The 51,007-nt window shown below is 39.2% G+C and overlaps 5 protein-coding genes and 1 pseudogene across 6 annotated transcripts; 5 read left to right on the forward strand and 1 right to left on the reverse strand.

The window, feature by feature from the left end:
- Nucleotides 1–4,608: 4,608 nt before the first annotated feature.
- On the reverse strand, nt 4,609–8,799 carry LOC121555087 (homeobox even-skipped homolog protein 2-like). Its single transcript, XM_041868890.2, has 3 exons — nt 7,995–8,799; nt 7,401–7,639; nt 4,609–6,453 (listed from the first exon to the last, which is right to left on the reverse strand). The coding sequence occupies exons 1-3, from the start codon at nt 8,479–8,481 to the stop codon at nt 5,839–5,841; spliced, it is 1,341 nt and encodes a 446-aa protein (XP_041724824.1). The 5' UTR covers nt 8,482–8,799; the 3' UTR covers nt 4,609–5,838.
- Nucleotides 8,800–20,668: 11,869 nt separating this feature from the next.
- LOC121554981 lies at nt 20,669–21,844 on the forward strand (annotated as a pseudogene).
- A 3,053-nt stretch (nt 21,845–24,897) lies between these two features.
- Nucleotides 24,898–26,773, forward strand: LOC121555032 (homeobox protein Hox-D12a-like). Its single transcript, XM_041868806.2, has 2 exons — nt 24,898–25,492; nt 25,730–26,773. Exons 1-2 carry the CDS (start codon nt 24,925–24,927, stop codon nt 25,966–25,968), a joined length of 807 nt encoding a protein of 268 aa, XP_041724740.1. The 5' UTR covers nt 24,898–24,924; the 3' UTR covers nt 25,969–26,773.
- Nucleotides 26,774–31,898: 5,125 nt separating this feature from the next.
- LOC121555065 (homeobox protein Hox-D11a-like) lies at nt 31,899–34,285 on the forward strand. Its single transcript, XM_041868842.2, has 2 exons — nt 31,899–32,714; nt 33,354–34,285. The coding sequence occupies exons 1-2, from the start codon at nt 32,120–32,122 to the stop codon at nt 33,584–33,586; spliced, it is 828 nt and encodes a 275-aa protein (XP_041724776.1). The 5' UTR covers nt 31,899–32,119; the 3' UTR covers nt 33,587–34,285.
- Nucleotides 34,286–37,002: 2,717 nt separating this feature from the next.
- Nucleotides 37,003–40,845, forward strand: LOC121555164 (homeobox protein Hox-D10a-like). Of its 2 annotated transcripts, none has more exons than XM_041868975.1 (2): nt 37,003–38,918; nt 39,558–40,845. In XM_041868975.1, exons 1-2 carry the CDS (start codon nt 38,183–38,185, stop codon nt 39,845–39,847), a joined length of 1,026 nt encoding a protein of 341 aa, XP_041724909.1. In that variant the 5' UTR covers nt 37,003–38,182; the 3' UTR covers nt 39,848–40,845. The 2 variants fall into 2 exon arrangements, with proteins under 2 accessions (XP_041724909.1, XP_041724910.1); XM_041868976.2 differs by having other exon boundaries at nt 37,004–38,918; nt 39,573–40,845.
- A 1,653-nt stretch (nt 40,846–42,498) lies between these two features.
- On the forward strand, nt 42,499–44,560 carry LOC121555124 (homeobox protein Hox-D9a-like). The gene is made up of 2 exons (XM_041868930.2): nt 42,499–43,901; nt 44,230–44,560. Exons 1-2 carry the CDS (start codon nt 43,352–43,354, stop codon nt 44,472–44,474), a joined length of 795 nt encoding a protein of 264 aa, XP_041724864.1. The 5' UTR covers nt 42,499–43,351; the 3' UTR covers nt 44,475–44,560.
- The last annotated feature ends 6,447 nt before the right edge of the window (nt 44,561–51,007 follow it).

Here is a 51,007-nt window from a genome sequence, read left to right on the forward strand (position 1 = left end):
TACCAGCATTCCAAAGCAATTTTCAATCAGCAGCATGTATTTTTCAACACTGCAGAGAAATGTGTAGATACGTGAAGTAATGGGTTATTCCAAAGAAAAGCATATTACTTTTATAGTAGCCTAATCACATATATGGTCCTACCAAATGGAGTGCAGTGTGCAACATCAATAACAAAAAACATAATATTATATATCAATTATGTTTCATGTCCCCTGAAACAGGTTTGGGCCTTAGATAAATAGTTACTTCCTGCCACCCCATCAACAATCAACTCCATAAGATGGAAACAAGACTGAGGTTTGAGGTCTTGGTTACATTGGGTAAATTTGCTTTCCTTCAGATTAATGATCTGTGCGTTTTGCTGCAAAGTCAGAAAGATGTTCTCTGTTTATAAGAAGAACTAGTTGTTTAACATATCCAATACTGGCTGCTTGAATTGGAGATACAGAAATATATTCAATTTTAAATTAAAACTGCCTTCTCAGGAAAATCCTAAACTAAGCTTCTTAATGGCATATTGAATAATAGAAATCAGATAGTTTGGGTTCTGGTTGCTGATTGGCTGAAACAGCATTTCAGCCGTTTTTTATATCAGACAATATACCATGGTATGACGCAAAAATACTTGTTTACTGTTCATTTTTTTTGTTGCTAACCCGTTTATAATAGCAATAAGGCACCTCGAGGGTTTATGGTATAAGACCATTACACCGTAACCACACCCCCTTGGGCCTTATTACTTAAATATATGGCACTGTACAATTACATGATGTGATTGACAATAGCCACTACTTTCACCCCTTGTGTATCTTGATGAGAAACGGTAGAGACCCGTCCGTTTCAACACTGGTCAGCTCTTCTTTCATTTCGTTGCAGATAGTTATGTTCAAGCAATAGTGAATGTAATGTTCCTGCTATTGTCATTATAATCACGCACGTCACAAGTTCATTTCACCAGGAGTTTTCTAAAAGAGCACAGCCTTTGTTTTTATTTTGTTCATGTAATCAATGTTGCCTCATTCTTATGTGCTCTGTGTTATTCTTGAGGACACTTCTACGGCAACTGTCCTGGACTGAGAGGCTCGTGGGCTATATGTGAATCCTGAAGACAGGTGTATCCAATAAGCTGTGTGAAGTTGATTAGGTCACACTGAATTGGCTACAGTACAAATATTCAAGTGCAAGGATAGTTTCTTTATTTAAATCAAATGGATTTCTAAATACGTTTATGGAGAGAAAAAAAGTGTAATGTTGATTGCGTGAACACACTTGAAACGCAAACCTGAGATGAATGCTAATAAAGGCATGTCCTTTACAAAAAGAACAATAACAGTATAACCTAATATTGCCGAACGCGCGTTTAGTGCTGACGGTAGAAGAATATGGTCGTGTTAACAGTGCTTTGTGGATCATGCCACTTTAATAGTATCCAGCAAGAAAGACCGTGCAAGAATTGATATTTAATCCAACGAAAGCAATTTCCAAAGATAATTGCGAACATGTTTCAATACATATTCATGTAAAACATATTTTTTTTTTTTTACGAGAGACCGATTTACATGCTTATATTGATTGAGGGGATGACCTGCTATTCAAAATGTTATTTGAGAACTATCAAAATGCGTAAAATTGCAAATTGCCAGGCTTGAATCTGAATTAATACCTCATTCATCATCATTATGGGCTGATAAGATAATTTAACAATTTCATTCTGTCTTAATGAGCTATAGCTAAATTAATGTCATGTAATATATGAAAGTAACATTTGAACAGAAGCGTTCATTTGAGACAAACAGGGGTGGAGACAATTTTTCTTCAGTAGCCTAATAATCGCATAAATCTCCCCGTCAGACTACGCTCTGTTCGAATACCATTTGTGGAGTTTTGGCGTACTGGCAGATGTGCCAACATAAATCGGAGGACAAACGTAGTCCATAGATTAGCACTAAACACTACTATTGGCAATATTGCGGTAAACAATTGTGTCTTTTTGAAAGCCATGATTGGCCTACAATTATACATTTAGCCTGCATGGCAAATATTACATTTTAGTCATTTAGAGCGACTTACAGTTAGGTGAGTGCAAACATTTTTCATACTGCCCCCCCGTGGGAAACGAACCCACAACCCTGGCGTTGCAAACGCCATGCTCTACCAACTGAGCTACAAATATGGCGACATCTGGCACGTCATTAGACTGTTTACAGCATCAGACTGAAATAAGAACAATATGATGACAGAGAAGGCTCTCCAAAATTTGATTAAATCAAGTTGACAAGTGTATGTTTATGTGAGGTCATGTTTGTATATGAGTTGGACGCCAAAATGCAAAATGATAACAAAATGTCGATTTTCTGTTATTTAGATAGGTCTATATTACTATGGTTATAGACGTCTATATAACCAAGCTATGATAACCAAATTATTATCAGAAGTCTCAGTACTGATGCTGGAGGCAATAGATGGAGCAGTTTTGTCCGTTTCTTATTTTGTATCTCCACCTTAACGGTGGAGTGTTTTGGCCCCACTTACTCGCTGTAGTTTAGGTTTTTAGTCCTCCCGCAGCAGCTGTCACCCTGCATTACTCGCAGTCAGCTAAATGAAACATTATTCTAAACATATGCGTCGTAATCAGGTCGGTCACACTTACAAGAACACCCGTTAATAAGGCAATCAATCACTCTGGAACAAGCGAGTTTGTTCTGTAACAGATCATAAACAGTGTGTAATGAAGAATTGGAGGTTAGCATGACGCGCTGATCAGATAGTCAATGTAAAAAAAAAAAAATGCGATGAATGTCAGTAAATGTAGTTTTCATGTCTTTTCTATAAAATCTTCAATTTACAACAAGCAGTTCGATTACCCAGAAAATACAGTCAATTAGATAGGGGTGGTTGGACAGTAGTGGCAGGAACATCAGACTTTGTATTTCTATCACTGGTGGACATTTAATTAATGTTTTAATTATTGTTTTTCTATTAGCACCGAAAGAAATAAAATATACAATATATTAAACAACCCTCAGATTCATTTTCTTGTCAAAATCAATTCGGTGGAAGGTGACAGACAGTTTTCTGCGTTTTATGAGGAATTATTTTTTTCAGTCTGCACATTGGATACAAAACTGATCGTGTTATTGTGGGCAATGTTTTTTTTCCTCTGTCTTTTCCTGATTGCACCTCCATCTAACTCAATGCGTTTGTTGTATGGTTCGGAACCCTCGTCCTGGGAAACATGGCGATATATCACGCCCAAATCTGCTGCCTTAATCCTATTTCTTTAATGGGGACGTTAAAAAAAAAAGCAATTTATCTCAAAGTCCCTTTGGGGCACTCTGGTATATATTTAACCAACTGTAATTAATGACAGTATCAGCTTGTATTATTTAGAGGTAATGTCAAAATAATGGTACATTTTAGGGTCAGAATGACCTGTGATAGCAGTCTTCATATTTCCCAATAGTTTTCTGCATCGTTTTAATTAATGCCAGACAGACTTTCCGCAGAGAAATAGCGTCAGTGTACCCAAGTAGCCGACCCGGTATGACCCGGCTTCATATACGCTACAGATAGAGTTTCCCTATTGATAAAAAATGTAAATACATAAAGTGCATAAATATAGACTTAATATGAATATTTCTTATTTCAATGCAAACATATTGCACCAAATGGAAATACATAATATCCATAACCAATGATGATGCTAGTATTACCAATGATGATCTCACTTTTGTCATGCCTCTTCAAACCTGTGATGTTGACAGTAATGTCTACATGTATTCATATTATGTATAATCAATATCTGAACAAAGATAAGAAATTGTTTGACGATTTTTTAAAAATATTTATTTCCCAAGAACAAACATCATCGATAAATAACATGATTTACATTTGATATTGCACATTTTTCTCAAGTTAAAATATGTAAATTCATACAGTTGGTAATATTCTAAATACAGATATATATTGTACAGATCCATGTATCTCAGAGACCCTGGGGACATGGGGCAATACACTAGTATTTCATTATTTATATCCTTTAAACAGGTTTCAGTTGTCGTTTATAAGCCCTTGGAAGCCTTTTTTTCAATGTAGTACAAAATGTACTCTCTCCTTTTACATGTATGGACTTCTAACATATATTCTGCATGACTTAAGACTTATTTGGTTTGTAGTTGACATAGATCCATGTTTACTTTACAATAGCGTTGATGGTGATATAAGCGTGTATGATCTCCAGTGTATACGATTTAAATTGAATAAACATTCAACAAGTCACATACATTATTAATATATATATATATATATATATATATATATATATATATATATATTTTATTAAGAAATGTAATTTACACGTCATGGGTCATTTTCTAATCCACAGCGGTCAATATTTTGGTTTAAAACTATTTTAACGAAATGTATGCTGAGTGAAGGAGGCCCTATTGGGAGAGGATGGAAATACCGGTCCATATTGAATGAGGTTGCTCCATAATAATAATAATAATATGCCATTTAGCAGACGCTTTTATCCAAAGCGACTTACAGACATGTGTGTATACATTTTTACGTATGGGTGGTCCCGGGGATCGAACCCACTACCCTTGCGTTACAAGCGCCGTGCTCTACCAGCTGAGCTACAGAGGACCACATATAACATCAGCAATGTAAGAACGGAAATATAACAGGAAAGGTGTAAGGGCGATCGTCCAACTTTTAACTGAAACGAACATTGGCTCTAAGGAGTATTATATATTTTTTAAACCTTCACAGGTAAGGAACATCACATTTTAAACTGTACAATCTATGCACCAAGAACAATGTTGTATGTTCCAAGTCTTTTATCTGTCATGCTTAATGACTTCCCTTAGGGGGATAATTAGCACTTGACAGCGGTTCTCAGAACGAGGAACTTTCTTAGTTTTCTGCATTCAAAGGAGGTCCATGAAGGTACACGATTGGCAATTTTCGTCATAATCCCTCTATTCCTAACAGCATAATTGACAAGTTAGAAGCGGTGCAAAATTCTATGCACCTTGCTTGAAGATAAGGAATATCCCTTGAGCTGTACCGATTTTACAAGAAGGTTCTTATACAGTAGTAGTTGTTGTGGCACATATTGTAAATATGATTCTCACCATAACCTACATTAATAACGAAACCACACGTAAAAATATTTCAAAGAGAAAAGTATTGCCCGACATTGATTTGATAAATGCAGATAACAAGACCAAATTGCTTACTTTTACAGTGCCTTAAGTTAATACCAAAATATAACTGGGAATTTTGAAAAATGTATCGTAGAATTAATGAAGATAATTGATGAAAATATATTGATATAAATGGATAAATCACGAATTTAGGATGTGGCTTGATTTAGATATTTTTGTGTTCATTGACATTGATTTGAAATTAAGAATCAAGAATAGAAAATGAAAATAACAATTGTTTTAATTAATGACGATCAATAAACATTTAGTTAGTCATTCAGTCGATGCACTAACGACCATTAGGACTAATTAATAACCAAGTACCGTGGGCCTATCACGGAATTAGATAGTCATTTCTAGGTTTTAAGGCACATGAATCCAGTTGTGAATGAAGAAAAATAAAGCATCATCACCACCGCACTAACAAAATAGTCCTTTAAATTTAGCACTTACCAATGTTAACACTTTTGGCTTCTTTGTTTTAAATGCTAATTATGCTAATTGTTTTGAAATTACATTTATTTGTCCCCCAAATATTGGAGTCGTAGATGTAGGCCTATGTATAAACTAATAGCAAAGCAGAAAACAGGAGGAACTGCACTTGATTTAGAAGTTCCGGTGATGAAGTTATCTGTTTAGTGAAGATTCCTCTCTTTCATCTGGTGATGGAACCGAGGTTTTGCTCAGGACAGCGGCAGAATACGGCAAAAATCCACTTTCGGATCTCTGCCCGGATGCGGTGCAGGTGAAGTCAGTGTTGCTACTTCTGGAGCCTAGCGCGCTGGCCGCCTGGCTGCTGTGACAACTGAGGCACGAGCATGGCCCAGTGGCGGATGGCGCGCCGACAGCAGCTGCACATGCTGCTGCTGCCGCTGCTGCTGATGCTGCCGCAGAGCTATTGAGGCCTGCGGGTGACTGATAAAGTCCTGGGTGCCTGAAGCCACAGAGAAGCTCTGGTCGTGAGTAAGGATGGGAGAGTGCACGGAAAGTATCGAGAGGGCGAATGGAGGTAGCGAAAGGTGACGATGCAGCACCAGACGCGGCTGCGGCCGCGGCAGCTGCTGTGACACCAACATGCGGGTAATAGTGCAGAGGCATGTGGGAATGGAAAGGGTATGGTAGACTTCCGGTGGCTGCCGCGTGCGTCATCATGTAGGTGTAAAAGTTTGGATCTACTGGATGGGGCCAAGACATCGCCAAACGTTGCCTCTTGTCCTTCATCCGCCTGTTCTGGAACCATACCTACAAACAGAGAATCATCATTCATGTTTACTTTCGGACCTTATTAAATCCATCCAGCATTGTAGCATTGTAGCATTACAAAATATCGGGTCGACTCGCATGCATTTCCCCAGTGTTCAGGATATGCGTGTGCCTATAATAAATATAGCCTACTGCGTAAACATTGCTAATGCAAGTTTGATAAAAATTAAGAGTTTAAAACGAACAGGCCAATATATATATTTATTTGTGAATAGTTATTTTTAGGGTCCCTAAACAAATCAGCAAGTTGAAAAAATTAATTCCAAAGAAATGCCTCTTATAGTAACTTTTTAGATGAATTAATTCATTTTACATTCATTCATTCATTTCAGATTCATTTATTCATTTCAGATGCACTCACTCATTCATTCATTCATTTCAGATTAATTTCTGGAATAGATTCGAGTAGACCATTGTCTTGCTCACATAGTGGTCGCAGTTGTAAATGAGAACTTGTTCTCAACTGGATTACCTGGTTAAATAAAGGTGAAAAAAATAAAAAAAAACTCATTCATTCATTCAGTTATTAATTTCAGATTCATTCATTCATTCATTCATTCATTCATTCATTCATTCATTCATTCATTCATTCATTCATTCGTTCATTTCAGATTCATTTATTCATTTCAGATGCACTCACTCATTCATTCATTCATTTCAGATTAATTTCTGGAATAGATTCGAGTAGACCATTGTCTTGCTCACATAGTGAATTATACCAAACGGATTCGTTTCTAGGTTTTCTCTGTGTGTGTGTGTGTGTGCGCGCGTGCGTGTGTGTTTCGATGCATGCATGTTGACCAGCGTGTGTTTTAGTGGTGTGTGTAATATAATTGTATCCTATACATTCCTAACTATTTGTGGTGTAGCCTACGTAATGTATATATTACGCACGAATGTATGCATATAACAGAACATAGGCCTACCTTTATTGTAGTTTCAGGTAGATTCAGGGATGCAGCCAGTTCACATCTTCTTGGTCTTGAGACATAATTTTCCCTGTAAAACTCTTTCTCCAATCTTCCTATTTGTTCTCTGGTGAATGCAGTCCGGTACCTTCTCACCTGATCCGCATTTGACATGTTTGAACACATTCCATTGCCGTTAAAATTGGAAAGGGAGGATGAATTTGTGTTGGAGCCTCCAGAATTATTGTCAGAAAAACCTTTAGGAAAGAAATATGCAAAGATTATTCGATAATCTCATGTAAGCTTTATAGGCAATGTTGCTGTGTATATTGGCTATTATATATTCTTATGATATCACATGAGATGATACCTATAGGCTAAATAATACATCATTTTTGTAGCAATAGCTGTGAAATATTTCAAAATCAAAGACACATTAATTCTTTATTCGTTTTTATTATTATTATTAGGCCTATTATTATTATTATTATTATTTATAAAATTGTTATTTTTATTATAATATTGGTATTGTTATTCGTTTTAAGATATCAAATACATTTATCTTTCATGTTTTATTTATATCATTACATTTGAGGTCCAAGTGAATATTACCTTTGTTGTTGTTGTTGTTTTCCTTGTGTTGGCTCGGGGAGCGATGCGATGGGCATCCCACCTCCACGTCACTGTTCATGTCTGAGTCTTGAGAAACTTCAGAGTATAAGTGGATTGTCTTTCTGCTTTCTGATGATGAAATCTCCGCTGACGAGGTGTTCTCGCTGCTGTGGTGGGTACCGAAAAGACTGTCCATTTCGAACTTTCCTTTGGTTGGAATATCCCCGAGACTTCCATGAAGCGAGGCGGAAGTTATTCGCGGGCTTACTCGACCACTGTGCTGAGAATTTTCGAGGGCCTCCAACACTGAATTTCCGGCGGAGTCTGACAGGTTTGAGAGCCTTTTGCCAGACACGGGACCGTGCAGACCTCTCTCCATCAGAACCATCTCTTTTCTTCTCCTCTCCATCATTAAGCCTTGTAGAAGAAGAAAAAAACAATTCCCAGGTCTGGTGCTCCGATGAGTTGTGACCGAGCTAATCCGCATTCAGATCAGCAACTGTCTCTAAATAATATAACAGCTTTTTATGAGAGAGACATAAAAATAAATAGAATGCCAATGCGAGCAACGAATGACGGTTCTAAATGTCTCGTGAATCCTTTTTTAGCCCAAAATGTAAAGGTGCGCGTGACGCTGCTCGAATGATCATATATTGTAACAGGTGTATAAGCAAATAAACACGAGATGGCTTTCAGTTGATGATGGAGGCGGCCTACGGTCAGACGAATGTATATCCATGTGGAGCGGAAGAGGAGAAGTGAGGAGTGGAGTGTGTGTCCCCGGATTGATCTGAGTCTGCTTTAGATTGCTCTTGGGTTTGGCCTCGGGTGAAATTGACAGTCTGATTAATAAACATTTCCCGCTTCTTTTAGGAATATCATTATGCTTTGATTCTCTATTGTTTTTCCCTTCTGTTCTCTCTTCCCTTCCGTCTGTTTCTATTTTATCCATCGATCATTTCACCGAGGCATTTTCGAATGATACATTATTACTGAAATAGGTATTTAGTGAGATCCATTTAACAGCATTAAAACAGCATTTAACAACATTCTTATGATAATTTGAAGTTGTCTTTAGCATTTTTGTCATGTTTGTGTTCTACACTGCACACTCGTAAAACACATTTTGAGAGCATCATTATATTATATCTATAATTTAAACAATTTATGTCAGATACAGTATGGTGTAACCAATGCCATAATAATGTTTGTGATGTTGGCAGTTTCGGTTATTATTAGTAGCCAATTATCTCCATTGCTTCTAGAACAGTACTGTGATTTAGAATGAATTACAATGAATAAGAAATTATACCTAGCGAATACTTTTTCCGCTTTCTTTTTCAATTTTCAAGCCTGGAATAATGATGTTTAATTGAGCTCAATCAAACTCCTCCTGATGAAATAGGACCTATTTTTACACAGGTTTGAAGTTGTATTATAATCAGACCTGTATTGTATATGATTTAGAACTATACTACCGGTATCTCAAATGTATAGGTTACACAGGTTGCAATCACATTGTTTTTTCTGTTATCAAATATTGTGATATTAATATTGTGATGAGTTAGTAGCATGTCTCCCGATGTGTTGCTTCTACATCGTTTAGGCATAATGAACTATAAGGTCTATTGTAATATTGTTTGGAACACTCGATTTAATATTTATAATACAGCGAGGTAATGTCAGATTTAAAGGGAGAATGGCTTCTAATGGTAAGGTAACACGCTGGCGAGGAACGTCGTGTATGCGTCCTTTGGCGCCCCCAAGAGTTTCCCTGGTTTATCACAATGCCTGAGCGTTGAGATGTTTCATTTTCTGTGAGTCGGAAGGCCATCCTGTGATGAACAATACTATATCTATATAGCCTGAAGTTTATGTGATCTCTCATCACTGCTAAAATCATCTAGCCTATTGGTCTCAGAGCATTTCATATTATTCTGTACGTAAATCCGAGACACTCCATTTAGTATGGTATGTTACGTTTCGTATGGTATGTATTAATCTGTGGATGTCCATCACCCATTTCGTATCATATGTTACGAATTTGCAAAACATACAATATGTTTGCAAATTTGCCAAAAATATGATGTGTTAGGAATTCTAGCTAGATGGCTAACGTTAGCTAGCTTGCTAACATTAGCTAGGCTAAGGGTTAGGGTTAAGTTTAGGAGTTAGGTTAAAGGGTTAAGGTTAGGGAAAGGGCTAGCTAAAAGGGTTAAGGTTAGGGTTAGGGGAAGGGTTAGCTAACATGCTAAGTAATTGCAAAGTAGCTAAAAAGTAGTAAGTAGTTGAAAATTAGCTAAACTTTGCCGTGATGAGATTCGAACTCACAACCTTTGGGTTGCTAGAGGATCGCGTTAAGGGCTTTATTACAGAATAAATACTCCTCAGCATTTGCTTGCCAGCTATGCCTATTGTAGCGACCACAGTAACTTCTTCAGACAGACAACTTTACTAGGACGAGTTTAGATTCAAATATAGGCTTCCCACTGGGCAAAAACTGGTTGAATCAATGTTGTTTCCATGTCATTTCAACCAAACAAATCAATGTGATGAAGTTGAATCAACGTGGAAAACTGATTGGATTTGCAAAAAGTCATCAAGGGCATTTCGTCTTTTAAGCTAAATCCAATGACATGGTGAAATGTTTTGTTGATTTCATGTTGAATTCACGTTAGTTGAAAACTAGATGCTGAATTGATGTCTGTGCCCAGTGGGTACTTGCTGATGTCAAGCTTTTTCCAAAAGCCTTCTCTGATGAAGCAAGCTAAATGACACAAGTTGTTTGCTTAGCTACCCTCACATAGCCTATCTGAAATTAGATGATGTTTAGCCTACTGATCATGAAAAGCATGCAGTTACTTGCTGTATAACTATGATGTAGAGCAAGAAAATGTAAATGCTCTTCAAGAGGTGATCATATTACAACCAAATAGTTGTAACATTGATTTGACAATCCCTTGAGAACGGGATGCAGTTGTCAACGGTTTTAGTGTAGCTGGAGGTCTCCTTACCCCCCAGAGAGTAGGGTGTGATTGCGGCCCACTATTTGGGCATTCCTGCATCTGTAGGAACCCCTCTTTATACTTCTATTGGTCAATTTTTAAGCTAGGACTCCGGTAAACAGGTGGGAGCGACACTCCAGTCCAGTTAGTGGCGGTAATGCACCTTCAAAGTTGGTTGCCAACTGCCATATAAAATCCACAGAAGAAGAATACACCACTAGCTAGCTAGGACACTGCTAGCTAGCTAGGACACCGCTAGTTAGCTAGGATACTGGTAGACAGTGTGCTTCACCCCCGGCCTGGCGAGGGCTTCTGTGTCCCGAGGATCCCGGATAGCAAAGGACCAGCGAGGGCTTCTGTGTTCCGAGGATCCCGGATAGCAAGGACCGGCAAGGGTGTCTGTGTGCCGAGGATCCCGGATAGCAAGGACCGGCAAGGGTGTCTGTGTGCTGAGGATCCCAGATAGCAAGGACCGGCATGGGCGTCTGTGTCCCGAAGTTGCCGGATAGCAAGGACCGGCAAGGGCGTCTGTGTGCCGAGGATGCCGGATAGCAAGGACCGGCAAGGGCGTCTGTGTGCCGAGGATCCCAGATAGCAAGGACCGGCAAGGGCGTCTGTGTCCCGAGGATGCCGTATAGCAAGGACCGGCAAGGGCGTCTGTGTCCCAAGGATCCCGGATAGCAAAGGACTGGCGAGGGCTTCTGTGTCCCGAGGATCCCGGATAGCAAAGGACCGGCGAGGGCGTCTGTGTTCCGAGGATCCTGGATAGCAAGGACCGGCAAGGGCGTCTGTGTCCCGAGGATCCCGGATAGCAAGGACCGGCAAGGGCGTCTGTGTCCCGAGGATGCCGGATAGCAAGGACCGGCAAGGGCATCTGTGTCCCGAGGATGCCGGATAGCAAGGACCGGCAAGGGCGTCTGTGTCCCGAGGATGCCGGATAGCAAGGACCGGCAAGGGTGTCTGTGTCCCGAGGATGCCGGATAGCAAGGACCGGCAAGGGCGTCTGTGTCCCGAGGATGCCGGATAGCAAGGACCGGCAAGGGTGTCTGTGTCCCGAGGATGCCGGATAGCAAGGACCGGCAAGGGCGTCTGTGTCCCGAGGATCCCAGATAGCAAGGACCGGCAAGGGCGTCTGTGTCCCGAGGATGCCGGATAGCAAGGACCGGCAAGGGCGTCTGTGTCCCGAGGATCCCAGATAGCAAGGACCGGCAAGGGCGTCTGTGTCCCGAGGATCCCAGATAGCAAGGACCGTTTATTTATTACATCACTTCACAGCGTTCATGAGGAGAGGGGCGGGTATATCTGTTACATCTGCTATCTAACACATCAACAGATTACAATTTCAAGCTAAAACATTGCACATTAATTATACTACAATGATGGCATAGCCTAAACAAAAAACTTTGATAATACTTTTATTTCCTTTTTGACCCATATTTTATTTGCATATACAATCAGGGGAAGATGCAGGAACGGCCGAATTGTGGGCCACTATCACACACGCTATCACACACGCTATCACACACGCTATCACACACTATTGCCCCCAGAAAGCAAATCGAACAATCTGCACTATAGCTCCACTATTTAAGTTGCGTTGCTTTGCCATAGTATTACAAAGAAAATAAGAATCAATTAAATGTTTTTTTTGTTTAGTTTTTTACAGGACAAATCTGAAAGGGGCACGTGCCCCTGTGCCCCGTATTGGCATGATGCCTCTGAATGTGACGTTGTACCTGCTACACAGTGCATTATGTTTTGAGAGCAGAGAGGAGCACAGGGGAAGAGTGCCTCTATTCTGTTTTTTCTACTGTACTGTACCATATTTGTCGATGACATGTAAGTACAATAGCTTTGGTCCAGTTTTTCGCGAGTACTCATTAAATTGTTGCTAAATTATCCTCTAATTCAGGGATCATCAACTAGATTCGGCCGCGGGCTGATTTTTTTCTTGAGCGGATGGTCAGGGGGCCGGAACATAATTACAAATAATTTGTAGACTGCAAATTGACTTCGAGAAGCCCAAACAGATATAACCTTTGACTAAAACATAATCATTTCAAACCTTCCTTACATTTGTATACGATCACATATATCTCTCTATTATGCGTGGGAATACTTTGGAACAGATTTCCAAAATTAAAATCACTTGGAGCTGATTTTCCTGGTGTTTTTACAAACTTTTGTCCAAAAAAAGAAAAAGAAATTGGCTCAGAAAACGGGGGACCTTGCTCTAATCACACAAGTTTATTTTGTTTACATTGTGAACATAGTCAATGTAGCTAGCTAGCTAGTAGAATAACCAGTGGTGTAGAGTCTAGGCAATATGCAACCAAAATCAACTTCATTTCAAGTCACAAGACAGAATGAATGCGCGAATCAGCCATCGAGAATTGAAACTCGGCAAATCTTCAGCGTGGACGCTGCCATTGGATGTGACGCAACACAGGCAGTATAGCAGATTTTTCATTGATTTCAAAGGAAGCATTTCCTCTGGCTGATGGCAATGCCGGACGCCCGATGGCGTATACACTTGTTGTATTTGGCGCATGTGACAAATAACATTACATTTTTTTATTTGATACAATACCTACTTTTTATTTTATTTGATACAATACCTACTTTTTTGGCCATGAACTCACATGCATACGGAATCTGTAATAGCCTACATAACATCTAGCTAATAGACCTACATATGCACCTTTGGATGGAGTTTGGTATAATTGAGAAAGGAAGGGGAGATATAAGGGTTGAGAGAAAGGTGGAGCTTGACCAGGGGTTTATGTGTTTAAAATAAATATTTTACAGTTGCGGTGGGTTAAGAATAGCCTATGCGACATCATAGGCTGCCTTCTTAAATATTTGGAATGGGAATTACTGCATTCGTTAAAAAAACATAAACATCAGGGATGTCTTTGGGGATGTCTTGAGAAAGATAAAGTGGACTAGCTCGGCCATTGGAATTAGAATTCTGTTCTGTGGGCTAAACAATGAACAATGGCCGAATTCTAATATGACAAATCGTGGGTTGACCCTTCGCTAAACCCCGCCCCAGAATTTTGCCTATCCAATTGCAGCGCTCCAATGGATAGCCGCAACTGTTGTCGAGTCCAACACCTAGGACAAGCTGAGGTCGCATGAAATCTAGTGACAAAAATAGCTGTAATTTTGTCAGTAAAAAAAAAACATGTAGGTCTTGTCATGTGTTTTCCACTTATGATGCATGAAAATACTATTATGTCACCTGATATAGGCTACTATAGCTGTCGTTTGTCAGTAAAAGCCGTAGGCTTTTGTAGGCTATTCCCGAAAAGGGCCAACAATACTTAAATATAAAAATAATGTATTTATGAAATATATGAAACAATTAGTATCATTATTGGTTGATTCATATTATGTAGTGTTTGAATTCATACTTATATCTAAATACAGTGAGGGAAAAAAGTATTTGATCCCCTGCTGATTTTGTACGTTTGCCCACTGACAAAGACATGTCTATAATTTTTATGGTAGGTTTATTTGAACAGTGAGAGACAGAATAACAACAAAAAATGTTATAAATTGATTTGCATTTTAATGAGGGAAATAAGTACTTGACCCCTCTGCAAAACATGACTTAGTACTTGGTGGCAAAACCCTTGTTGGCAATCACAGAGGTCAGACGTTTCTTGTAGTTGGCCACCAGGTTTGCACACATCTCAGGAGGGATTTTGTCCCACTCCTCTTTGCAGATCTTCTCCAAGTCATTAAGGTTTCGAGGCTGACGTTTGGCAACTCGAACCTTCAGCTCCCTCCACAGATTTTCTATGGGACTAAGGTCTGGAGACTGGCTAGGCCACTCCAGGACCTTTATGTGCTTCTTCTTGAGCCACTCCTTTGTTGCCTTGGCCGTGTGTTTTGGGTCATTGTCATGCTGGAATACCCATCCACAACCCATTTTCAATGCCCTGGCTGTGGGAAGGAGGTTCTCACCCAAGATTTGACAGTACATGGCCCCGTCCATCGTCCCTTTGATGTGGTGAACTTGGCCTGTCCCCTTAGCAGAAAAACACCCCCAAAGCATAATGTTTCCACCTCCATGTTTGATGGTGGGGATGGTGTTCTTGGGGTCATAGGCAGCATTTCTCCTCCTCTAAACACGGCGAGTTGAGTTGATGCCAAAGACCTTGATTTTAGTCTCATCTGACCACAACACTTTCACCCAGTTCTCCTCTGAATCATTCAGATGTTCAATGGCAAATTTCAGACGGGCCTGTATATGTGCTTTCTTGAGCAGGGGGACCTTGCGGGCGCTGCAGGATTTCAGTCCTTCACGGCGTAGTGTGTTACCAATTGTTTTCTTGGTGACAATGGTCCCAGCTGCCTTGAGATCATTGACAAGATCCTCCCGTGTAGTTCTGGGCTGATTCCTCACCATTCTCATGATCATTGCAACTCCACAAGGTGAGATCTTGCATGGAGCCCCAGGCCGAGGGAGATTGAGTTATTTTGTGTTTCTTCCATTTGCGAATAATCGCACCAACTGTTATCACCTTCTCATCAAGCTGCTTGGCGATGGTCTTGTAGCCCATTCCAGCCTTGTGTAGGTCTACAATCTTGTCCCTGACATCCTTGGAGAGCTCTTTGGTCTTGGCCATGGTGGAGAGTTTGGAATCTGATTGATTGATTCTGTGGACAGGTGTCTTTTATACAGGTAACAAGCTGAGATTAGGAGCACTCCCTTTAAGAGTGTGCTCGTAATCTCAGCTTGTTACCTGTATTTAAGACACCTGGGAGCCAGAAAACTTTCTGATTGAGAGGGGGTCTAATACTTATTTCCCTCATTAAAATGCAAATCAATTTATAACATTTTTGACATGCGTTTGTCTGGATTTTTTGGTTGTTATTCTGTCTCTCACTGTTCAAATAAACCTACCATTAAAATGATAGACTGATCATTTCTTTGTCAGTGGGCAAATGTACAAAATCAGCAGGGGATCAATACTTTTTTCCCCTCACTGTATACCACACCTGTCAGGTGGGTGGATTAACTTCCCTCAGGTTTTACAACAGTGTGCAGTCTGTCAACAAACTTTTAAGACACCCGTTTGAGTAGAAGTCAAATATAAAAAAGCAGGTTGTAGAGCACAAATTGATTGTCTGGTTATGTTTTCCGGCTTTTCAAATTGTACTCGTTAGGAAGTCATTTAAGCCTACAGATGTAGAACTTGCTTTCGACTGTGGTGGATACTCAGCTACTGAAGTCTCCACAATTGATGAATCACTTCTCAATGTAAACCGATAGAGCCATCTAGTGATAACTTGCTGCCATTGCAGGCTGCCACCCTTTTAGACAATCGATACGAAGGTTTACTCTGTTCACTAGCTTCAACAGAATCTTCAAATGCAAGCATTGTGCCCCAAACTGTACTCACAACGAAAGATTACACTCTCTGGACACCGAATGAGTCGACCTTAGGAATTCAACTAGTTATGAATGTATAAGAACGCATATTCTGTGTGTGCCACTGTTATTGCTATTGTTATTTATTAAAAATAAGAAACAGAAATAACTTATTTACATAACTATTCAGACCCTTTGCCATGAGACTCGAAATTGAGCTCAGGTGCATCCTGTTTCCATTGATCATCCTTGAGATGTTTCTACAACTTGATTGGAGTCCACCTGTGGTCAAGTCAATTGATTGGACATGATTTGGAAAGGCCACACATGTCTATATAAGGTCCCACAGTTGACAGTGCATGTCAGAGCAAAAACCAAGTCATGAGGTCGAATGAATTGTCCGTAGAGCGCCAAGACAGGATTGTGTCGAGGCACAGATCTGGGGAAGGGTACCAAAAAATGTCTGCAGCATTGAAGGTCCCCAAGAACACAGTGGCCTCCATCATTCTTAAATGGAAGAAGTTTGGGACCACCAAGACTCTTCCTAGAGCTGGCTGCCCGGCCAAACTGAGCAATCGGGGGAGAAGGGCCTTGGTCAGGGAGGTGACCAAGAACCCGATGGTCACTCTGACAGAGCTCTGGAGTTCCTCAGTGGAGATAGGAGAACCTTCCAGAAGGACAAGCATTTCTGCAGCACTCCACCAATCAGGCCTTTATGGTAGAGTGGCCTGACGGAAGACACTCCTCAATAAAAGGCACATGACAGTCCGCTTGGAGTTTGCCAAAAGGCATCTAAAGACTCTCAGACAATGAGAAACAAGATTATCTGGTCTGATGCAACCAAAATGGAACTCTTTGGCCTGAATGCCAAGTGTATGGTGAAGCATGGTGGTGGCGGCATCATGCTGTGGGGATGTTTTTCAGCGGCAGGGACTGGGAGACTAGTCAGGATCGAGGGAAAGTACAGAGAGATCCTTGATGAAAACCTGCTCCAGAGCACTCAGGACCTCAGACTGGTGCGAAGGTTCACCTTCCAACAGGACAACAACCCTAAGCACACAGCCAAGACAACGCAGGAGTGGCTTCAGGACAAGTCTCTGAATGTCCTTGAGTGGCCCAGCCAGAGCCCGGACTTGAACCCGATCAAACATCTCTGGAGAGACCTGAAAATAGCTGTACAGCGACGCTCCCCATCCAACGTGACAGAGCTTGAGAGGATCTGCAGAGAAGAATGGGAGAAACTCCCCAAATACAGGTGTGCCAAGCTTGTAGCTTCATACACAAGAAGGCTCGAGGCTGTAATCGCTGCCAAAGGTGCTTCAACAAAGTACTGAATAAAGGGTCTGAATACTTATGTAAATGTGTATTTCCATTTGTTATTTTTAATAAATGTGCAAACATTTCTAAAAACCTGTTTTTTCTTTGTCATTATGGGGTATTGTGTGTAGATTGATGAGGAAAAAAACGATTTAATCCATTTTAGAATAAGGCTGTAATGTAACAAAATGTGGAAAACGTGACGGGGTCAGAATACTTTCTGAATGCACTGTAGCAGAGTAAGGCCTTACTAGAGTTTCTACTGAAATTGCACATTGCCTAAATTCAATTCTAAGACTTAGGCTAATTTAAACAATGTTTGGATTATTGATTCTATAGTGACATCTATGCCAATGGATGTATAAGGATTAAATAATTGTTTAAAACGACAATATTCTAGGACTAACATATTTGAATAGTGGTAGACTCCTATTCCAATCAAATGCTAGCAGGATGGTTTGTGTATTCCCAGCGGAAAAAACGATCCCCAATAGCCACTTTAAAATATTGTTAGTGGTAAAAATGTGTATATGTGAATGTGATCATCGTATAGTTTGTCCCATGCAACAATCATTCATTGTTTTTAACACGAAGTTAAAAAGGTGTTGATTCCTATATTGCTAAATCATAGAATTATTTTGAATATACCATAGTGACGTTTCTCATTACAATCGCATGTAACTAGTTTGATATACATATTTTAAAGAATAACTAATGAAGTCGATACAAAGCATGCCACAGTTTTCAAATGTGCTATTCGTAGCTGCTTCCCACGTTTAACAAGTACCTATGTTTATTCACATTTTCAGACAATAACCTTTTTTTTCTGTTCTAATTTTCTGTTGATTTGTTCAGTTCAGGATGTATTTTACCCGTGAAAATGAATAGGCTGTTTCAGTAGTTGGTTGCAGTTCAGATACAGTGGGGCAAAAAAGTATTTAGTCAGCCACCAATTGTGCAAGTTCTCCCACTTAAAAAGATGAGAGAGGCCTGTAATTTTCATCATAGGTACACGTCAACTATGACAGACAAATTGAGAAAAAAAAATCCAGAAAATCCCATTGTAGGATTTTTAATGAATTTATTTGCAAATTATGGTGGAAAATAAGTATTTGGTCACCTACAAACAAGCAAGATTTCTGGCTCTCACAGACCTGTAACTTCTTCTTTAAGAGGCTCCTCTGTCCTCCACTCGTTACCTGTATTAATGGCACCTGTTTGAACTTGTTATCAGTATAAAAGACACCTGTCCACAACCTCAAACAGTCACACTCCAAACTTCACAATGGCCAAGACCAAAGAGCTGTCAAAGGACACCAGAAACAAAATTGTAGACCTGCACCAGGCTGGGAAGACTGAATCTGCAACAGGTAAGCAGCTTGGTTTGAAGAAATCAACTGTGGGAGCAATTATTAGGAAATGGAAGACATACAAGACCACTGATAATCTCCCTCGATCTGGGGCTCCATGCAAGATCTCACCCCGTGGGGTCAAAATGATCACAAGAACGGTGAGCAAAAATCCCAGAACCACACGGGGGGACCTAGTGAATGACCTGCTGAGAGCTGGGACCAAAGTAACAAAGCCAACCATCAGTAACACACTACGCCGCCAGGGACTCAAATCCTGCAGTGCGAGACGTGTCCCCCTGCTTAAGCCAGTACATGTCCAGGCCCGTCTGAAGTGCATTTGGATGATCCAGAAGAGGATTGGGAGAATGTCATATGGTCAGATTAAACCAAAATATAACTTTTTGGTAAAAACTCAACTCGTCATGTTTGGAGGACAAAGAATGCTGAGTTGCATCCAAAGAACACCATACCTACTGTGAAGCATGGGGTTGGAAACATCATGCTTTGGGGCTGTTTTTCTGCAAAGGGACCAGGACGACTGATCCGTGTAAAGGAAAGAATGAATGGGGCCATGTATCGTGAGATTTTGAGTGAAACCCTCCTTCCATCAGCAAGGGCATTGAAGATGAAACGTGGCTGGGTCTTTCAGCATGACAATGATCCCAAACACACCGCCCGGGCAACGAAGGAGTGGCTTCGTAAGAAGCATTTCAAGGTCCTGGAGTGGCCTAGCCAGTCTCCAGATCTCAACCCCATAGAAAATCTTTGGAGGGAGTTGAAAGTCTGTGTTGCCCAGCGACAGCCCCAAAACATCACTGCTCTAGAGGAGATCTGCATGGAGGAATGGGCCAAAATACCAGCAACAGTGTGTGAAAACCTTGTGAAGACTTACAGAAAACGTTTGACCTGTGTCATTGCCAACAAAGGGTATATAACAAAGTATTGAGAAACTTTTGTTATTGACCAAATACTTATTTTCCACCATCATATGCCAATAAATTCATTAAAAATCCTACAATGTGATTTTCTGGATTTTTTTTTCTAATTTTGTCTGTCATAGTTGACGTGTACCTATGATGAAAATTACAGGCCTCTCTCATCTTTTTAAGTGGGAGAACTTGCACAATTGGTGGCTGACTAAATACTTTTTTTCCCCACTGTAGGTTCACCCGTGGGAAAGTCTTGCCGAAGTTGGCAACGAAAACGTTATAGCCTAAGTTAAACTGTATATATGCAGTTAACTAAAAGCTGTCAGTGATGAATAAAATAGGCTTTAATACATTTGTTGACAATACAAAACCATTGTTATGAAGACACGTTCTGATTCTATAGGGCTAAGCATAGGCCTATTTGATATTCAAATGTCTTGCAGTTTTTACGTTTTATAGTTTTGGAAACCTGAGTATTATATATTTAACATGTTCCTTATTTTACTAATATTCTTGCCAAAAACAAAACCACAATAGCCTTGTACTTAGATTATCCATTATCCATATTGTATGTGCATGTCACGTGAAAGCAACCGAACAACCACGTTTAGTTGTGACAGTTCTGTAATCAGTCAACCAAAAGATAATGACTTGTTTTGTCTTCATCCTTGGTTTGGTTTCACACGCTGCACTGCACAACGTTGTCGATCTGAGAGGACAGTGGGGAGGTTTTCATGGAGAGAAGTTGCTGTTCGTTCAAACTAAAATGGAGGGCTTGGGAGATAATATCCCCTCTGTCCATCGCAGTTTTTATTAATCTGCTCCCGGCTCTCACCCAAGCCAGTCTGCTTCAGGAGTAACGCATACACAATTTAGGTCAAACCAAAACTCTCTTGGCTCAGAATCTCTTAAACCATATGCAACTCTTTCTACAGCCGCCACAAATCCATCACTCCTTTTTGGCTGTCATTTGGGGAGTAGTTGCTTAGCTTGCAAAATCTCTGACAGTCATATATTCCAACAGGGAGTAATGAAATGAATTTCCCAGGCGTCCCGATCCTCTATCTGGATTCTCCACAGATAAACCAATGCATTTCTTCTTTCTTTTTTTTGTTCCTACACACTGCAGTAAAATGCAGTCGAGACTGAAAGATGTTGGTGATGTTTACCAAGGCTACCCAAGAATCCATGGATATCTTGATGTATGTGTTGTAACCAGGGCTGGTCCTGGAGATCCGAGGCATGAACGTGTTTTACCTATCGAGGACTATCAGCAATGGATATGGGCTAATAGTTGGAGCAGTCCACGGTATTATGCCAGAAAACAGACCCAGGCCCTCGCAATTCTGCAAGTCATCTCTCACAAGTTGGTTATATCGTCTTTGACCTCTTCTTTGAACTATTATTTCACCCACTTATAATGCTTTAGTACTTTTTAATTGAAATTAGTTTTGCCCACCCAAGGGTTCCAGAAGAATTAATAAACACAGTATTTGGCCTGAAAACACACAATACCACACTATTAACTGAAAATTACGTTGGTGGTAATATCATGGCAAAATAGTTTTCCTCTTCTCGAAACATGAACTTTCTTCTTGTTCCATCCTTGTGTAGAGGTAACAGTAATGAAGCAGCCCGATGTCAGCACTTTATACAGACGTGGGAGAAATAAACGGATGCCATTCACGAAACTACAGAACTTGTACGAGAGTACACCATTGGCAAGTTTATTACCAAGGAGAACAGACTACGGATAGCTTCTTCCACCAACCTGTCTGAGAGACAAGTAACAATATGGTTTCAAAATCGTCGTGTCAAAGACAAGAAGCTTGTAATAGTGAGAGAGGTTGAAACTTTCTCTTGATTTGTTAATCGAGCCCTTTATGAAATGCTGAATTTATTATTATTATTATTATTATTATTATTATTATTATTATTATTATTATGTATGAGTCCCTCATTATTTTCGCAGGTATTAGTCTCACATTATTTTGGTAAATCTTTATATTCATGTGTTGTAATCTCTAACTAACTGACAGATTGAGACACTGTCTATTGTTTATATTAAATCATATATTTCTGAGATGTTTTTGTTGTTATTGTTGTTGAGATTTTAGGCCTTGGTTATGGTTGGGTTATTCAGGCCAAATTTCAAGTATATTGTAATAATATCATATCGCCTAGATTTATTTAGAAGATGGGTCTACATTTGGAGTCGGTTTCCCCAGAAAAAGACTAAAAAACATTCTCAATGGAGTATCTCCATTAAAAGTGCCATTTAGTCCAGGAATAGGCTTCATCTGTGTCCGGGAAACCGCCCCTTAAAGTCTATTGACACATTTGTTTTGTTTTTTCATGGATGGGTATGGGTCTACTTGAATGCGTGACCACACATTTACAATTACGCAAATTTGTTTTCATAAGGTAACGTTTGGTCAAAGCAAAGAGGGCATGATTGGGTGAATAAAATACAATTGTTCAGACAATCAATGTTTAGTTTTTTTCATATTTCTAAGGCATATAAAGTTCTTAAACATTAATTTGGTACTTTTTGCGATGTGGCTGTGAAGGTCTACGCTGAGACTTGTAGCCTACTGGCACTTAGGCCCACTTATGGCAACATTTTAGTTGTGTGATCAATCAATCTAATCAATCAATCTAAACATGTTCATAATCTTTGTTTATGAAAATGTTATTACAATTTTCTTTCTGACCTTATAATACATTTAGAGACTATGATCTCATCACAGGAATGAATAATAAAATGGCAACTATTCATGGCCTGTTTCGCCATCTACTGGATTCAGCACGCAATTGCTCTACAAGAGGCACTTACTTTTCGAAAAACACAATTGAAATACATTTATATTGCCAATAAAATGATCAGAGTTGATTGAAAATTGTTCTATTCTATATTCAGAAAAAATCATAATCGGTTTGGTGACGTTTTCTATGAAAATGTACAAAACCTACAGAAAACAACAAGAGTTCATATAAAACACACGCCTGAGTTTAAGTTTTAGGGTTGTTGGCTATTATCTTACTAGTGATCAACCCACATCAAAAGTTGTATGCATTATCTTTTCTAGAAAGGCGATCAGAGGCAATTTATTTGTTTTAACAAGTGAACAATCGCCTTTAGAAAGAAACCACACTAAACATGTAGCCAGTCTCCTTGGACTTGTTTTTGCTCTGTCTGAGTTCTCTGGACTTTGACCTTGAACTATACGGATATTGCATGCTTTCAGTAAGTAAAACGTTGGCTTTTGCAATATGAATATAACATATTTTGGTGCATAGTTTTCTGTGTATCAATGGCTCAAATAATGTCGTTTTAAGGTACTCTTAAGTTTACTAGACTCGTAAAAGATGAGAAGCCAGGCTGTCGCCTTGCTTTCCGGAGACGGAGGGTTTAGAATTCGCGTTTTCTCCCGTCGGAGGAACCAGTCTAGATTTGCTGGGGAAACTAAAGGAGAACGTAAAATGACTAATCGAGATATGTCAAGGGCCAGTATGAAAAAAAAGTGTTGAGAGAAGGCTATGCTAATATCGATATTATAGAAATCAGGAACCTAGTAATTTATGTTGTGAAATGGATTTAAAAAACATAGCAACTGGATTAGACTACATATATAATATATTTATAACCAGGGTTTGCTTATAAAACATATCAAAAGGGGACATTTTTTTACTATATATGTCAAGAGATAGTACTATTTAAAAGTGTGAAGGAAAAAATACGTTGGTGTAATTGAATAAAAAATTAACCATAGCCATAGGCCCAAAAGTATTTTTAAGATGGCGCAAAATGTAGGATGAATAGAAGTAGGCCTATCATATCTATTTTCTTCCAATATAGTTATTCGTTTGTTATCATATTGTGGTCTTATTGAGAAGCAATTAATTTAAAGGTATGCAAGACTACCGTGTTGTTTGACCATTGCAGGTTTATGTTTCTATATACTTAATCCAATAATGCATTAATTTATATACGGCTTATAAAATAGTGACAGTAGTGGGGAATCACAATTTCTCGAATCCGAAAACTATGTTCAGTTGTTTGAGGTATATGTAGGCCTATATCCATGATTTGTGAATAGAGGAAGAATACGATTTAGGATTTATGTAATACTCAACGTTTGTCAGTAGGATTGGCTAGTATTGTTGCATTGACATTGTATGAGCAATAATACAGCATAGGCTTTATGGAGGTGGTTGTTGGACTTGTAGCAACCATAACCTTGTGCCAATGACTTGTGAGCCGTTTAGTAAGTGTTAGGAATAGTTTTCACAGCAAACCATCATCCATGTTAATGTTGGTTCTTTTATCGAAATGTTTGTTTTTACACTGCTGCCTTATACTTTTAGCAAAATCTTAGTCACTTGGCATATGATAGACCTAAGTAAACCTAGCTATATTCTCTCTTAACATATTTTGTGTAAATGACATTGTTTTGCACTGAACACTGAACATACACTGAACATACACAAAAAAAAAAAAAAAAATGTATGCACACATGACTGTAAGTCGCTTTGGATAAAAGCGTCTGCTAAATGGCATATTATTATTATATTATTATTATTATTATAAACATATATTTTGTTTCAATTATAACAATAATTGGTAGGCCATAGCTAACTAGCAGCAATGCCTTATAATAATAGGAATAATCTCTTGGCATTGAAAACGATCTCTTCGATTTCAATTTATCCATCTAACCAACACCTTTCAGTTTGAAAAATGAAATTTCCATTTACATTAATTTTTCTCTTAACATCACATTACCTTATGGAATATATTTCCTTGCAGTATTAAGGCCAAGTGTGGGACTGAACAACATGTTTTGCATATCACGTGACACTGCGTTAACAAATCAACAATTCCTTTCCCTTTATTATTTAGGAGACGCTAAAAGGGTTGTAAGAAGCGTTTGAGAGAGCTCCATGAAAATGTGTGAGCGAAATCTTCTGAATTCTGGCTATGTTGGTTCTCTGAATTGTCCTACCCCGGAGTCGTTGTATTTTTCCAACTTGCGGAGCAATGGAGCTCATCTCTCCGGGCTGCATCAGATTTCCTACAACAGGCGAGAGGTGTGCTCGCTCCCGTGGACTTCCCCAAGTTCGTGCACATCACCGCCTCAGAGCCGCGCCTTCAGTGGCTACTCTCCGCGGTTTCTACCCAATTCAGTGCCTGTAAATACTAATCCCAACGACCACAACAAGGGACCACTTGACGAGTCCAGTAAATACTACTTTCAGGATGTAAACCACAACCCAGAACAACCTGCTAGACACGCGCAGGCCTTTTCTGGTGAACATGGACTTATCAGTTCCGACAGCTCGAAATATGAATTTTCGAACTTGGACAGACGGTCACGTAATTCCGGTGTACAACACGAACTGAATTACGCCAACCAGGCAATTGCCGCCGGCATCAAGCAGTCGGCCAATTCAATTGCCCGAATTCAACCATCTTCAAGTAATGAATGTGCCAGAGCGTCTTTTTCTGATGGTAAGCATCTAATGGTTTTTGTTATTTTTTAATTAAACTGTTCTGTATGTCTAGACTATGTATTTCATAATTTAACAACTTCACCTCCAAATCATAGTTCTTGTTATATTTGATGTTAACCCAATGATAATTGGAGGCCATGCCTGCTTCTGGATTCTTCAGCATATCATGTTGGGTTTTTTTACCAAGAGATCCTCAAGTTGCTAAGGACCGTTTTTTTTTTTTTCATTTCTCCAGGTGCACCCTTGTGCTCTTCACACGTGAAACAGAGAAAGAAGAGAAAACCATACACAAAGCCACAGCTTGCTGAACTTGAGAACGAATTCACGATGAACGAATTCATAAACAGGCAAAAACGGAAGGAACTATCTGACAGACTGGACTTGAGTGATCAACAAGTCAAAATATGGTTTCAGAACCGCAGAATGAAGAAGAAGAGGCTGGTGACGCGGGAGCATGCGTTCTCCATGTACTGAGGGCCTTGGGTCTTGAAAGTGAACTCGTATGGATTCTGTTCAGACAAGCGCCACCACTTCAAACCTCAAATCCTATTTATTTACAGAAAGTCACGTATTAAAACTTGTGTTTTTGTAAAGCATGCAATTTAGGTTAGTACGATACATATATAATTATTTTGTTTAATTACCCACTTAGTATTTCTGAGCGTATAACTCAGTGATAAGGTACGCTCTTAGAAAAAAAGGGGTTTATTGTGGTTCTATATAGAAACAAATTATGATATTATTATTTTTTTGCACTCACTAACTGTAGGTCGCTCTGGATAAGAGCGTCTGCTAAATGACTCAAATGTAAATGTGAATGCTTATGGGTTCCATTTATGAAGCAAGCGATATAACTCTTTTTGGTTCCATATGGAACCTTTTTTTCTAAGAGTGTATAACATTGTCAATGTATGATTGTTGACATTTTTAAATATAGGTATGCGATCGTTTATTTTTCTGCATTATCAAAATGAATGTTGTTTATAATTTAATCTCAGAAGGCTACATGTATAAATTATGTAGGCTACGTATTGTATTGACGAAAAAAATGTATATATTATAGGGTTAGAAATGTAAATTGCACATATCTGTGGAGTGGACCAGTCAGGCCTGCCTAAAATCAAACTAGGCCTACAGGAATTGCTCGTCCAAGCTCAAGTTCGTTTATGTCGGTGGAATAATGAACCATGAAAAAGTGTTTGGGATTATTTTTTTTAAAGTGTTTGCATGTCTATCGTATGGCTATCTATTTCAACACAATAAATGTGTTTTTGCCTTATTATTTTTTTTAATGTATGCGTAATCATAGTCTAAAAGGTCTTCCGCAGTTGACGCTGCAATCGAATGTGAGCATTTGGGTAAGCTATAGCATTCTCTCTACATTAAAGCTATAGCATTCTCTCTACATTAAAGCTATAGCATTCTCTCTACATTAAAGCTATAGCATTCTCTCTACATTAAAGCTATAGCATTCTCTCTACATTAAAGCTATAGCATTCTCTCTACATTAAAGCTATAGCATTCTCTCTACATTAAAGCTATAGCATTCTCTCTACATTAAAGCTATAGCATTCTCTCTACATTAAAGCTATAGCATTCTCTCTACATTAAAGCTATAGCATTATCTCTACATTAAAGCTATAGCATTCTCTCTACATTAAAGCTATAGCATTCTCTCTACATTAAAGCTATAGCATTCTCTCTACATTAAAGCTATAGCATTCTCTCTACATTAAAGCTATAGCATTCTCTCTACATTAAAGCTATAGCATTCTCTCTACATTAAAGCTATAGCATTCTCTCTACATTAAAGCTATAGCATTCTCTCTACATTAAAGCTATAGCATTCTCTCTACATTAAAGCTATAGCATTATCTCTACATTAAAGTAAAACTGCCTGATGAGTAGGCCTCATTAGAACCGTTTATTGGCACAATGTTAGTATCATGTGTGAAATCGGCATAGCCCTTATCTAGAAAAGTTTAATATTTACATAAATTCATACAATACCATGACGACTAGTGTGTGCTATGCACACGTGTACATTTGTGTAGACATTTGAGGCTACACGAACTGCTCAAAATGCCACGCTAACACGTGTGGTCCACGCTATTTAATCATATCTGTCAAGCACGTACACGATTACTAATATTTACTGCATTGTGATGACTATTCCACTTCCGGCTGCGACGATTATACATTTGAATGATCTAGTTGATCAAGTGGCACATAAACACAAATAGGCTATTCCTAAATAGACCTACGGGAATTTACTACTTACTGAATATAGCTCTCACTCCTTAGCCTATATGATCTTTACCGTTTTGTTTGCTAGTAAACATTTAGTACCTTACAAAATTGAATTCATTGATTGTTCAAATTAGAAATGGTTATCTGGTTTTGGAGGGATTGGTTTGTAGGATATATTTTCATCTTTGGTATGTGGGGCGGCAGGTTAGCAGCGTTGGGCCAGTAACCGAAAGGTCGCTGGTTCGAATCCCCTAGGTGAAAAATATGTCGATGTGCCCTTGAGCAAGGCACTTAACCCTAATTTCTCCTGTAAATCGCTGTGGATAAGAGCTGTCTGCTAAATGACTGAAATGTATAGGCTATAATTGTTTGAAAAAAGTTATAATTATTACCAAAGTAAGCACACACGCACTTAAAATGCTTTTTCGGAATGGTCTAGCTTGAGAATGTTTAATGGTCCGTTATTTACCTCATGACCCTGAAATGATATTTGCTGGTTTACAATCCAATTATCTGAGAGAATCAGGGGAATGGTATTTTTATGAGATCTCTGCTAGAAGACGTCTGCTCATGCTCTACAGATATGCTGGCGCCAAAACAAAGTTATGGTCAAGTCAGTATGTCCTCTTAAAAAATACGTACTCTAACTTTAACCAGATAGTACACTGCATTCTCATCATTCAAATTGTTTTATTTTTTTGTGTGCGTTGTGTGGTATTTGTAAGGAATATGTGTATTTGATGACACATCCATGAGACGGGCCTGAAAACAAGGCCTGAAAACAAGGCCTGAAAACAAGGCCTGAAAACAAGGCCCAACTCTCCCATTTTGTCAACAACAACTGTTTTGCATCTTACTCATCTTGGTATTGCCAACCTGTGTTCATTGCCAATAGCAATTATTTTGCATACGCTACTATTGGTATTATAGGACAATATATAGTTGTTTTAGTACAATACAACATATATTTCCCCTCTACTGTACATTTACATTTTAGTCATTTAGCAGACGCTCTTATCCAGAGCGACTTACAGTTAGTGATTGCATACATTTTTCATACCCTCTGTTGTAATTTACTTTTAGTTTTTTGGACATGCCTTGTGAGTAATTTGTGCGTAATTACTTTTTAACATTGTAGTAGCCCATGTGTGTTTCACGATGTTCTACTGCAATGTTAATTTAAACAATTATAATATAATGGAGTATTTTTCACATGTATTGTGTGGTTAAGATTGGGGATATTTTATTGTAGTACACTATATAGAAAAATAACACGGGCTAAACGCATTTCGGGATGCTTGTCATTACAAAAAAAGATTTTCATTTGGGATTCGTTTTTTTTTTCTCCAAATAGCAACGCTCAAACATTTGAGACCCAACTGAGGTTATATACAACTATATGAAACAACAATCTATGTGTGTTAGAGGGTCTGAAACTCACGCAAACACACACACACACACACACACACACACACACACACAAAGAAGTTCTCTAACTTATGTAAGGTATCGGCAAAAAATGTTCATTTTCTACAAAAAAAAGAACGTATATGTTGAATGAAAGTGCCTTATCTGAGACATTTATGTAGATTTTCCATCTAAGCCTAATCAGTGGAGAACATAATAGAAAGGGAGGCGTTGGGCCCACAATTATAGGCTTAATATGTTAGGGATTCACTATGGTGAATACTATACTATTTACCTCCCTTTCACCTTTTTTTGTGTTATTTAATAGGCCTATATTTATATCCGTAAAGTGCAAATGAAGTAACTTGAAAATTAAAGTAATACAGGCCTATCGTCTAAAATACCGTTGAAAGTGTAGGATAGGATATAGACTATAGGCTACTATGGGTTGAATATCTCTGATTCACAAAGTAATCGCCTCCCACCAAAATGTTTCTCCTCCAACAGCTAAAAGATACACTTAAACTAGAACGGGTCCTTTTGTCTGTGCAATAAAACTATTTGAGTGCAGAGGAGTTCGACGTTATCGGTGATTGCTTGGTGCACGTGGTCTCAGACCACAGATGGTCAAAGCCAGCAGAGATGTGTTGTACTTGGCAGTGCAAAGTCGTCCTTCAGCCAATTATGCTGATGACGTTTCTCTCTTTTTATTTTTTTTATTTACATTTAGGATGATCTAATCCGAAGAACAACTCATTGCACAAGGATGAGGAAAATGAAGGCTTCTGGATTTGGAGCAAACAGCCAGGTAGCCTATAATTAATAATCATTTTCTGATTTAATTTCCCATGTATCCCTTTGTTAGACCTGGATACCTTTCTGAAATCGGAAAATAAGGACGCTTGGAAACCATAGGCCTATATATGGCCTGGAAAATCAATAAAAGTAAGAAAATCCTGTAAATATTTCCTTCCACTATCATAATCCTCCTCTGTAAGGAACTTTAATTAACATATTGTCTATCTTTCTTGTTTTTTGTTCTCTTCGTTGTATTTATTTTCTACCTTTCACTTTTTCTCTGTTTTTGGTAGCCGATGTGGATTATACAAATATAATTTTTGTGGAGATGTTTGGCGCGTTTTGTGCATTTTTTTATTTATTTATTTTTATTTCACCTTTATTTAACCAGGTAAGCCAGTTGAGAACAAGTTCTCATTTACAACTGAGACCTGGCCAAGATAAAGCGTATGTATTGTATTGTTGAGGCGCGAGCGTTGAAAAGGTACATTTGTTTCGTCGATCTGTCCAGATTATTACTCGCATAACTTGTGTGTATAGATTTGGATTCGAAGTAAACTGTGCATGAGGAAACATTTTTGCCCTTTAACTTGAACTCTAAGGGTATGTCAACGACAATGTTGTGGACACACCTTCAAATTAGTGGATTCGGTTATTTCAGCCACACCCGTTGCTGACAGGTGTATAAAATCGAGCACACAGCCATGCAATCTCCATAGACAAACATTGGCAGTAGAATGGCCATACTGAAGAGCTCAGTGACTTTCGACGTGGCACCTTCATAGGATGCCACCTTTCCAACAAGTCAGTTTGTCAAATGTCTGCCCTGCTAGAGCTGCCCCGGTCAACTGTAAGTGCTGTTATTGTGAAGTGGAAATGTCTAGGAGCAACAACAACCCAGCCGCAAAGTGGTAGGACACAGAAGCTCACAGAACGGGACCGCCGAGTGCTGAAGCGCGTAGCGCGTAAAGATCGTCTGTCCTCGGTTGCAACACTCACTACCGAGCTTCGACTGGAGTTGTGTAAAGCTCGCCGCCATTGGACTCTGAAGCAGTGGAAACGCGTTCTCTGGAGTGATGAATCACCTTTCACCATCTGGCAGTCCAACTAATGAATCTGGGTTTGGCGGATGTGAGGAGAACGCTACCTGCCCTATTGCATAGTGCCAACTGTAAAGTTTGGTGGAGGAGGAATAATGGTCTGGGGCTGTTTTCCATCGTTCAGGCTAGGCCCCTTAGTTTAAGTGAAGAGAAATCTTAACGCTACAGCATACATTGACATTCTAGACGATTCTGTGCAACAGTTTGGGGAACGCCCTTTCCTGTTTCAGCATGACAATGGCCCGGTGCACAAAGCAAGGTCCATACAGAAATGATTTGTCGAGATCTTTGTGGAAGAACTTGACTGGTATGCAGAGCCCTGACCTCAACCCCATCGAACAGCTTTGGGATGAATTGGAACACCGACTGCGATCCAGACCTAATCGCCCAACATCAGTGCCCAACCTCACTAATGCTCTTGTGGCTGAATGGAAGCAAGTCCCCACAGCAATGTTCCAACATCTAGTGGAAAGCCTTCCCAGAAGAGTGGAGGCTGAAACAGCAGCAAAGGGGGACCAACTCCATATTAATGCCCATAATTTTGGAATGAGATGTTCGACGAGCAAGTGCCCACATCCTGTTGGCCATGTAGTGTACGTGTTAATATATATTAAACTACCATGATGCGTAAATGGCATACTTCCCTAATAGCACGCACATATAGGACACGAAATAAATACCGACAAAGTTGTGCGTTTGCCATTATATAACTCGAATTATGTGAAATATCTCAGGGATTGTTTACTAATGTCTTTATCGCTAGGGCGAGCACAGATGTACACAGGAGTCGTTTCTAAACCCAGGCAACCAATGAACTAACTGTTGTGTGCGCTCGCATGAGTTGCTCTAGTTATTAATGACTGATATTGGTATATAGTAATTATTTCACCGGATCACATGACAAAATTACCTCAAGAATCAATCAAGTTGAATTGCACGTCAGCCTACGTTTCCGATTTTTTCCCCCCTCGCGGATCCTATCCACACGCCTATGGTGCAATAGATGGACAAAGTTTAACGCACTCGAGCTACAAATTCCTTTCGCTATCGCTAAAGAGAGAAGAGGAGAGATGACGGAGTACGATGAGCGTAACAACTGTGCGTCAAATATGTATTTACCAAGTTGTACATATTACGTTTCATCGCCTGATTTTTCATCATTCTCCTCGTTTTTACCCCAGACTATTTCGTGTCAAAATAATTGGCCTTATTCTTCCAACATAGCTCAAGTCCGACCTGTTCGAGTAGTGGCATTCAGGGACTATAGACTGGATCACCCAAGCAAATGGCATTACAGGGGCAATTACGCTTCTTACTACTCAACCGACGAGATAATTCACGGAGACTTAATCCAGTCATCGAACAGGGCGGAAATTAAATTCAAAAATGATTCCTTGTACGGCCATCACGGCGGTACGAACTCGCCATGCAATTTATTCACCAATGTCGGTCGAAATGGGGTTCTTCCACAAGGGTTCGATCAGTTCTTCGAGACTGTTAACTCTGAAAAGCCCAACTCTGGGCCTGAACACACAAAACAGAAGACAGACTCCAGTCTCCCCGGAGATGCTGCATGCAATAAACAGACTGCAGACCCAACTGAGGACATAGACGAACATGATTCTTCGATATCAAACTGCCCCGGGGACAAGAACAACAGCCCAAGTAGGTACAAGCATTAAATAGTGTTATAGGAAGTACACTACTTAGTCGGTCCGATTTTATGTGTCCCTTTATAAGCATGCAACGGTTTATGTACCCCAATAAGATTTACGTTACTGTTGTAAAAATATTTACGATGGGAAAGCAGTTTAGGTGAGCCACGCCGCAATACTTCTGATATGTTTTTCTGAATTAAAGTTGTCTGATTCTCTTGCACTGTGTAAATTACAATGTAGCCATGTTTATCAGACTTATTTGTTTATGATAGTGAATTTACAAAGTAACAAAGCAATGATATAACCAGGGGAGGCAGGATATGCTAATATTCGAGATACATTATACATGAATGTGAAGGGATTTTCTTTAGCTGCATAATAATGTTTTACCTATACCGTCGAAACGAACCGTGTAGGACAGACATGGACTCATAGAAAATATTCGTGTGAGTTCCTACGAGCGCACTCGAAAATCTGCTTGTGTGTTTGCCTGTGTGTGTTAGCGGGTGCGCGCGGGAAGATAATTTTGTTTACTCAGCTAACTTGTTAATTATATGTTCTGTACTGCCACTTGCATTGTACCAACTTTGATCTGAACTGCATTGTGCTACATATGTCTGGTAAAACAAGTGTTTGTCCCGTTTAGGTTCTTCAAAGTCCAGAAAAAAGAGATGCCCCTACTCCAAATACCAGATCCGAGAACTTGAACGAGAATTCTTTTTCAATGTGTACATAAACAAGGAGAAGCGGCTCCAGTTGACAAGGAAGTTAAACCTGACAGATCGACAGGTGAAGATTTGGTTCCAGAACAGAAGAATGAAAGAGAAAAAGCTCAACCGGGACCGACTTCAGTATTTCACTGGAAATCCCTTATTCTGATATTTTGCATTTAGAGGAGCCATAAGTGCTTCACAACAGATTGAATAAATAATTTTTTTTGAGGGGGGGGACATCTCACAATCTATACAAACAACAGAAGGTGAAACACCGCACAACAAATCTGAACATTGCAAACAGGCTGGATCTATCTATGCAAGGCTTTTTGTATCTGCCACTTAAATACTTACCTCAATGAACACATGAATCCTGTTATTTAAAATAATATTAAATCCAGTGAATAAATCATCCAGGAGACCTCGACATAATGTTCATTTACATATCTTAATGGTAATTCATAGGCTATTTTTTATTTTACCTTTATTTAACTAGGCAAGTCAGTTAAGAACAAATTCTTATTTAAAATGACGGCCTACACCGGCCAAACCCGGACCAATTGTGCGCCGCCCTATGATACAGCCTAGAATCGAACCAGGCGGTCTGTAGTGACGCCTCAAGCATTGAGATGCAGTGCCTTAGACCACTGCGCCACTCGGGAGCCCATAGCCTATATAGGCCTATATCTTACTTTTGTACTTATTTAAGTTTACACGGCATATTCTTTGGTGGATTCACACACATTGCAGTAAGCGACGAGTACTTTGATTACAGTAATCAATGAGTGTAATAAGTAATTTACAATAGTAGAATTGTGTATGCATTTAATAGACGCATGTTATGTATATTGTGGTATCAAATAAAGTACACATGGCAAATGTGGTTATGCGTTACCTCAAATTATTGCAATCACGATCTCCTTTCGGCTTTGATCAGGATCCACATTTGGCATAGGAAAAAAACCATGCATAATTTCATACAATTCAACAAGGTTTTTATAATCTCCTATAGGGATGCTCATACCAAAGCAATCGGATATTGATGTTTTTGTAAAGTACTAATGACACGGAAGCTAGTGGTTATATTAATGGACTATACGGCGAATATCCTGTTGTTAGCCTGTTGTAGTCAAGACGCGTTTCTTATTCGCTTCAACTTCAAAGTTTAGACTAGACCTTTTTATTCCCTTTGTGTTGTCTTACACCAAGGCTGTTTACTAAACCTTGAACCGTCTAGACAGCATAATAAATACTAGCTGTAAATGTGTAAATTGGAGGCTATTGGACTCTGGCCACTCCAAATGCGGCCCTACTCCCAAATAGTCGACAGATGCAGTCCTTTCTTACTTGTCAAGCTATTGAATTATAAATGTAGGAAATCTGAATGTATAGGCTATGACCAAATGCATATATGTTTAGTATATATTTTTTATATTTAACTTGAATTGGCATGCCATTAGAACTCCCGTGCGTAAAATGCCTATGTTTGATTTGGTGGATTTACACAGCGGTGTATTTATTTGTAATGTTGTCAATAGCGGACTAACTAGCAAATATTGTTAATTTCATATACAAACGTTCTTTGCTGCCTTTGAACTTCCAGTATAATGTCAAGGTCGTTACCTCTCACCTTTGAAAAAGTAAAGGCGCCGTTTGGCTGATCTCCTTGACAAACGACGCCTTCTGAATAATATCTGCACTGCAGCAGGATTCCAATATGACTGTGAAGCATTGATTTCTCATGTATGAAAAGCAATCAGATCCAGGGATACAGTTTCTTGTTTGAAGTCGATATACCTGTCTCATACACTAACCAATTGAGATGTTGCATTAAATGTAACGCAATATACATCAAATCATGCGCAACCTTCTGATGTGGCAGCATTACGCACGACATTATAGTCATACAACAATAGTATATTATAGTTTAGCTTTTGTAACAACATTATAGTTTAGCTTTTGTAACAACATGAAAACCCAAAATAATTTTAATAATCAATGGTTTAATTCCAAGTTGTCTTATGGTAGAAATGAAAGACAGAACGGCAGTCAGTGCACCAAAAGTAAAACAGTTAACGAATGTAATCCTTAATAAACCTAAATGTTTATTTTTGTTATATTTATTTCCATCTAACAATTTGAGGCAGGGACATGACTACTTTTAGCGTACCGGTAGTAGGTCTTGGTTATTCTTTTCGCTGAGATATTGTCAGTGCATCTGATCATTCGAATTGTAGCCGTAAGAAATCAGTGATATAAGATATGTTCTGAAATCGATCACAAACACACATGTCAATCAGTCTGGTGATGGTTGTCATGTTTCATTAGGTTTTTGGTTTAGGGAATAGTTCCGGGGGAAATATTGCGCAGACGTTGCCAGGTGACTCCTCGTTCCCATTCTAACCACACGAGGGCAGACGTGTAGCAAGGTTCCATCCGAGTTTGTTCATGAAAACACACATAAGGGTTGAATTACTACTGTGATCTGAAATATTATAGAAAGCTTGGTAATGTTTTTGTTGGTGGTTTGATGAGAGAATATAATCTACGTTCGGTGATCTCGACTTTTGACGTGGCTTCTTTCTGGTAAACGTTGGGAAATAGCTTCAGTTGTTCTTATCACAATAGCCTAAGCAGTCTGTGTTTAGTTCATACATCCATGCATTGCAATCAAAGGGGCACCATCACTGTTTCTAAGAAGTAGTAGCCTAACGCCACCGTTTTAAAGTGGATTAAACACTAGCTTTAACTATGTGGATATGTATATCATAGGCTGGTGGGAGGAGCTATAGGAGGACGGGCTCATTGTAATGGCTGGAATGGAATCTATGAAATGGTATAAAACATATGGAAACCACATGTTTGACTCCGTTCCATAAAATCCATTCCAGCCATGACAATGAGCCCGTCCTCCTATAGCTCCTCCCACCAGCCTCCACTGATTTACAGGAGACTCCAAGTCCAAGCTTAACCCATATTGCATTTGCATGATCTTTGGTAATTTGGTGTTATGGACATGACTTGAAATATTACTGGGTTAAACTTAATTTCAGTTAAAACCCTGAAGTAATGAATTTTTTTTTGATCAATTATGGAATAAGGCGCATGGCCTATCTAGATTCCTAAATTCTCGTGTGCATTACCGATGCATTAGACTAGTTATTTTGATTTGGACGACCATTAGGCCTTGTCTAATAAATATGTTTGGTCCTCTGTAGCTCAGCTGGTAGAGCACGGCGCTTGTAACGCCAAGGTAGTGGGTTCGATCCCCGGGACCACCCATGCACAAAAATGTATGCACGCATGACTGTAAGTCGCTTTGGATAAAAGCGTCTGCTAAATGGCATATTATTATTATGTTGTCTTACTTTCAATCGATATTCTCTGATAGTGTAAAATGATTTTTTAAAAATGTGATCTCTAAGTGTAGAGCCTAAAATGTTGGCTAGAGCATGGGTTTGTTTGATTCCTGAATTAAAACGGAACCCGAAGAGTACCTTCAAAAACATGCATATTTTTTGGCTCACGCATTTTACTAAATTATTTGCTTAATTATGAAATCCCCTATAATCCCCGTCTGAACACCTGGATGATTTCGTTAATGCTGTATTCCGGAAGTTAAAAACAATCAACTGCACGCACACTGATTCTTAACACATTTTCTGAGTTTAATAGTAGCATAGTGTCGGCCAATGCCTGAATTCTTTACGTAATTTACAATTTTCTTGAGGCGTAACACAATCAAGCATATCCTTCTTGTGTTTACTAATCTACGTGCACCAACTAATTGAGGTAGGCCTATTCAACGTGTAATTATATGCTTCTAATAACATTATTAGTCTTATTCAGCAAAATAATCGGGGTGTCTGTTTTTGTATGCTTGTTGATTTGTTAATTCATTAAAATTTCTCTGCAAACCTGGACCTCTTATAGCGATGAGATGCTGAGTTGAGAATAGGCTACTATGGGGGAGCCTACTTTCCCAGTCCGTCACAAACAACGTGCACCGTACCCTGAGCAGGCATTCGAAGGTTACGAAAATGTTTTTAAAATGTAGAACCGGGCAATCGATATCACCTTTCCTTGAAATTATGTTTTTTAGACGATAGTATCCTAAGCCAGACGCGGTTTAATTAAGAATCCAATTACAAAAAAAAGATGTAGGCCTATAATAGCCATATTTGTTTTAAGTTTTTGGTTGAAATTATGTAATTAGTCCACCTCATGTAAATTGATTATTTTCGGTTAGGATTATATCTCCATCACTACACCGTGTGATTAGAAATCGTTATTTTAGTTAATGTCAAAGCATTGGCTTAATAGGTATGCAGCATATATGAATGAATAGATTATTCGTGTGACCTTAAATTGTCTTAAAGGTGTTTAAATGTGTCAAAGTAAGGGAATTGGAGCTTGATGTAACTGTAAATTATCTTAAGGTTAAGTCCATGCTCATCCTTTAGCTTTGATTTTTTTTTCATGTCAAGCAAAGAGAACATGCTAAACGCTCAAGATGTCCTTTGTCAGTCTTTGAATCAATTTCAAGTCCGTGTTCTAGGTGTCGCTGTTGACCACGTCTGCTTCCTAGTTATGAGTCAATGCTTCCATGTGATGGGAAAAGAGGCTGCGTCTCAAGGCCATTTTCACATTTCATTGGTGAGCTTGTCATGTGGCAGAGAGACATCCTAAGCAACACCGACATTGTTTTGCTAGAAATGTCAGCCTACAAACGACATCTCTCTCCTTTTAAAACTGATCCAAAATGTCCTTTCCCAACAGCTCTCCTGTTGCTAATACTTTTTTAGTTGATTCGTTGATTGGCGCTTGCAGGACTGACAGCTTTTACTCCAACAGCAACATGTACATGCCGTCCGGTGCAGAAATGGGAACTTACGGAATGCAAACCTGTGGACTCCTGCCGTCTCTCGGTAAACGAGGGGACGTCAACCACCAAAATATGGGCATGAATTTCCACCCTTACATACCTCAAATTGATAACTGGACAGATCCCAGTAAACCTTGCGGAATAGAGCAACCGTCCAACCAAATGCCCAATTGCACATTTTCACAAAACATTAAGGAGGAGAGTCATTGCTGCATGTATTCCGACAAGAGAGCGAAAGTCAACTCGTCCGATGTCCCTGTATATGCTAATATAATCCCCGAATCGTGTTCAGTTGATGGCCCCGAGATCCCTGTCCCCGGGTATTTCAGACTAAGCCAAAGCTACGCGATTGGGAAACACCAGGACTATGGCCACGAGACGACAAGTCCAAACACCACATTGATGCAGCTCAACAGAGTTACTCCAAAACCGCAGTTGTTTTCCTTTGTCGAACTGGAAAAGAAAACGGCCGAGGTACCGCATAACCGGGAGACCAGCAAGACACCCATCCCCGCAGAAATCCCGGATCCAACGTCGAGCGCAAAGCGGGAGAAGAACTCCTCCACTGAATCTTCAGTCTCCAGCCCAGAGTTGACACAAAGAGAATCTAAAGGTGGGTACATTAAAAGGATTAATCGTATGGCGGTATCATAAAACCCAATATAAAACCCAAACAGCCCTTAAGTCGTAATGTTTAATGAGAGCCTTACTCAGTTTGCAGTAAAGGGTTTTTACAAGAAACGGTTCGACCGCGGACCAGACATGCCTGCATCTATTAGTCTTTTATATTTATATTTTCTTAATTTATTTGTTTCTTTGTTGATAGTAATAGAACATTCATTTTTGTTTTGGGGAAAATTGTATTTATTTATTTATTTATGTATATATTAACACCTAGGAGAAATAATGCGTGTGGTGTTCATCCTCAGTGCTGTGATGATACAGAAACAGTCTCTCACAAATGTGTATTGTAGTTGATTTCATCAGTATGCCTTACATGCATGTAAAATATTACTTTGGTCTAAAAACTTAATCGTGTAATTTAGAGCATGTGTTGTTAGTTATGCCTATAATATTTCAACACTTTTGATCCACGACTACCAACTAATAATACTCATATAACACGATATCAATAGAATTGAAACATTTTATCATTCTGACCAGAGCTGTGTGACTAGTGAAAACATATTTTAATTCATGGTAAAATCTGAGTGATATTTTCATATTTTGTCATGTTAATACATTTGTTGAGTTGATAACATTTCAGACGGCAAAACTGACCCTCCAGCTAGCAATTGGTTGACTGCAACAAGCGGAAGGAAGAAAAGATGTCCCTACACGAAGCACCAGACGCTTGAATTGGAAAAGGAGTTTTTATTCAACATGTACCTGACTCGAGAGCGCCGTCTAGAGATCAGTAAAGGCGTTAACCTCACGGACAGGCAAGTCAAGATCTGGTTCCAAAACCGCAGGATGAAGCTCAAGAAAATGAGGAGGGAGAACCGAATTCGGGAACTTACCTCAAATCTCACATTTTCGTGAGCTTGCTTACGAGAAGCTTGTTTTATTGTCTCTTTCCTCTCCCCTCAAAGTGGTGGTGTGGCAGCATCGGACTTTTTTGTTTTTTTCACCGAAACTGGGACTGACTGCTATTTTATTTTCATATTTACACGGTGACGCATTGTGTATTTTGAATATGTTTTATCACAGGGTAAAATATAGTATGTATCCATTATTGGACTGTTTGGTTTGATTGAGTCTGAGGAAAATGTCGAACGAGCGACTTGTTTGGAAGATCATATTTTCGGACATGAAAGCACATTTATCAATAGTGGTTGAAAAGTAAAACATTCTTTCAGAATTAAGCGCAAACCCTTAGCTGAATCGTAATCACATAAACGTTTATGTAGCATAAATGTGGTGAGCAACGTTACTGAGTGTCAATCTTACGCATGTTTGTGGCATGTATCATGCAATAAATTGATGATTGTTAAATGCAATTTCTTATTTCGGTGCTTTGTCTTGCAGTAGACGTATACTTTTTCATCTATACAGATTTTACATTACATTTTTGTCACTTTGCAAATTCTCTTATCAAGAGGACTTACAATTATGCATTCATGTATATCAGATGTATAAATATATTAAGCAAAACAGATAACTATTTCAGAAATGTGTACGAGGCCCTAACGTTCTTTTAGTTCCGCTAGAATGATTAGTGACTGGACCAGTAGCTTCAAATTGTTAACGTGCCTGACATGAAGAAAAGGAATATTCAAAACAAGTCTCATTGCGGTACACGTCATATCTTAAACAAAAATCCCTATTATAGCGTTGGGCTATTGTGCAACATGATTTCGGTTCAGCTGTTCGAGGCCTAATGGGTCTAGGCTATATATTGACCAATTATTTAATTATGACTGTTATTATTAATTAATTGTTAGGCCTATTGTCAATTAGCATTCAGAAACACGCCTGTAATTGAAAATAAACGGTAGCTTGTAAAATCGAGTTGTTTTGTGAATAAGCTATCCAATTGGTTTCCAAGGCCTATATGTTGTGTACATTTTTTGTCATTTAGCAGACGCTCTTATCCAGAGCGACTTACAGTGCATACATTTTTTCATACTGGCCCCCGTGGGAATCGAACCCTCAACCCTGGCATTGCAAGCGCCATGCTCTACCAACTGAGCTACACGGGACCTATATAGGGCACCTATATATATAGCCTACTGCCTTTAAACTCAACTCTGGACCTCGAAGCCAGTTCCACAGCTTTAAAAAAAAAAAAAAAGTCCCCTCTAATCAGGGACTGATTTAGACGTGGGACACCAGGTGTGTGCAATTAACTATCAGGTAGAACAGAAAACCAGCTGGCTCCGGACCTCGTGGGTAAGAGTTGAATACCCCTGGCCTACTACATGTTTAATTCCCTAAACTTTGATGTCAGGCGTGTGCAAGGAGCTCCTTCGAAGCGTTCATGGATTGTAGGATACTTATTCGAATACACAGAATACACACTAATACTTCTATTCAAATACACAAAAACAAGACTCATATCCTATTCATGCCCTATAGCTAAAAATTGTATTATATTTACACGTATCTGGGAAGGTTCCCACCAACCTACAAAAACAGCCATTGGGGTCCGGATATAGGAACTTCTTAGAAAACGGGTTCATTAGAGTTCCAACATTGGGGTCCGGATATAGGAACTTCTTAGAAAACGGGTTCATTAGAGTTCCAACATTGGGGTCCGGATATAGGAACTTCTTAGAAAAATAAACAGAAGCCTCTTATCATAAATAAGGGCTACAATAATGTTTACTTCGGATTAAAACCGTAATCATTAAAATACATTTAATTAATAAAATATTGGCGCAACATTCTGTCATGATTCAAAATATCAGAAATTAGGTTGCTGTTTATGTTGATGTAGTTAAATGTCATAAGATGGCTCGTGTTGTAGGATATTATACTGGAAGATCGCTTTGCCCAGTAGTAGACGTATCTGCAGCCGGTGTATAGAAGTCCAAGCCAAGTTCATAACTCTATCCGTGTAGACTACTTGAACTCGGTGCATACTACTTTCCTAATACTTCCACCTCTCTTTTACACACGAAACGCTGAAACGAACACACACACACACACCAACCACAACAGATTGCATGGTTTTATTTATTTATCAATGGCCTGCTTGGCCACATCATTCTTTTTTATAACACTTTAATTAAAGCATCCAGGTATAATATAATTTGTTATAAACATTTGTGAGCCTTTATAATGTGTTATAACAAGGCGTATGATATGTTGTGTAGCTCAAGCTAATGCAATGTTCACTTTCTGCTGAAGAAGCTGGTCTCCAGTGTCTGTCTGGGCCTAATGATGTTCAAGCACAAATTCATTGGCAGGTCGCCGCCATGTTGTTTGTCCCCAAGTGAACATTTGTGTGATAATCAGTTCTGTTCCTTCTTTCTCGTTGTTTTTGCTCCATCGTGGGAATGTATTTGAAATAAATCAGTTTACAGATATTATTTACGTTTGTATTCATTGAAGATTTGCGCACAGGCCTCCTGTAGCTCAGTTGGTAGAGCATGGCTCTTGCAACGCCAGGGTTGTGGTTCGATTCCCACGGGGGCCAGTATGAAAAATGTATGCACTCACTAAACTGTAAGTCGCTCTGGATGAGAGCGTCTGCTAAATGACGTAAATGTAAAATGATGAGAGTTTGCGAAAGTAGGCTGTTTGCCTAATCAAGAAGTCATGTGTTCTCAAAACCTAAAAAGGCATCGCTCTGCACAGATCCGCTTTGTTGCGCCAAAAGTCCGTTTTATTAAGGGCCCATTAATGTATAATCAAACGCACCTCATAAATATTTTATGTGATACACATAAAATCATTATGTCTCTCCTCTAGATAAATACAATCAGTATACAAATAATACTTTCTGGTTCAAACTTACAAGACCAACCAAACTAGTGAAAGTGACTAGTTAGAATAAAAGCTAGCAATTCAAAAACAGAGTTGGTGCGGAAATGGTGTATCCTTATATTACAGCATGTTATTACATTTATTTTACGAGGACTTACAACTAGTAGTCTATAAAATGTTTTACAAGCATTGAGTGTATGATATACCTTATGACGATATCTTGTGAGAGTTTACACTCATAATGTGGTGTGGTATCAATGTTGAGTGGTGGCTGTGAAATAAATGTGTGTATTAGGCTAATCTATACATAAAACAAATAGTCCTGCACCACCCTTATGCACATTTAAAAACCCCGCTAACACAGAATGACTTCAAGTTTGACATTCTTTCTCCTTAACCATTCGGTTTCTTTGGCATTCTTTAAATAAAAAGGCAAATTAAACATAGGCCTATACCGTTACAGCGGACTGATTTACTCACTGCGTTTGGTAAATATGATCACGTGATTCATGTAACCAATCCCTGAAGATGAAGCCAGCAAAAATACTATGATTGTTCAGAGGAAAGGTTTCCGTAACAGTGTAACCTTTTATATGACTACGAAGGGATCAAAAAATGTCGACCAGTAGCACTCTGAGTAACTATTATGTGGACTCTATAATGGGGCATGAAGGAGAGGATGTGTACAGGCCACGCTTTGGCCAGTCTCCGCAGAGTACGACCTCAATGCCATCAGGCGTTGGGGACAATGCTGATTTTTCCTCCTGCAGTTTTGCACCTAAATCAGCCGTTTTCCCAGGGTCTTGGTCCTCGGTTCACCCGCAGTCCGCCGCCGCAGTGTCAGGGATTTACCACCCTTACGTCCAGTCCCACCTCTCCACAGCAGACAGCAGATATGTTCGGTCCTGGATAGACCCCATTTCTAACAACGTTTCTTTCTCCGGCTTTCACTATAACAGCCGGCATTATGGAACCAAGCCCGAAAGTTTACCACTTAAAAGGACTGAGAGTGCCACTTTTGAGACAGAGAATCCGGGGGTTGTCTCTTGCCCTGGTTATGCATGTGGATTGTCCGAATGCCCGGAAAAAGTGGCCAAAGAGAGTGTTGGCAGTGATACTTCAAATCACAGCGAGCCTAAAGAAGAGAAAAAACAACTTGATCCAAGTAAGTAAACGAAATTGCCCCCTGATTTACAACCTTACGAGCTGTACGAGCTGGGTGTGTAAAACTGGAGGTTTTACTAACCTATAAAAATGTCTAGCTCATACCACCGGACGAAAAAAACTGCCTACGGCTGTAAAGTGAGAACATAACGCAAGCGTGTGATAATAATTGCGTCAACAAATTCAGTATTATTATAATTATAATTATTTACTTTTTTTTTACAAATATACAGTTAAAAATTCTGACGCTTGTATTTGCCATGTTCATTGTTTATTTCGTTTTCCTGCTATTTCTCATGTGAGTTTCAACTTTGTCCTCTGTTCTCCAGACAACCCTGCAGCAAACTGGATTCATGCACGTTCAACAAGGAAGAAGCGATGTCCATATACAAAGTATCAGACACTAGAACTAGAAAAAGAATTTCTTTACAACATGTATTTGACACGAGATCGACGATACGAAGTGGCTCGAATTCTGAATTTAACTGAAAGGCAGGTCAAAATCTGGTTCCAGAACAGAAGAATGAAAATGAAAAAGATGAACAGAGAGAGAGGCAGTAAGGATCACTTATAGCTGATGCTAGAGTGGATGTAGTCCCTCGTCTTTTGATGTACCGTATTGTTGTGATTACTTGGAATAAAACGTTCTTTCTTTTTTTAGTTTGAATCAAAGTTAATATTGAGTCTCAAGCGAATTACTTTATTGATTAACCAGAACTAGAGTATTTATGCCCAATATGAACCCATGGGAATATGCTTGCATATCCTTTTCTTCGTCGTGTATTTGAACAACGTAATGTTTTCAGAGGTTACATTTATGCTAATATTTTCAGTGAATATTGTAGGCTTAATTCAGTGAAAGAATCATCACGCAAATTGGAAATTATTTAACTTACTAAAAAGGTAGAGGCTGACTGATTATGTTTGTCAGGCTAGGACTAGAACTTAAAACTAAATGATCATATGTTTTTCAGTATTTAAAATAGTTTCATGGTGTTTTTTCTGAGGTTAGTTTTGAAAAGAGACATTTTAGTCATTTAGCAGACGCTCTTATCCAGAGCGACTTACAGTTAGTGAGTACATACATTTTTAATACTGCCCCCCGTGGGAAACGAACCCACAACCCTGGCGTTGCAAGCACCATGCTCTACCAACTGAGCTGCAGGGGACTATGGAGGAGATTATACAGGAGAAAGGATTGGGCGTAGTCTTAATCTTAGCATATTCCTGCATTTTCAGAATCCAATTCGGGCTGTATTTAAGGGCAAATGTTTCTTACATCTGCTCTGATGTTTTTTTTTTAGTAGTAGGCCCTATATAGGAGTAGTTGTTTTATTTTTATTACATTTTATTTCAATTTGATGTAAATAGTTATTTCTGACGCTCTGAACACCAATTCAACAACATAAAAAGCGTAGCCCGCTTGCACTAATGCAGTAGTTTGTAGAATTGAGAGGTAAGACTAATAACGCCTTATTGCAAAAGTTAATTAGAACCATTTGGTTACTAGGAAAAGTAGGACTAATGATAAAGTTTATTTCACTTAAATAAATATATTTGGTTAATCTGTATGAGAGATTCAATGATTGGATATTTCGTTGTATTTTTTAAGGTCAGCAGAATTAAACAACTTAAGGTACCACTTGGTATGGTGAGCTCACATTTTAGAATAGTTTTCATAATAGTAATTTGGCTTTCAGTTTGGATTTCACTTCAATAGTGGGAGAATGACGCATTGTTTAAAGAGGTAATAAAGTATTTATGATTGGGAGAGGTGTTGCACTGATTTCCAATGTATTGTCCAACCTGTATGTATAATTGCTTTAAAGCAGGAAGAACCGTAGTCCCATAAAGCCATATAGATTGCTAGACGTTTGGTCTAAATAACTTTACGAGCCAGGGCACCTCTCTCCTTTCAAACCCTTTTACTTGGGTGTTTGAGTCTTTTGCTGAAAAACAAAAATGCAGACACTTTTTCTGCAGGGTGTCTGGTCGATGAATTGTTTGTCTTCGTGACTGAGAGGAAATCAGCCCCCCTAATGTATAGAAAGTCGTGTTTATTCACCAACTGCATTTCCTATAGACGGGGGCAAAAACTTCACTTTGACTGCTGTGTAAAAGGCCGTTTCCAGCAGTGGATCTATTGGCACTGCAAGGGTGGATTTAAACCCTGTTTCTGAAATACTTTGAAATATGTCATGTAATTTATTTTCTGTGTAAAAAAAAAAAAAAAAAAAAGCCCTGTGTTTTATGTGAGAAAAGCTAACAGTGTTTATCAATAGGGGTGTTTAATCATCAGAGAATACGGTTGGATTTGAATGTATAATGTATGGTCATTTGTGGTTAGTTTAGTGAAAATAAATTGTAATGATTGAAACAAATAGTAATGTAATATTCTCCAAGCATTGATAAAGTATCCTACTAGATAGTGTTATCGACTGATGAACAGAAATAATTTATTGTATAGGCCAGTAGGAGATCAGTTTGTTGGAAATCTAGACCGCTAGAGGGCGACGTTGTTCTACAGAAGACTGCATCTCAATAGAGGTCGATGGGTTGACGGTGTAGGGCCCTAAACATGTTTCTGCGACGAGGTTCAATGAATTCATGAAAAATATATTTTGTAAACACTGACGAGGGGCTTTGTTGGATCGCTTTATCGGTAGATGGAACATGTTTACCTATAAGGCCGAATAACACACTGAGGACTATTGTAGCTATTTCAGATTCTGCTAAAATTCTCATTCAGTCTGTTGTTGACCTGTAGATTTCTGTTTTAACTCGTAAATATAATGACTAACAGAGTAATTAGCTTATACCTGTTGATAACAGAAAACAGGGGACAAATATGCTTTTACATTAAAGCAATGGGTGTCATATTTATTATTATTATTACTATAATAAATATTATTATTATTATTATTATTATTATTATTATTATTATTATCACCAATATAATTATTGTGATGGTTATTATTATTATCATTATTATTATTATTATTTTTATTATTATTGTTATTATTATTATTATTATTATTATGTATATATTGTTTCAGCTAAGCCTAACAGAAATGTCTTTGAAATGTTAGTGAATACAGAAGAGCTTTGTGATCAAAATAAATGGCAAATGTGTCTAGGTGTGCTTGATCAATGTTCAGCAGTCGACTGTTTACCGAAAACTAGGCCAACCATTAGACTGCTGGATGGCAAAACTACCCCTGTCACCATTGAACCGTTGGAATAGTCCTAAACATTAGGCAGAAATTAGTTATTATTTCGAGCCCTTGTACTGTCATTAGTTCTACAAACAGAAAACGTATTTCGTGTAGCTAACAATTCAGCCTTTCCACAATGCTGTCTGCTGCGTGTATAGCAGAACTCTGCTCAAGTCCAAAAATTGTATAATCATGCTATAACGCAGCCCGCAAGTTATCAACCGAATCCTTGTAGAATTACGTGTCATAGGGACTGTTCTAAATTTTACAGATACGATAACTTACAGAGACAGCAGGCCTTTACGACACCGCAAGAGACCGAGCTGCTACAATACCCTGACAATAAATCGTCCGGTGATAATACTGGCGAACTACCAGAGCTCCTAAATGAATTCCCCGGCTCTTCCACAGACTCTCCTCTGGATGAGACCTCAAGGTTGGTTGGTTTCGAATCACTTACAGGCCCAATTCGTAGGCCTACAGTTTTCAAAATCTACCTATTAGTTTCTGCTGTACAATTGCACCATTCTTTCAGCAGGATGATAATAGCCACTACTGGAATTGAACATTGCATAACGCAGGCCTATCCTCTAACCCCTAGTGAGGAGAAGAAACCGTCGGTAGGCCATGAAGCTAGAGGAGAGAGAATGTCCCTTCAACCCCATATGACCAGGGAGAGAAGGTCAACCCCATATGACCAGGGAGAGAAGGTCCACCCCATATGACCAGGGAGAGAATGTCCACGCCATATGACCAGGGAGAGAAGGTCCACGCCATATGACCAGGGAGAGAAGGTCCACGCCATATGACCAGGGAGAGAAGGTCCACGCCATATGACCAGGGAGAGAAGGTCCACGCCATATGACCAGGGAGAGAAGGTCCACGCCATATGACCAGGGAGAGAATGTTCGATGTGTCAACGCCACAGGGTCCAAGCACAGTATCAGGAAAATAAAATGAGTTTACCAATGGTACCCATCACACTGAAACACCACAATAGAATGCAACAGAATACAATCCCCATTTACGCATAAATGTCCAGCCGAATCAGGCTGAAACACACACACACACACACACACGCACACCAAAACAAATATTCTAACTCAGTGGCGGCTCCTGAAAAAATTCTCAGGGGGGGCAATTTTTCTGATGATTTAGGTGACCTACACACATTTTAAAAAAGATATGTCCAGCAACAACATGAAGACAGGGGCAGCATATAAGTCAATACTGATATACACATTACTTGCTTCAAAAAGGCCTCATGGTTGAATTGGAAATATGTGCACCTGAGCATAATTCACAACAAGCAAGCAGGAGCTTTTGATAGAGGCTACTGAAAACATTAATGCAAGTTTTTGGTAATAAGAAATTTTTATAGACTTCCATATTCTGCCCTCTTGTATAGATTTGTGAAAATGAACAGTGATAGACATTTTGCCTGAAAACAGAATTTGAAAATAATTTTATAGAAAAGGTAAACACAGCTATCTGTATGGCTTTGTAAAAATGAACAACCATATTCTGGCCAATTGTATAGATTTGTAAATATGATGATGTCTCCTTTCATGCATACATTTTCAAATAAAGCTCTGCTTTGAGAAAGATCGAATGATATTGTTTAATCTTACCTTATGGCCTGCACACTGCTTGTGAAGCTGTCGGGGGCACGTTTGATGAAGACAGCATCGATGTCCTTCTTCTGTAGCTTCTGGTACAGAATGTCGACGTGGGGCATGATTTTGTGAAAAAGCCCCAGGAAAAAAATTAAATCTTCTTGCTATCTATGTACCTCAGCACAAGCACCAGCTGTGTCTGTGTAGAAACGTCCGTGGTCTCGTCAGCTTGGATAGCTACGAAGTTCGCCGACTTCACCTCCTCCACAATATGTTCCCTCATGACCGCTAGCATACACTCCAGTAGCTCGTTTTGAATGGTCTTTGATGTGCCCTTGAAAACTTTAGCATTTTTAAGATGGTCATCAAACACCTCATCTAATTGTGCCACAAAGTTGACAAGTCCAAGAAAAATACCAGGGTTGGTGGAGCCCTCAGTTTCATCTTTGCCTCGCAAAGCTAACTCAAACACTCCGCAAAACTTCACACACTGGATTAGCCGGCTGAGGATGTGGCGGTTCTTGCTAACCTCATCGTTGTGGCGGCGGACAGCTAGCCTGTATCCCTCATCCAATTGAGTGGCAATGTTCACTCTCCCCAAAGCAGACAATCTCAAACAGCTATCCATGTGGGTCTTTGACAGCTCATGTTTCTTAATCTTTTCTGAAAGATGGTGCATTTCCGTTACACCAGTCGCTGTCCAAGCGGTGCTGTCTGCCGTGCCGCCTTCAGGGTGAAAGAGTAAGCAGGGGTAGCAGAAGACTGCATTAGCTACATCGCAGCCTGCTAGCCAGGTTTTTCGTTCGTACCAATTTTTGGAAAATCCTTGGGTGTAGGACTTTCCCCCTTTAGTAGAAACCTGTTGAATTATTAAATTTGGTCTGGGAGGTCCTAATTGTTTCGTTGCCAATTTATCTTGATTTGTTCGCCGACAAAAAGGAACTTCAAAGAGACAATCGAGTTGCACTGAACGCTAGCCATCTTGACAGTAGTACGTGAATTGATTGACGCTGCTACCCGCTCTTTTCTTAGTTATGTTCATGTTTATGTTACGTATGACGAAAGCGCGTAAGTGCAAGCCCTCCCGGAACCCATAGAGATTGTATTGAAAGCTCTGATATTTGAAAAAAAAAAGATTTTACATGAGAGTCTATGAGAGACTTCTGGGGCGATTTTCAACCTGACTGAAATCGCCCCAAAACGGGCGGGGCCATTTGAAGCACGACTTTAGCCTGATTGGACATTTAGTGGCAGATCAGACGTCTAGATTAGAACACTGATAACTACTGTTGCCGTGATATAATTGATTAGAAAAAAAATCCCTTCCTTTTCCCGTTTGGCAGTGCGTCGCCCATATCGCCCTAATGAACACACCGCCCCTGTTCTAACTCCTATTTGTGGACACTGTCCTCTGTCTTTACAGACCCAAAGCACGTGGTACTATCATGAACGAGAGACTGCTACAATGTGACTAATAGACCCATGTAATGTAATTTCATATTTCTTCGTAGCCTAGTTTCCCCAAGGAAATATTGAGCATTGATTAATATGCCAAACTACATAAATTATAAACAGTACTGGTCAAACGTTTGGACACACCTGCTCATTCAAGGGTTTTTCTTTGTTTTGACTATTTCCTACATTGTAGAATAATAGTGAAGACATCAAAACTATGAAATAACACATATGGAATCATATAGTAACCAAAAAAGTGTTAAACAAATCAAAATAAATTTTAGATTTTAGATTCTTCAAATAGCCACCCATTGCCTTGATGACAGCTTTGCACACTCTTCGCATTCTCTCAACCAGATTCACGAGGAATGCTTTTCCAACAGTCTTGAAGGAGTTCCCACATATGCTGAGCACTTGTTGGCTGCTTTTCCTTCACTCTGCGGTCCAACTCATCCCAAATGATCTCAATTGGGTTGAGGTCGGGTGATTGTGGAAGCCAGGTCATCTGATGCAGCACTCCATCACTCTCCTTGGTCAAATAGCCTTTACACAGCCTGGAGGTGTTTTGGGTCATTGTCCTGTTGAAAAACAAATTATAGTCCCACTAAGCCCAAACCAGATGGGATGACGTATCGCTGCAGAATGCTGTGATAGCCATGCTGGTTAAATGTGCCTTGAATTCTAAATACATCACCGATAGTGTCACCAACAAAGCACACCCACACCATCACACCTCCTCCTCCATGCTTCACGGTGGGAACCACACATGCGGAGAACCAAAAATCTCAAATTTGGACTCATCAGACAAAAGGACAGATTTC

This window comes from Coregonus clupeaformis, chromosome 40 (genome assembly GCF_020615455.1).
Source record: "Coregonus clupeaformis isolate EN_2021a chromosome 40, ASM2061545v1, whole genome shotgun sequence".
Lineage (NCBI taxonomy): Eukaryota > Metazoa > Chordata > Actinopteri > Salmoniformes > Salmonidae > Coregonus > Coregonus clupeaformis.

What these genes read in the sequence shown, in the direction of transcription:
- LOC121555164 (XM_041868975.1), top strand. Translation starts at nt 38,183, where the DNA reads ATGTCCTTTCCCAACAGCTCTCCTGTTGCTAATACTTTTTTAGTTGAT. An exon ending in GACACAAAGAGAATCTAAAG is followed by an intron (nt 38,919 to 39,557) that starts GTGGGTACATTA and finishes ACATTTGTTGAG; the next exon opens with TTGATAACATTTCAGACGGC.
- LOC121555087 (XM_041868890.2), bottom strand. Translation starts at nt 8,481, where the DNA reads ATGCGGATTAGCTCGGTCACAACTCATCGGAGCACCAGACCTGGGAAT. An exon ending in AAACAACAACAACAACAAAG is followed by an intron (nt 7,640 to 7,994) that starts GTAATATTCACT and finishes TCTTTCCTAAAG; the next exon opens with GTTTTTCTGACAATAATTCT. An exon ending in TACCTGAAACTACAATAAAG is followed by an intron (nt 6,454 to 7,400) that starts GTAGGCCTATGT and finishes CTCTGTTTGTAG; the next exon opens with GTATGGTTCCAGAACAGGCG.
- LOC121555065 (XM_041868842.2), top strand. Translation starts at nt 32,120, where the DNA reads ATGACGGAGTACGATGAGCGTAACAACTGTGCGTCAAATATGTATTTA. An exon ending in GGACAAGAACAACAGCCCAA is followed by an intron (nt 32,715 to 33,353) that starts GTAGGTACAAGC and finishes TGTCCCGTTTAG; the next exon opens with GTTCTTCAAAGTCCAGAAAA.
- LOC121555032 (XM_041868806.2), top strand. Translation starts at nt 24,925, where the DNA reads ATGAAAATGTGTGAGCGAAATCTTCTGAATTCTGGCTATGTTGGTTCT. An exon ending in CAGAGCGTCTTTTTCTGATG is followed by an intron (nt 25,493 to 25,729) that starts GTAAGCATCTAA and finishes TCATTTCTCCAG; the next exon opens with GTGCACCCTTGTGCTCTTCA.
- LOC121555124 (XM_041868930.2), top strand. Translation starts at nt 43,352, where the DNA reads ATGTCGACCAGTAGCACTCTGAGTAACTATTATGTGGACTCTATAATG. An exon ending in GAAAAAACAACTTGATCCAA is followed by an intron (nt 43,902 to 44,229) that starts GTAAGTAAACGA and finishes TCTGTTCTCCAG; the next exon opens with ACAACCCTGCAGCAAACTGG.